The 61,133-nt window shown below is 39.9% G+C and overlaps 1 protein-coding gene across 1 annotated transcript; it reads right to left on the bottom strand.

Annotated features, from left to right (window-relative positions):
- Positions 1–18,566: 18,566 nt before the first annotated feature.
- On the bottom strand, positions 18,567–45,745 carry LOC111647713 (paired box protein Pax-6-like). The gene is made up of 12 exons (XM_087171535.1): positions 45,642–45,745; positions 40,644–40,697; positions 39,274–39,297; positions 34,289–34,419; positions 32,822–33,037; positions 31,804–31,966; positions 28,454–28,606; positions 24,827–24,909; positions 24,371–24,521; positions 21,706–21,815; positions 20,581–20,722; positions 18,567–20,134 (listed from the first exon to the last, which is right to left on the bottom strand). Exons 1-12 carry the CDS (start codon positions 45,652–45,654, stop codon positions 20,049–20,051), a joined length of 1,326 nt encoding a protein of 441 aa, XP_087027661.1. The 5' UTR covers positions 45,655–45,745; the 3' UTR covers positions 18,567–20,048.
- Between the last annotated feature and the right edge of the window lie 15,388 nt (positions 45,746–61,133).

Raw genomic sequence — 61,133 nt, 5'->3', positions numbered from 1 at the left:
CGACTAAAATCCTTCATCTGCTTCAAATATAGAGCTGAAAACCACCAAGGTGGAAAAAGTGTATGTGACTTAAAACTAGATAAAAGTCAGTGTTGAGCTTCTGTCAGACAAACACACTGACACATGATCATAGAGGATATGATGTCACTGACAGGCGACCAATGAAACAGAGCGTTACCATGATTAAAATCACAGATTTCTCTGGTTTGAGAATTGATGGAAACATTTTGGGAAAATGTAAGAACACAACTCAACAACATATAGAGCATAGGTCTAGTTTTTTTAGACATTTGAATGAGGAAATGGTACAGATTATAATATATAATATAACCTTGACTGGTCTCTGTCCTTTTAAATAAACCACATCAAATACTTTTTATTAGATAAAGCTTCTCCATTCTTATTCACTTGTGCTGTCTTGAGCTATAGTTATGATAAAACTGGGTTCCGGTATGAGATGGGCAGATACTGTTACTGAAGTTAAAATCTTTTCACAGTATGAAGCTAACAATGCTGCTGCAGTGTTCAGAGCTGAAGTCCATCCCTGCCCTGACTGTGTAACAGTTTTACACTAGCTCTACTCTCAGTAGAATCAAATTGTTTCTAAGCCCTACGTGAAAATACAAGAAAATGTCATTGAACTGATGCAGCGTAGTTTGCTCAGTGTTAAAAATTGCAGAGATTTTTTGGGCTGTATCTAAAATCTTCATTTAAAGCTTCATGCTGCCAGGACATGGCTTCATAAAAAATATCTGGTCCATTAGTGAATTTTCTGTATTTGAAAATCTTTTTTGTACTAAAGCAGTAAATATCTGTCACACTGATGATTAATATGTTGATTGACCTTGGCCCACTTTTCAGCGTTCTCACCAGACGTTCCCTGTGTAGCACCAGTCTGCATTTTATTAATCTTTTTCTGCCTGTTTTTCTCCTGCTGCATGTGTAACATGTAGTTCCTGCAGTTCCAAAAAATTCCAAGGATTTGTTGAATTTTAATCTTCAATGCACCTCCTCTCCTCCTGGATAAATCCCCTCCATTTTGTTAATGAAGTCTCCATCACAGTAATGAAGCCTTAAGTGTAATTGTGGCATCTCTGACTATGTGTGTGTGTGTGTGTGTGTGTGTGTGTGTGTGTGTTGATGGGATGCTGGCATATGTGGCTTTGCAAGTGAGAATTAATGAATGATTTACATATAAAGTTCTGTATGTGCTAGTGGTTGCAGAGTATTAGTAACACATATATGTGCCTGCTTTTGGAACTGCTGCTTTCAGTGCTGTTAGATTTCAGTGTTGGTTGTACGCAGCAGTGTGTTTTCCACACACACACCTGGACCGTCCAAAAACATGATCAGGTTGATTCACTGGCTATTTAATTTGAAACATTTGACAGATACAAAGGGTCTGAGAGGCCTCCTCATGACATTTTGAATGCCTTTTATTGTATAACTCAGTGTTTGCACTGATGGGAGCATTTATCTTTAACAGTCACATATGCACTGATCAGTGTGTCACATAAAGGCCACAGATAGAACAGTGTCAGAAAATAGTGACATAACGTAACGTAACGTAACGTAACGTAACGTAACGTAACGTAACGTAACGTAACATTACATAATAATCAATGATAACTTATGATTTATATTTACATTACACCTTCAGAAACATAAAGTGAGGCTACATAAAATCTGTATGAATGAAGGAAATACAGCAGAAGTGTTTAACAGTGGGATAATTCAGGTGAGGGTTGATTGGTCACAGCCATGATTTTCTTTGGTAACTGTAGGTTGTAGCTATACAGGAGGATGGAAGAAAGATCATTTTGGACTCTCTGATCCTTCTGGTTGTAGTTCATTTCTGTCAAGACACTTGTTGTTTTTCAATGGTGCAAATTTTACTGTAAAACTTCACCAAAGTTGAACTTTACACGAAAATAGATTTACCTTGCCTCCTATAATTCACTGATCCCGGCAATTCCCAAAAAAAAAAAGTTAAGTTTGGGCTTTATGTTTAAAGCTCCATATTTCCTTCTTCTTCTGTGTTTTATTTGAAGTGTTGATCCATAGGAATAAATATTTGTGGTTTTAAGAATCAAAAACCATTTCAGTGTAGTTTTACATCTCTTTTCTCAGGCTCCTCTCTGGAGCTCCAGATAGATAGATAGATAGATAGATAGATAGATAGATAGACACTATATTTATCCACTAGGGGAAATTCATGTGTCTATTAGCTCATTGTTGATAATAATAATAATAATAATAATAATAATAATAATAATAAGTAAACAATAATAATTCAATTAGTCCACACCCTTTGGCTGAGGTGTTCTACAGCCTGATGGCAGTCCTCCTGAACCTCTCTGTTCTGCAGCGCAGTGAGAACAGACCTTTGCTGCAGCTGCTTCTCTGTCCTGCCATAACGTTGTGGCAAGGATGGTTGGTATTGTCCAAGATGGCTTCCATCTTAGACCCAGTCTTTTTGACCAGCTTGTCCAGTCTCTTTGTGTTCATGTCAGACATGTGCAGCATTTCACTGCAGACGTCAAAGACCTGAACCTCCTGAGGAAAAAGAACCGGCTCCGCCCCTTCAGGTGGATGGCATCTGTGTTCAGGGACCAGTCCAGTTTACTGTCCAGGTGCACATCTAGGGATTTTTAAGTGTGCACCACCTAGTAACAACAAGTCAGTGAACCAATAAGAAGAGAGGAGGCTCTGGGCCTCTTTTCTGATTGGCTGATTGTTTTCTGAGTGATCCAATAAAAATATAGCAGATTTCAGGTAAACACTCAGAGAAATCAAATCCTGCAAGGTTGGATGATGGCTTCTAGGTGGGCGGGGCTTCTTCAGCAGCAGACTTTTACATCCTGGCTGTAAGAAGGAGAGGTTCCGCAGGTCCTTCATTCCAGCAGCTGTCAGACTCCACAACTCCTGCTCTTCCTGACCATGTGCAAGCTTGCACTTTTTCATGTACATATCATGTGTATTGTGTATATTGTATTTATTAGTGTATATTTGGTATATTTTTGTTGTATATTTCCATAGATGTTTATTCTATAGTTGTTTATTTTTCTGCTGTGGTAAATGAATTTCCCAGTTGTGGGATAAATAAAGTTAATCTAATCTAATCTAATGGCTGAGGGTGGTGACTGTATAGCTATGACATCACAAAGTTCCAGAAGTCCTTGATGTGCATGACTTACCCTCAGCAATGCAAACAGCAAGGTGAAAGGCAGAGAAAGGGGACTACGGAAAAACCTGAGGTACAAAAAAAAAAAAGTGCAGCAATGTAATCCACCAGGTAAATAAAAATAACAGTTAATAACTCATAATGATAAAATTCACAAACACTCTACAGAATCATTAAAGAATGAACTAGTTAACTAGTAGGGCAGTTTTAACTGTTACATAGACTACTGTATATGTGACTGAGGCTTTTTCTGTGTATTCCACTGTGCTCAACAGTCAACAGCTTAATGTTAGTTTCTGTGGTTAAACTGGGGTTTTAATTACTGATGCTCATGGTGCTCCTCTTTGTTTTTTAAGCAACACATTAGTGGACTGCAGTCAAGTTCTGACAGTGTTCACTGTTGTCATGTAGAGATAAGATACTATATCAGATGCGTGGTCACAAGCACTTTTCCTTTCCATGAGTTTTATGTGGTTATGAGCTTTGTCAGAGTGTTTATTCTTCCTTTCAGAGCTCAGGAGAGGACAGTAAACACTGGCACACGTTATTTGCGGTAAATGTTGATCCAGGGCAATGTTAGCCATTCTTAGAGCATCCAGAGGCAGCCAACATACTTCAGTTAGCAGCACTGACAGCCATTCAGTTTGTTAAGTCAGCGTTAAGCTCCCGTCGTTATGAGTCAAGCTGAACTCTTGACTGAGCGTCCCAACTGGAATGCTCTCCATTCTGTCACTCATTCATCCACAGCAGCAACAAACTGAGCGCAGAGCGCCGAGGGCTGCAGGTAGTGAATCTGAGCTGCTGAATGGTTTCATAGACCTGCTCTGTGGCTGCATTTAGATCTGCTGCAGCTGTATTGAGATGTACTGAGCCGTATTAAGATGTAGGCACAGAGTATTGAAGCTGCATTGAGGAGCACTGAGGTTGAATTGAGATGTTTTGAGCCATATTTAAATTGTACTGAAGCCGTATTGAAGCTGTATTGAGATGTATCAGAGCACAGCTAATTTAAGCTGAGCAGCAGAGAATGTCGTGCTTTGTAGCTGGACAGGATTGTCCATGCTGCAGCAGCACAGCATTGTGGTCTAAAGGGATCCTCCATGCTATTGTGGCGTAAGGAGATTGTCCACAGTAGAAGGTAAGAAAAGGAGAAAAGCCATGAAGAGAAGGAGCACTCGAGCTGCCAGAGGTGATGTAAGTCTACCCGGCTGTGTGTTGTCTGTCTGAGCTCTCTGTCCCAATAGGAGGGCCAGGCTCAGATTAAATGTGTCCAGTGTGTGGCCCAGAGCAGCCTCGCTGTGTGATGTGTGGCCTGGACCAGCCTCTCTATTTGATACGTGGATCAGTTTGACCTCCACATTTGATGTGCAGAGCAGCCTGACCCTGTTTTTGTCCTGAAGAAAAGCTTCCAATACTGAGAGCAAAGACTTTTACAAGGCTCTGCTCAGGAGCCAGTGCGACACACCAAAACTCTGCTGCATGTTCACACTGAATGGCCATTTGGTTATCACTCCGTTTGCCATTCTAACATTTCATGAAGTGTTTCTGTCTATTTATTAGAAGGAACATTCGATTTCCCTGCAGCCATAATTGATTTTGACATTTACAGCCACCGATGTCAGATTAATTTGAGAAAGCAAGTTTTAATAATCCAGGGAAACAGAGAGACTGTTCCTGCAGAATTTAGAATATGAACTGAACTGTGCATATGATTTTAAGTGTAAACCCACACACTGGTGTATGCTCTGGTTGCATGAAGAGTGTGTGACCCTTTCTCCTCTGAATTATGTTAATGAGCAAATACTGTAATTTGCCCAACACTGGACTAACAACGAAACATGACCACCCCAGATTACCTTTGTTTATCAATGTCAAATGTTATAAGAAACTACTGCCAATATGTTTGTGGCTTTTATTGAATTTTTTTTGGGGGCCGATATATTGTAAATATTTGGCAGTTATTAAATATGGAGCGAACGTTTGGGTTTTCTTTCTGCTTATATACAGATACAAAATAAAAATAAGAAAGACTTATATCTGTTATTGAACTGATCATTAACAAGCTGCAAGGAACACTATTAAAATGTATCTGTTGAAGGACAAAAAGCTTGAAGATGCTCCACTTTTCAAATGCTTCATTTAATCCTTTAAACTGTGACAGAGGCATGAGTGGAGAAACTGGAAGGAATGAAGACATGGTTGAATATGTATATGTTTAAAGTGAACTGGAGCTGATTCTGGTGTTTTCACTGTGTTCACCTGCAGAAATGAGCCTGTGTTCAAGCCGTATCATCCAGCTCTCAAATACAAATGAAACTGGAGGGGAGCTGAGGTTGGGGCAGGAGCTGGTCTCTGAAGAGCCCCATCCCCATGGATCGGCTCCTGTCAGCACTCCCTCAAAAAAAGCATAGGACCTCCAAAGAATCACAGGAAGCTGAAAATTCAGGACAGTGGTATCATCAGGCATCTGGTTCCTGTTGGTGTCCACATACGACCTAAAACTGATCTGAACATGTGAGAGTCCACAGCTCACCCGTGCATGATGTGTATGTGATGTGTGTCACGTGTGTGAGGAAAAATCAGTGACTGTATGTATTGTGAGGGAATTTTCTCTTGTCCACCCAATGAATGACTGACTCAGGGTGAAAGGTCAGTGTAGGTCTCTGTGCCCCAGCTACTGCACTAAATCTTACAAGCCTTGAGACGCTCCTCCAGGCGCAGCTGTGGTTTGATGATGATACTGCATGTTTCCATGTTTATGGTTAATGAACCAATAGTGAATTCAATCACCCCTCTTCTTCCTCTTCTTTAGGATATTTGACCAATTATGGAATGTAAGTTATCTATAGTAACTGCATAAAGACTGTCCACAGGGGTTCCTGCTTGAGAATTGAGATGACATCATGCACAGAAGTCTGTATTGATGATTCCTCCTTTCTCCTTGCTCAAGCATCAATAGACATCCTCAGCATAAGACATGCTGGACCCCAGCTCTCTTTCTTCACCACCTACGATAAGAATTTCCATAACACGTATGCTCTGTGAATGTTGGTGTGGAGCTGTGAGGAACCTTCACCATGATCAGCTGACTGAAAAGGTTTTTCTTTATTTTACTATGAAGAGCTGAGTGGAGGGAGATTGAAGGAGTGAATAATTGCTTTGATAGGATTCCTCCATATATTAAATATTTTTCTATTGACAGTTGACAAGCTTCCATTGTGGTCATAACCTGCAGGTCTTTTATTTATTTGTTATCAGAGGCTGTAGGACAGCAGCTCTCATCACAATGCACTTTATTTATTAAGGCCTGTGTGTACGGGGGTCTCTGAGGGAAACATCTCCCATTGGTTGAAATAAAGATGTCAAAGTGAATCAAACACTGAACTGATTCCCATCTGCTCTGAGTGGTTTCATTTCACTTTGCCTTTATCTATTACTCTGTCCACTCTGTCCGTCTGTCTCTTTATTTGTCTGCTTCCCTGTCACAATACCACCCTGCTGTGATTACCATGCAAATGTATTTCATTAGGATGTAAATGATCAGCAGAATGATGATTTTTAATTAGAATGTAAATGTTGATTATTTGTATGAAGATATCAGCAGCTGTGGGAGAAGACTGTGACAGCGAGCTGTTGTCTCTCTGACTCACTGTCTCACTCAATGGATAGATGGCTGCTCTTTCATTTATCTACTAACAATATTCTGTTCATTCCTGAGGACTTGAACACACACACACACACACACACACACACACACACACACACACACACACACTCACACACACAAGCTCCAATGAGGTTTAAAACAGGATAAAACTGAACAAAAACAGACTGTCTTTCTCAGTAAAGAAGGAATGTTACAATGAAAAAGATAAAATGTTGGATCAACTCAAAAAAAATAAATTGATCACACCAAATGTTTCACATTGACTCAGTGTAAATTATTTATTCAGTTTAATGTTTATCTTTTAACTCCATCCAAACTATTTCGTGAAGGTGGAGCAAACTAAATTTTTCGAGTTGTCCAAAATTTTAAAAATTATTTACTTTATTGGCTTAATATAAATACTTCATTCAGTTTAACCTTAAATACACTGTTGCCCATATACTGGAATAATCTTGTTTTCCGACACAATCTTCTGTTTATTCCTATTTAAATGCATCAGTAATCAGTTTTGACCAGGTGCAATGATTACATTATGTGTCCCAATTACCCAGGTGAAATGAAATAAATCCCATTGTCACAATCATTTCATGGAAAGAGGTAAAAAATATTTTATTCCAACTTTATGAGCAACAGTATATTTAACTGCATACAAACCATATTTTTTGTTGTACCAAAATGATTATTTTAAGTCGTCTAGTTGTCTATTTGAAATTTATAGCAAATCAAATTGCTTTAAATACATTTTGATCAATGACTATTCAAACACATTACTTTGCACTGCACATCTATTGTACATCTGTTAATAAAGATGAAGATGAAACTAATGATGTCATCAAGTGCAATGTCTAAACAGCAACCTCTTATGAAAGGGTCCAAAGTCTTGACTCAAGTCGTACTGACTTTGTTTCAATTTAGTTGTCATGTGAATGTTGCTAAACTAACGTCAGGATCACACTACACAGTTTTTCTGGTGTTTCACCTTTTTGTAATAGGTGTAAATCTAGATTTAGTGATCTAAAACATCCTGTATCATCTTGCAGTAAGCTTAACATCTATTGGAAAAGCATTTTTCATTGTTTTTCAAGGCTTTTTGGAAACATTGTGAGCTAGCTCCGCTGATAGTTATTCTAGGAGCAACTAGCTCTTTATTTTTTGTCAATAAATATGACAAAATGACAGGCATGATCACAGATAGACCTCAGGTGGTGCACAAGCACCTGCCCCTTTGCCCTCTGCCTAGATAACTGCCCTTTTTGCAAGACATTTCTTTTTCTAATTTCATATTTTCGTTTTTTAAATTTTGGCCCATGGCATCAGTTCTTATCTAAATTCGTGTTGTAACGTCCGACAACTGCCTTTGAGTTACATTTCTGGAGAAGCACGAGCCCCTGCCCCTCCCTCCTTGGCTTTATCACAGTCCATTTCTCACTGCCTTTACCGGTGACATCCAGGTAACCATAGTGTTTGCCCTGAGCCTTGGTATTGTTCGTCACTGTTATGAAATGTAACTACTATTGAAACATCTCCTAACCCAGACAATAGCCCTCCATTAAGCTTAACAACAAGACTAGGTCAAAATATGCATGGATCTATGGTCCAACCCTGAATTTATAACCGCCTTATAATCGTCTGACAAAATCACCAAACACATAAATTATAGACAAAGACTGATCTGGGATTTTGGCTATATAAAAGACACTGCAAACACTACATATATACATTCTTATTGAGTCTCTCACACAGAGCACAGCCTCCGTCTAGATCCACAATAGTTTGGTCTATATTCACTTTAGCTCCAGAACGTCACAGACTTTTATTAGAGGCAGGTCTTTATGGCTAACTCCCTCTGTTTGATATGTAGAGTCGATCAGAGCTGAAGTTTCACTGGCTATGAAGTCACGTTTTCAGTCACTCTCGTTTGCCATGTTAAAGTTACTGCATTAAGTGTTAATACAAAATTCAAAATGCACAAAATTGGTTTTGCTCATTTACCAATAGTAGCATAATGCTCCCTTCAGTAGACAGAACACACTGAGCCTAAATGTTACAACTGGACATAAGTCTACATTGTAGTTTGTAGGGAGGGCTGGTTGGTTTGTTTGTTATTTTATTTATTTAGAGAGCAGTTTTTTTAGTTTTGTTTAAAGATTTGTTGATAATAACAAACTATATGTGTGAAACAGCTCTAAAGCTTGCACAGAGTTGCATTGTTTCCTCTGTTGTTGCCTGTTCTTGTGATAAATGTGGAAATAGTCAAGGTGGAGAGGCATTGCAAACTGGTAATTTTGTCCAAATCTGTTTAGTGTCAAAATGTCTGTGCATGGCCCTGCAAAATGGCCAGAATGGTAACTGCAAGGAGTTAATTCTACGAATGTGGAAGCTGGACTCTGTAACACATATGATTTGTAGTTAGGGGAAATGGCAAACACACTACTCCTGGAGAAAGATTTTACAATGAAGATGGAGGAGGTGTGTTTGACAAGGTCTGGGACGCTGTACGGAAAGTCTTTCAGGGTAAGAATCAATGTGTTGAATCCAATGTAATGCCCCATGCTGTGTATTCTTTTTCCCTTTTTTCTCTCAAAAGATACTGTAATGTGAATATAATTTTGTTCTTTTCAAAGAAACACTACCTTGCACTTAATTTATCTGTGACTATGGTTACTATTGTTGTGTACGATGTGCTGTGTTTGTGGGATTTTTATTTCATTTTATTCTCCTTTTGAAAATTTGTAAATCCTTACAAAACAAAATAAACTGATAAATATACACTCTCCGGCCACTTTATTAGGTACACCTGTTCAACTGCTCCTTAATGGAAATATCTTATAGGCCAATCACATGTCAGCAACTCAATGCATTCAGACATCAAGACGATCTGCTGAAGTACAAACCGAGCATCAGAATGGGGAAGAAAGGTGATTTAAGTGACTTTGAAGGTGGCATCATTGTTGGTGCCAGATGGGCTGGTCTGAGTATTTCAGAAACTGCTGATCTACAGGGATTTTCACACACAACCATCTCTATGGTTTACAGAGAATGGTCCAACTAGAGGAAATATCCAGTGAGCGGCAGTTCTCTGGACGAATATGCTTTGTTGATGCCAGAGGTCAGAGGAGAACGGTCAGACTGGTTCGAGCTGATAGAAAGGCAACAGTAACTCACACAACCACTCATTACAACCGACGTTGGCAGAAGAGCATCTCTGAATAGACAACATGTCGAACTTTGAAGCAGATGGGCTACAGCAGCAGAAGATCACACCGGGTGCCACTCCTGTCGGCTAAGAACATGAAACTGAGATAACCATTCACACAGGACACTCATGTTGCCTGGTCTCATGAGTCTCGATTTCTGCTGCGACATTCAGATGGTAGGGTCAGAATTTGGCGCAAACAACATGAAAGCATGGATCCATCCTGCCTTGTATCAACTGTTCAGGCTGGTGGTGGTGGTGGTGGAACCTTGTTGAATCTATGCCATGAAGAATTAAGCAGTTCTGAAGGCAAAAGGGGGTCCAACCCGGTACTAGCAAGGTGTACCTAAGTGGCCAAGTGTATATCAGTATTTCTAGCAGCTCTTGGGACATGTGCTGTGTATTTTTTTTTTCATAGTTTGCATTCATGTGTTGTATTGTGTGTTGCATTGTGTGTAGTTGCTGTGTGTGCATCCAGTATCAGATCATCAGGTGTGATTTCAATAACCTGCTCAATGCACAATTTGAAATTACTAACTTAAAATCCAATTTCTATTTTGAAATGAGAAAACCTAAGTTGGGAAACAGCTTGTTTCCCAATTATCATAATTAGAATAAATAGGGAATAAAACACAGAAAACAGCCTGATGCATAATTGAGAAAGATTTCCATTTATAATCACATCAAGGAAAATCAGCTAATGGTTTGTTTCGTGGTTTTCTGTTTTGTATTATCAAAACAAAAAACAGGAAATGGGTTGTTTTCTTTTTTTTGTTTCTCTATTTGTAAATAGTAATGGTTTTAGTTTTCTCATTTCAAAATTTGTTGGCCGCCAAGTACATGGACCCTCCTGTTACACGGACATCCACAACTCCATAGCCTTACTTTGGCTGAAGACCTGGTCTGATGGGTCTGGATTTGTGCTGAGGCAGCAGATGGTCGGGTCAGAGTCTGAATCCATGGACCAACCTGCCTTGTGTCAACAGTCCAGGCTGATGGTGGTGGTGTGATGGTGTGGGGAATATTTTCTTCTTAATACTATCAGTCATGGTCTGAATGTCTCAGTCTATCTGAGTATTGTTGCTGAGCGGGTTCATCCTTCATGGCCTCAGTTCACCATCTTCTAACGGCTCCTTCCAGCAGGATCATGCTCCATGTCACAAACTGCTTTCATCACCATGACAGTGAGTTGAGATGTGGTAGAACAGGAGATTGACAGCAAGTGAAGATGCACTTCTAATTTAGAATTTCATAGATTCAAATAAAACCTCATTTGTTTCGTTCTACTGTTTTTCTGTTTTCTTCCTGGTTTGTCCAATCCTGTGTTCTTCTTCTAACTTTCTTTAATTATATAATAATTATTTTTCCCATCAAATCCTCCAGATTAAATGACCAGACACATATGATATGATATGATATTCAATAATCCACATTTAATTGTCCTTTTTTTTTGGTTGTGACAGAAGTTGTGTTCATTTTTTTTTTTTCATTAGCTTTTCATGTATAACTCTTCTGTTTACAGATGTTTGAATAAATCTAGGTGGTCGGGGGCAGACTCTATGGCGGTCTCTATAGGGTTACTTGGGCAGGCTGCTCTAAGGGAAGTGCAGAGAAGTGTGTAGAACTGTAAGACTAGGCCTCCTGGTCTCTGCTCTGAATTGTCATAACTTTCTTATAAACTCAGTCAGATTACTGGAGATGAGAGCAGCTCCATCCAGCGTGGGATGTATGTCGTCTCTTTTAATCAGACCAAGTCTTCCCCAGAAAATCTGTCAACTGTCTGCATCACCCACATCGTTTGCTGGACACCACCTTGACAGTCAGCGATGGGACGATGACATGTGGCTGTACAGAGTCCAACATTGTCTTTGCATCAAGTTCACACCAACTCCATATCAATCTTTGTGATCACTGATTGGTGTAATCAGGTGTTGTTACCTGAATAACGATCTTACTTTATTTATGCTTATCCTTAACCAGCAGTTTTAAATATGATTCAGCGTCGCCCACTCTGGCCCCAGGGATGCATTTAACTATGGTCACCGATGTCGCTAACTTCATGTTTCTCAAAATGGAGCTGGCAATGACCAGAGTTTGTCTTACTCACTAAAAAGTGAGATTGATTCCTTTCGCACTTTCGGAGTAGACACACACACAACTGCATTTACAGAGCACACACACAGATGTGAGGTGAGCTGCAAACTGGTAAAACAGGTTCGTCACGTCTCATCTTCAGGTTGGAGCTCCTTTCAGTGTCAGAGCCGCCGTGTGAGACGCTTCCATAAGTGATTGTGTGTTTTAGAAACCAATCTCAGGGCTGCAGTTCACTGCAGCCCTGAGCACACAGCACAGCACTGTGCTGGACAGGTGACAGGTGTGTCTACCGTGTTTGTGCTGGAGTCATTACAACAGGACAAGGGGCGAACATTTATGTGTTCACCCTGGTGTTGTTTTTACATCAATGATGATCAGAGCCAGAGCTGATGAACACCCACAGCTACTGCAGAGTCATGTGACCCGGGTGTGAATGTTGATTGTTCCCTTTTCCATTGCCGACAAAAGCCTGATGTTAGTGTGTCTCAGCGGGTTTTTTGACCAGTGGAAAAGGAGCTACAGACAAACAGAGCCAAGGAACCAACCTCATTAACAGAAGATATTAATATGAAAACTAAAAAAACAGAACAGAATAAAAAGCCTTGGTTGTTTGTTAGAGATTTAAGTGTAAATATGAGAATTGAAAAATATCAATCGTAGCAGCATTACAATGTTAATTATGATAATGTGAATATAATCTGGCAGGTGGGAGGTGGCAGTGAAAGGTAAATTGATTTTGAAAACAAGTTCTCCCTCTTTTGATTTAAATTGAGTTGAAGTCCTCCTTCTTGTGGGTGTGGCCAAAATGTAATTAGAATTTTCATCTCATATATTATTTTGAATACGACTCCAAATGGAGCTGAAAGAGATGTGTGGATATGGTGAGAGAGGCTGAATGTTGTTTTGAAAAGCCTCAGAAACACTGCAGGGTGCGGTGCATCACCTTGCACACGCACACACATACACACACACACACACGCGCACACCACACACACACACACACACACACACACACACAGTCCCGTTATGACCAGAATAACCTAATGATCTTGTCATCACTCTTGTTTCAATGATGGAAGGTAGGAGACCATCATTGATCACTCTGCACATGCTCTCTGATGATTAGAGTTCCTATAATGCTGTTTGATGCAGACAGTAATTGATAGGTGCTGACATGATGTGGATTGTGTGAGATGTAATGGAATGAAACTTTTCAGAGTGAAGCTGCAGGTCATCTGTCTTGATCCCCTCTCTCTTTCTCTCTGTGACAGCCATCAGCTCTTCTTTCTCTCTCTCTTTTTTCCAGTCTTTTGTTAGGTAAATGAGGAGAGGTTGACCCCATTCTCATTTTGCAGCCACCCGCTGGCCGATGGAAGACAGAAAGAAATGACGGGCTGAATGAATGAATGAAACAGAGGGAGAGAGCCAATGAATAGTTTTTTTTTCTTTTCAACAATGCTTCACTTCTGAATTTGCAGTGTATGAAATTTGTGTGAACCTGTGTGTGTGTGTGTGTGTGTGTGTAGTTGCAATATACTCAGTGTTCTGAATACCAGATTCTGTCGGTAGCTTCATAGAGACCAAACCGAACTTCACACAATTCCGATGAACTCATGAAGTCTGAAATCTTTTGTGAGTGACTTCAGGTACATTCATCCACCACACTGGCGCTGCACGGAGGTGGTCTGGGTGGATGGTCCAGATTCTGGAGTCCAGGTCTGGAGTCTGGACTCCTGTCTGTGGTTAGAGTTCTGCATCAAAGGCACTGATGAATGTCAGGGAAAGATTTGTATTTGTAAGAGCCAATTAAGTAGGTATCCTATTTTTGATAAAATATGCTGTCAAGGCATTTTATTTAGATTCCAAATACTGTACAATAGTCAATGTGTATGTTGAACAGTGCATTATGCTGAGGTTACACTTCTTTTACAATTATTTGTTGTAAAGTATACATTATGCAGTTTTAGTTTACGAAATGTTGAGAAGTCTGTCGAGTTTGGATTGTTATAAGTTTTCGACCGTGCTGAATGTGATGGAATTATCACTACGAGGATAATACAAGTTGGACCAGGTTGAGATATACAATTAAATCACCTGCTGTGACGCGAATGAATGCCAGTACATTGAGTTTTCATGAGAAGGATGGATTTAATCAGTGGAACACAAGACTAAGTGGCCTAGGGTTTTGGAGTATGGTGAAATGGCCACAGTTTTGTTTAATGTTAATAAACACATTGTTTCTCAAGTCACTGCAGATGTTTTCTATGTTAAACCCCGAAAATCTGAACAAAAAAATTCACTAACTTTAACCAAACACTGTGAATGCCTAAACATAACCATAAACAGGTTGAATAATGCTGTAGTGACCATGAGCCAGACAGTCCACAAATTCAAAACAAAACATTATCGTCACTCCTTTATAAAGTTATACATGATAATAACTTTCTCTGTATAGGTTAGTAACTATAGAGAATACGAGATTAGCATTCAGAGTGGACAGTAGAACAGTAAATACAACACTAGACATGTTCTAATCTTAGTCATTTTCTCCTTCATTGCATATTTCTGTGGTAAAATTCTGAATTCTTTGAGGATTTAAATCAGCATATTTGAATATCTGCTGAAAGGAGCAGAAAACAAAGCTTTTCACCTTCATCCTACTAAATAAACTCAGCTTATAGCTTATTCTGTTGAACTGGACTCCCTGGGAGCTGTTCTGGGAGCTGTGGTCCTAAAGCCTCTGCTGCTTCGCTAAGATGTGAGGGAGATGACATCCACAGACCGTACAGCTTGCTCCGCTGGGCGGATCACCACCTCGCAACGCTGCTCTCTGTCGCTCCCTCCTTCTCTTGCCATCAACCTCGCGGCCCAACAGCCTGAAGTGGCCCACCAGGAATCTCCACGTACCTCCCTCCACTCCATGCCCAACGTACACTAGACCTCAGGGAAAAACATTCACTCAAGTCATAGTAAAAGAAAATGAAAATTGAATGGGATCTCCCCTGGCACATGCTCCATCCCTCCCCCAAGTTTGGTGCAAATCACTTTATTTCTTCTTGATCGTGCTGAAAAATAAATAAACAGACATAGGTGAAGACATAACCTTCTTGCTGGAGGTAATAAAATAAAAATTGTTCACGAGTCCCAAATCTCAAGTCCGAGTCAAGTCTCAAGTTACTGTGTGTGACTTAAATGATATTAAATGAATGCGTTAAATACATATTTTGGGGGGGCATCAGAAAACGGGTGGAGTCCAGGCTTGAGAAATCCATTTTACTGTGCTACATTACAGAGAAATGCTCGCTCTGGTTTTACTCCCCGACATATGTACTTACTGTAACACACTGACCTGTGTTTACTATGTGTTTCTATATTTGAGGTATTGTGTCCTTAAAGAGTTGCCGTAAGGCAGCAGTTGTTGGTTTTATTTGTGACACGTGTTAGGAAAATAAAGAAGTTGTTGCTGCTGTTCATCGCGCCACCATAGTCTCATGTCCCATTTATTATTTTATTACTAAATATGTCCAGTTAGGTGAAGTTACATTATTATCTAACAACCACAAGTAATGACACTTAAGATTGAATTTCTCCTTACGTGAGGGAGTTACTTAAGGTTGTTCTACAAAGGTTTCCTTTGTTAAGGAAAAACGTAAAGGCATTTGCAGATTTTACAGTGTTGAAATTCTACAGTTTCCTTACAGACCGTTTGTCTGCTGCATTAGCACTTGTGAAACTAGTTAGCATCTCATGTTGCCTATAAATCAGCAATCACCCGGTAGCTGGTAGGACAATTCCTTAGTCCCACGCTGGGTTACTTCCTGGTTGTTTGTTGTGATGTTGTGGATTCACTTGACACTTGCTAGTTTTACACAGCATTTTTACACTTAAACTAGATGAGCAAGTAGTCAGCTGCTGCCAGATCTTTCTTTCCAGTCTGGTTTTAATTGAGATGCAAACGTGGACATTTCTGATGACAGCTCCAGCCGGGGAAGGCCAACAAAAATGAGGAAAACAGGGACGTCTGGTCACCCGACAGAAAACAGTCTATATAGGTCTTTATTTTCTACATGATTTCCATGCATACATATTTCATGCTTTTCTACATAGTTTAATTAATGTTGACAATTATTTGTTTAATACATTGAATCAACGTGGGAAGGGTTATGATGATATGACATGTTTAGGGCACCCTGGTAGCTGCACCTTCTCACCTTCATGTTTTTCTTCACACACCGACTGAACCTTGATATGTATGTGTGTGACCAATCATGTGATGACAGGCAGAGATCATACCATCAGAATAATAGCTGGCGTGGGGGTCTGACAGTCTGCAGATCTCAGTGACTGTAGCTATAGCCTGTGTTGTTTTCATTTTGACAAATTCTCCCAGCCCTCCCATTGGCCACTGCAGGCATGTTGCACATTAGCTGTACATAAACTGAGTTTCTAGGAGACAGCTTCAGCAGAGCTTGTCACAGATTTTACAAGAGTGTGGAACTTTACTGGAGGGACTTTCAAAAGTTATTGACACATTTGATGATGGTGCTGAAGGGCAACACATTACCTCCCAGTGTCGATGTTTATCAATTCTCCAGAAAAGCAGCAATTCTATCACATTCAATCTTTAGCACATCCAGGTCATCACACCATAAATACTTCTGTACATCAGCGTGCTGCAGTCAGTATTTGACAGGTGTCAAATGACACAACACAATGTGATCTGGCTTGGTGTGTTGTTGTGAACAAGTTGCTCCAAAATTTCCCAAAGGTGTTTAATTGGGCTGAGAGGTGGTGTCTGCAGCAACCATAGCAAATGACTCACATCATTTTCAGTTGGTGGAGCATGGAAGCATTCAAATTGTTGCTCTGCATTTATTACATTTACTTCATTTTTACATGAACTGAAGCTCCTCACCTGGATCTGCAGGATTTTATGTACTGCACTGCTGCCATATGATTGGCTGATTGGATAATAGCACGACTAAGCAGGTGTACAGGTGTTCCTAATAAAGTGTCCAGTGAGTGAAGACCTGTAATACTACAGACAATTTACTTTGTTTTTTATCCATTCATTATCAAAAGGTTTAGGTTAGTAATAACTAGAATCAATAAGGTGACTGTAACTCCTGCTGCTCACACTTACAGTCCATTTGCACAACAGAGGGTGATGAGTTTTAATTTAATAATGTTTAAATGCCATAACTCTGACACGCTGAGGAGAGAGAAAGAGACAGAGACAGAGACAGAGAGAGCTGACTGAATGGCTTCAAGTTCAAGTCGGTGGTCCGGCCAATACCAGCTCCTGATCTCCAGTTGCCAGTCCCTGCTGACACACAGGCAGACCTCGAGCTGCCCAGCTCCTGCCCTGAACCCTGATCTGGAGCCTCAACAATCAGTCATGGCTCCTCCACCGCCCACCGTAATGGTTCTGTCCTCATCCCTGACTCTGTTTGTCTACCTCTGGACCACCCTCCTGGGCGATCTCCCTGAGCCTGTCTGCCATAGGTGTCCTGCTCCGCCTCTGTTCTGCTCTCAGGCCCTCCGTCAGACGCCTTATGATCCGCTGATCCCGCCTCAAGACACCCTCCACTCGCCAGGATAGACTCTTGTTTAGCAGGAGTCCTGCTCCTGCTGTCACCAGTTCATTATGAGTCTGTCTTTTTCTGTTCCCACTGAATTTGCTGCCTGTCTGTGTCCTGTTGTCTTCATCTGCCTGATTATCCAGCCATTTGAACCTGTAGCCTGTTTTATTTACATTAAAGGTCATTTATTGTGCTATTGTTAAGATTTGACTCTGAGTTTGGGTCCTCTCTTCTTGTGTTGCTACAAATGTGACATAGATTGTCTGTATTGTCTGTCTGTACTGTTTAATCAATTTACAGTAGTTGTCTGCTGCCTTCACGTGCTGCAGGGATTTAATGGACTGAAGGAGAAGCTTTTCATACGCTATGAAGCAGCTGTGGGCAACAAAACACAGTGGGGTCCACTACTGTACGTTAAACATTGTTTTGTTACTGCTGCATATCTGCTCTGGTTTGCTCTTGTTTAACAAATCATCAAAGTGGAGGAGTGACTTTGATGCACAAACAGACACGAGACATCTATTCTCAGTACAAATTCTAAGGCCAGGAACACACTCGGTGTTTGTGTCGTGGCTATGGAACATGTGCATTGGATGATCTGGAGATTCAGCGTCTGGCCTGTTTTGCACGTGTGGCACGTCTCTCAGCAGAAAGAGGCAGAGAAAAGATGTGTTGATGTCATAGTGACATCATACCAGCTACATCACATAAAACTGACTCCTTTCACTATAGTTTCAATGTGTAGACAGAATCTGAATATGACACAGATATGAAAAAATATAAACATATTTTTAATCATTGTAGCAGCTGCATGTGGAGACAGTGACATTTTAGTGACGTTTTCTGTCAAATATAAATCAGAAGTTAATTTATAATGAAGAGAAATCCAACATTCAAGTGACCTGTAAACTCTATGTAGAGAGACAGAGCTGCAGCAGCAGACACACAGCTGGTGTGAACACACACACGTGCTTCTCTGCACTTTCAACCAAAACACCAAAAACCTCCCACCTGTTTGCTTCTCTCCCCTCACCTGTGTACCTTGCACTCTGTGCTAGCCACCAAAAGACCATGCAAAAGGGCGAAGCAAATGTCAAGGTCAGGAAAATTCTGAGCGGTCATAGCACTGCATATGCTAGTAGCTCTGCCACCACAAAAACACAGTTCATGTTAGTGTACATGTCAGCCAGCAACACGACAGCCATGTGCTCAGCTCCCCGAGTGTGTGTTCTGTATTCTCCACACACCAACACGCATCTCTGATACACAAGCTGAGCTGTTGTCATAGATACTCAAGATACTGGAGGGCTGGAAACTAGAGTTCACTTCAGATCAGGGCTTTTCTAATGGGGCTGTACATTTTTATATACAGGATATATTCAGCTTCAACAAATAAAAAACATGAACTCATACAATGATGTAGAATGTAACAAGCAATGTAATTGAAATAACTTTATTATGGAAACCCTCCCAGACCACTTGAGAAGACAAATACTTTACACTTTGAAATTAGAAACAGATTTACATCCCAGACACACTTTAATGTTCACTTTTTATAAGTTAGCATAGCATTTGTTGTGTTTCCAGTCTTTCAATAGTTGGTTCACTGTTGAATCTCTGGACGTCTGCGCTTTGGAACTAAAACAAACTGAGAGTCTATGCCAGTGAGCAGATCACATCCGGGCCAGAGTTTTTACAATATCAAACACATATCACCAGTCCACATTTTGAAATTCTATACACATCCCAGACCAGGGCTTTTGGACAATTCATTTCAAGTCTCAAGAAGTTCTTCCTTTTACATTTCAGTCAACATCTTTGTTTTTGCTACAAAAACACCAACATGATATAAATTAGGAACTGAAAGTAGAGGTAATGTGCCTTCCCACAGGACACTGAGCAGTTTCTTCCTGTCTGGAGTTCATTTAAAGGACGGCCCACCTTCCTGAGCTTCCTGAGAGCAGCTCAGGCTGCAGCGTTTCATTCAGGGTGTCCTCACCTACCGGACTCTGAATGGCAGCAGATGGAGATGATGTGATGATGATGTTCAATCCAGTTGTAGCTGAACTTGTAAGAGTTTACAGTAATATTAAAATCCTTCAGCTGGAAAAGATTCAGACTCCCTCTGTCCTTCTCGTCTCCAGAATGAGCTTTTCATGTTTTCACACAAGCGTTAATAAGAGTCATTTCTTCATAGTCATTTGCTGCAGTGCAGTGTGTTTCAGTCAACAGCTATACAGCTGCTTTGATGTTTCCTTCATTCCTGTTGCTGCAGTCACTGCTGATGGTCACTGTAGGCAGCAACCATTACTGTCAGAAATGACATCACTGCAGGCGGGGCCAATACTGTGACATGTCCGCTTCACTTCCTGGAACCTGGACTGGAACTGAGACACCAGGGGAAATCAGACCTGGTCAAAGGAGAACCGAGAGGTTATTAGATTACAGTTATAACACAGACATGACAGAAGAAAATCTAAAGGCGTGCACCGACTGAAGGCAAAGAGAATTTTAGAAGAAATTAAGTTAATGCAAAGACATTTGAAAACGAGTCCACACAGGATTCAAACTAATCAAACTGTGCAGATGTCATGAAAGAACAATCAATAAAGAATAATCTGATCATTATTGATCCAAGTTTATTTTTAAATCTAATGTTGTAAAAATGGTCTGTTTGCATGTTTTAGCTTTAACCTGGCAGTGGCTCTGCTGCTACAGCTCAGCATCGTTCAAACCCATCGGCAACCCCCCGTTGTCATATGTACGACGGGAGAGTCCGAAGTTTCCAAAAATACGGGCTATGAGAAATTATATAGACAGATGCAAAACAGATGTAGGCAGTTGCGTAACTTCCTACCTGTTGACGACGTTGCAGAGGATGTCATTGACTGGCTGTTGATGTGTGGCTGCATGTGTGGAGGAGTATATGTGTCATAACTTCTTCCATTTACAGCGGGGCTGGTGGGCAGCATACAGGAGTAAGAGGTCTGGCTGGATGCCTGGAAACAAAAACTCATGTAAGACACTGAAACACCAGAACTGAACACCCTGATTGGCCCTTCAGTAGCGGGTAGGTGTCATACTGGATTAGGAGTGTTGTTACAGCCTCGTTACTGTCAAGCTAATTTCTTTAAAGTTGCAATCAATCAGCAAAGGTCAATGAGCCATATTAGGGTGAAGAGGCATTTTTATTCACAAAAGACTCAGATGAGGAGTCTGAGACCAGAACCAGAGACTAGCAGACGGATCAGAACGGTTAGCGCAGTTAGTATCTTTTATTTGTTTATGTTGTTTGTTAGCTTGTAACTGGCAGTGGCTGACACAGTGTTAGTGGTTGTGCTAATGCTAACTCTCTCTCTCTCTGTGCACAAGGTTTCAGGTTTATTTAGCCCCACCCCTTGTCACCACAAGTTGACAGGATTGGTTCCTTAAAATTTGTGACATATGAAACCCTGGCTGTCTGAATCTGTTTTTATGAGACTGACTGACTCAAGGTGGAAACACTCAGTCATGGTGTTGTTGATTATTCCACTCATGATATGTCTTGTATTCTATACAAACATCATATGAATGTCAACGAGGTTAAACTCTGGATTTTCATCAGTGTTATGAGCAAGTATTTTACAGCTCTAGGAAGTTGTCATGGCCACAGCTGTTTTATCCTGCATCACGACAATCCTGAGGTGATCAGTAGATCCTGAGTGCAGCATCTCAAAGTCTACCATGAATATGTGCTTGGTTGTATTTAATTGGCCAGTGCATTCCCAATATATCACATTCTGCATTCTGTTGTAGCAGAAGTTGAGTCAGGCTCAACATCTTTGTTGGTCAGTCCTGTGACTCATCTAAAACTGTCAGTGACTACAACTCTGACAGAGCTGGGGGTTCAGAGATACTGACACACATAAAGATGCCGCCTCTAACTCTTGGCGCTCCAGCCTGCACACACACTGTGGATCAGTTGTGTATTGCTCTGTCTTACTTGCATCGGCAGGCTGGCAGCCATACTGAAGCTGGGCATGGCTGGTATGCTGTAGCTGTTGGACAGAACTGGATCTGGCCTTCCCAACATGGATCCTGATGAGAAGGACACTGGAGAGATAGAGGAGATGAAACGGAGAGAACAAGGAGATTTGTACAGTGTCCGTGCGAAATAACTGAACATACAATCTATTAGCGTGTCTCCAGACGTGGCTAGTAACGCGCTACATTTACTCCGTTACATTTAGTTGAGTAACTTTTGGGATAAATTGTACTTCTAAGAGTAGTTTTAATGCAACATACTTTTAACTTTTATTATTTTCGAAGAAGAAGCGCTACTTTTACTCCGTTCCATTTATCTACATTACGCTCGCTACATATTTTTATCGATCTGTTAATGCACGATTTGTTTGTTTCGGTTTGTCAGAGACCTCCAAAGTAGGATCCATCGCATGACTGCGTTTCACCAATCAGATACACACACACACGCACACATGCTCACACATGCACACACACTCACACATGCTCACACACACACACACACACACACTCACACATGCACACCTACGCACGCACGCATGCATACAAACACCAATCAGAATAGCACAGTGTGTTCCCAGGTGCGGCCCACACCTATCAGAGTTTATAGTTTGCGTAAAGGCTAACTTGTTCTTTTCCTTTGTAATCTCTGCCTACTGAGCCTATTGTGCTGTTAGTAAGTTATTGTGGCTCAATTTGCATCAATTTATTTTATTTTAATGTATTATTATACATTACATATGCACATCTCCACTTTACTTATGCACACCCTCACTTTACATACCTGTACAGCACACACTTGCACTTTAACTGCTCTTTTGCACTTCTGGTTAGATACTAACTGCATTTCGTTGTCTTAGTACGTGTACTCTGTGCAATGACAATAAAGTTGAATCTAATCTAATCTAATCTAATCTATTATTTAATGTATTATTGTTTTAGTTGCTTAAGAAATATTCTTGGCTCTGAATTTGTTCATTGCTATTTTTATGTTTTTGTGCATTATTTGTTGCCGTCATCATTAAACAAACAGGTTACTCATCAGTTACTCAGTACTTGAGTAGTTTTTTCACAACATACTTTTTACTTTTACTCAAGTAAATATTTGGGTAACTACTCTTTACTTTTACTTGAGTAATAAAATTCTAAAATAGCAGTACTCTTACTTGAGTACAATTTCTGGGTACTCTACCCACCTCTGCGTATCTCCATACAGGAGAGACAGTTGGTCCAAGTGACAAGTGAATCTCAAGTCCATTAATTCTAGGGTTAGCTCCTTAGGCCCATGTGTCCAGGTAGAGACACCAGAGCTGATAACAAAATCATTGTTTTATTGTTGAATAAAAATATGTTTTTCATTGAACAAAAGAAGCCAAAGTTATAAATGTTGTCTAAATAAAATACATTTAAAAACTCAAATCGTTACAATTAAAACCAGGAGCTATGTGATCAGAGAATGAGGACACATGATTACGTATGTGACCAGACATTTACTACACATGATATGGACACTTCTTACTATAGTCACAACAAGGGTTCACTGCAGACAGCTGACCACAGCCACTGTCACAAAAACCATGCTCTTTGTTTCTTTCCTTGTTCTTTCTCATCTTTCTTCTCTGTGTCTGATCACTTGAGACAGTGTTTTTATGATGATCAAGGGAGAGTCTTCATCCATTTATGCCTAACTGTGGGAGTGGAAATGGCTGGTGCACATGCGACCAATTTCTCAATGAGTGAGATTTATAAAGCAGAACCATGCGAACGCACTGCTTTATAATTCTGATGAAAATAATGCATATCCATATTGCTGGTTTTGTGCATACACAGAGTTTTAGTCATGAGACTCCACAGAGTCTTATGCATCTGGCCCCAGGTATTGGTATGGTGCATCCTGGCTTGATGCCACACTTACATTGTACTGGGTTTACTGGAACACTGCAATAGAACAGTCTTTGTTCATGTTATTAGAAACATCTGTTTTTTTTCCTGCTGTGACAAGTCAGAATGTGTTCAGTGAAACAGACCTGTAGACAGTAGGGAAGACCAGGAATGGTTGTAACATGGGTGTTAAGGAGGAGGTTCAGAGCTTTACTACAATGAGTCAGTTGAAACACTTTTTCTCTAAACAGAAACAAGTTCTGAATCACCTGATTCACTCTATACCTGCTCAGTTTAGTCCTAACTCCACATGTGAGAAAGTAGCTCCCTGTGACAGACACAGACAGTTTAAGAAGAAAAACTCATTTTGAGGTAAGAACGTTTTTCTTTTACTTAATTTATTTTAGTAATAGCAAAATAAACTTAAATCATGTTTATTGTGGGTCTATGTAGATATTTTTCATGCTAGTTGTAAGTGCTAATGTTTTATCATAATCCTTATGTCATCCTGTTTCCTGGACTAATGGGTGAATTGTAACATTTCACTCCTTGTGTTTGAAACTAAACCACAGACATGTTCTGTTTGTGTAGCAGAGATAACAGCTACAGCATTTAACAGCAGACACATGGAACTAGTTTGTATTAAACTTTGAATGCACTGGCTTAAAAGAAACAGACAGAAATGTCAAAACTGTTACAACCATCCCCGGTCTCCCCCATATGTAATATATGTGTGGCATCAGTACCTGGTGTAGTGGGTTGTGGTAGAGGCTGGTAAACACTGGTGTTGAAGCTGCTGCTGATGGGGATGTGGTTGGAGGAGTTGGAAACCTGACGACGTTGGTTCCTCAGCTTCTCCTCTCTTCTCCACTTTGCTCGTCTGTTGGAAAACCAAACCTACACAAGAAAAAAAGGACACTGGTTGTTATTAGGTAAAGATGTAAGAGCAGAAAAGCCGCAGCCCTCCATGCAACAATACATTCTGATGTTCAGCTGAAGTTTGAATTTGGAGCTAAAAAGATTGCAACTTTGATTCAAGAGAATTTTTAACCAGTAACAAGATAAATCAAAATCACTCTGAGAAACATGCTCTTCATGGCCACAGGAGGAACAGGAGGAACCCAACCTCCAACACACACACACACACACACACACACACACACACACACACTGTCTTGTAAGCCTAAGCAACAAGAAGCTACCTGTATTCTTGCCTCTGGAAGGTCTATTTTGTTTGCAAGGCGTTCTCTGGCAAACACATCTGGATAATGAGTCCTTTCAAATTCTGTAACAAAACCACATTGCGTTATTACATAATAATAACAGCTGATATACATCAGGACAGTCAATATAAAGTAATCTTAATAATGAAGCATATATTTCCAGTATATGTGAGGGGCTGTGCCTTAAACAGACATTTCTCTGCATCAGTTCAGACATTCAATATTCTAATGAAATGGTTTGTCTGAAGAACTGAAAAATGTTTTGCATGTAAGAATAAATGGAGTTGTTATAAATGTCGGTTTAATGTGCATGCCACAGAGATCTTCACTACAGTTCTCTATCTGTTTCACAGTTTTCTTTTTCCATCACAATCAACCAGAGAAGAAAACCAATATTTCAGAAACGAACACAGCAATGTATCTCTATATGCTGGACATAGGTAACAGGTTTGATATACAATTTTAGATGTATGTACATTCGAATGATGCGCTGGCAACAAGTGGCAGCAAGTCCTTGTAGCTCGTAGTTTTTTGCTATATATTTGTATATATTAGTATTTTTTTTTTCAATTTATGTTTTTTATTCTACATCGTCGTTTCGTCTGACAATGGAGAAATTGATGTACACAAAGGAAGAACTCCTGGCTTTAATGTGTACCAGATATGGAGTTAACATCCCATACTGGCTGAGCTGAAGAAGCCATACCGTGGATGCAGAGCCGTGGCTAAGCTAAATGCTAGGAGATGGAGATATAAGCCTTTTCTACCATCAATCCTCATGGGAAATGTCAACTCCCTGGCTAACAAGTGTGATGAACTGGAGGCACTTGTGAAGAACCAGCGAGCATATCATGAGTGTAGTCTCATGTGTTTCACTGAGACCTGGTTAAACGACAACACTCCTGACCGTTGTGTGGATTTACCCGGCTTCACTGCAGTACGAGCGGATAGAGACGCCAGAGCAAGTGGAAAGAATAAAGGTGGAGGACTGGTTCTGCTTGTGAACAGTAGATGGTGCAACCAGGTCACATCACAGTGAAGTAGAAGATCTGCTGTTGGCAGTTGGTCTTAGACCGTACTATGAACAGGGGGAGTTTTCTCACATCGTCGCCATTGTTGTTTACATTCAACCACTAGCAGAGCCTGCTGTGACGTCATTCACGAGACTGTTGCGAGAGTACAGACCCAGCATCCTGATGCATTCATTTCAAATATCAGGGGATTTTAACTATGTCACTTTCACCTCTCACCTGACTGGCTTCACTCAGTATGTTGACTGTCCCATAGGGGAAATTAAGACACTGGATCTGTTGTATACAAATGTCAAGGAGGCCTACACTGCTTCAGCTCTACCACCACTTGGCAGATCAGATCATAATCTGTTTTTCAGTCTTTTAGAGGCCAGTGAGTCTCTAAAAGACTTTTGAGTGCACAGATTGGGATGTCCGTTGGAATCACAGGAAAATGATAAAAGCAAGGACCCTGACCTTGATAAAATGGTTGAATGTACCACAGAATACATTAACTTCTGTATGGACACTGTAATACCAGCAAGGACTGTACACTGCTTTCCAAAAAACAAACCCTGGATCACCAGTAACATCAAGACCCTCCTCAACCAGAAAAAGGAGGCCTTCAGGGATGGAGACAGGGAGAGGCTCAGGTGTCTGCAAGATTAAAGCAGGTGAAGGAGGACTACAAAAAGAAAGAGGGGAAGCTGCAGCACAACAACACCAGAGAAGTGTGGGAGGGGATGAGGACCATCACTGGCTATAAAGAGAAGAACAGCCAGGCAACATCAGGTGATGTGGACAAGGCCAATGAGCTCAACCTGTTCTACAACAGGTGTGACACAGCCTCACCTGTTCTCTCTCCCACTGCTTCAGCTGCAGCTTCTCCTACGGCATCTCCTCCACAACCTGACACTGCAGCTGCAACTCCCTCTATACTGGGGTCAAGTCTCCTGTGCTTTACAGTGGAGGAGGTCAAGAGGCTACATCCTGGAAAAGCAGCATGCCTGGATGGTGTGTGTTCGAGGCTGTTAAAGGACTGTGCAGCCCAGCTGGCTGAGCCTCTCCAGAGGATTTTCAGCTTAAGCCTTCAAACAGGGAGGGTCCCGGTCCTGTGGAAAACATCATGTCTTGTTCCGGTTCCAAAGAACATATTGGAGTGGATGATGCCGTCCTTCACATGCTCCACCTGGCCCATGCTTACTTGGATGAGCCAGGTGGTTACATGAGGATTATGTTCTTTGATTTTTCAAGTACATTTAACACCATCCAACCCCCATCCTTAAAGACAAGCTGGAAGGGATGGAGGTGAATCCCTGCTTCACCTCCTGGATTGTGGATCACCTGACAAGATGACCACAGTACATCAGACTGGATAACTGTGTCTCAGAGACAGTGATGAGCAGCACTGGGGCTCCACAGGGGACTGTTCTGGCTCCATTTCTGTTCACCCTGTATACGGCCGACTTTAAATACAACTCTGAGTCCTGCCACATTCAGAAATACTCGGATGACACAGCTATTGTGGTGCGTATCAGGAACAGCATGAAGAGGAGTACAGGGATCTGACGATGTCTTATAAATACCTAGGTGTGCACCTAAACAGTGAACTGGACTGGTCCCTGAACCCGGATGCCATCTACCTGAAGGGGCAGAGCTGGCTCTTTATCCTCAGGAGGCTCAGGTCCTTTGACGTCTGCAGTGAAATGCTGCACATGTTTTATCAGTCAGTGCTGGCCAGTGTACTCTTTTATGCTGCAGTCTGCTGGGGCAGTAACATGTTCAACATGAACACAAGAGTCTGGACAAGCTGGTCAAAAAGGCTGGGTCTGTGCTTGGCAGGAGTCTGGACTCACTCAGGACTGTTGTGGAGAGACGCATGCAATGTAAGATGGAGGCCATCTTGGACAATACCAACCATCCTCTCCACAACATTCTGGCAGGACAGAGAAGCAGCTACACCTGCAGCGAACGTCAAATGCAGAACAGAGAGGTTCAGGAGAACCTCTGTTCCCACTTCCATCAGGCTGTACAACACCTCAACCAAAGGAAGTGAACTGATCTAATTGTTATTGTTTATCTATTATTCACTCTTTTTATTAGTATTATTAAAATTGTTATTATTGTTATTATTATTATTATTATTATTATCAACAATGAGGTAATGGACACATGAATTTCCCATAGGGGATGAATCTATCTATCTATCTATCTATCTATCTATCTATCTATCTATCTATCTATCTATCTATCTATCTATCTATCTATTTGTATGGAAATGTATTATATGTGCACATATTACATTTGCATATGAGCAGGCGTTTGAATAAAACTAGGAATCAGTCATGTAGGTGGGGAATGTGTTTCAATTTATATCCTTAGTGTCTGGAGTTGAAATAGTTAACAAGGTTAAAGAGTTTAACAATAACTCATCACATTAACAAGTTGTCTTACATTGTGAATCTGATCTGGCTCAGTCTGGTTTTCATCACAAACAAAAACTACATTGACATAGAGAACAACGCTGTGCAGCTGACATTTCTAAGCGTATGAAGTCCTGATGTGTACACAGCTGTATGATGATGAACACACTTACCTTTCTCTAGTGCTTCTATCTGGTCCTGTGTGAAAGACGTTCTGTTTCTCTGCAGTTTTCGCTTCAGCTGAAGTCTCATCTGAGTCTCTTCTGAGTCTTCACCATTGGAGCTGACGGATATGGTGCTGTCCCCCCCCTCTGCCTGAGGACAATCTGCACCGGGGAGGGAAGGGAGTAGTAGTAGAAGAAAAAAGGGAAGAAGGACGTAACAAACAACTTGAATTAGTGTGGTTTCAGACAGTCAGCTGGGGCTGAAGAAGTTTTCACATACAGAGAAAAAAGAAAGAAATACTAAAACTACAAGACAATGTAAGAACATTATACGTAAAAATTATGCGTTCGAAGTAAAGTACATGAAGATGAGGAATCATTTTTGTTAATAATTATTTGAGCAAAACGCGCAAAAGAATCAAACATAGGTAGTCGCATCTAGTAATAATGCATCATGTTCTATGTAGAAGATCAAGTGACTGCAGCCGTCAGATAAACGTAGTGGAGTGAAAAGAATATTTTCCTCCCAGTACCTCAAAACTATGCCCAAGTATAGTATGTGAGTAAATATATTTTGACTAATTATATGATCATTTGAATATTAACAATATATTATTAAAATCCTGGTCTGACACCGAAACAGCTTTATTAAAAGTGAATGACAGTTTTGATTGTCGTCATTCTGTTCATCAGAGTCAGACAGCGTTTAACTCAGACCGCTCTCTCTCTCTTTACCAGCTCCTCTAAAAGTATGATAAGAAAATAACAGTTGATGCTCCAGCCAGGGTTTAAACAAATACAAAAAGATCACGTCACCCCACTGCTCATGCTCTGACAGACAGAAAGAAAGAAAATCGTAATTTTAATCTCTGGTGTTCATATCTTTTTTCCTGTTGTATGTGTCATTTTAAATGTTATTACTCTTTAATTGTTTTGAGCGAAGCACTGTGGGCTGCAAATTTGCATAAAATGTGCTACACAAATAAAATAATACTAATAATAATGCTATTAATATTACCATTATCAAATTGTTATTATTATTAATATCATTATTAGTAGTAGTAGTAAAGAAGGGGTTTAAGTGTCTTCTAGACCTTTAACTTTTGGCCTTTGGAGTTTACAGCTGCAGCTGTTTTCATTGACAATGTGGAACATCCCGCAGCTAAAGAGCCAGAGATTTTTCTCTGGAAGTGGAGGAGACCAAAAACAGCTAAAAGTTGATTGGATGTTAGATTTACAAACATGACATAAAAATTACTTTTATCATCCTGCATTCATACATTCATATTACTCATACTGTTTCACACCTTTTTTGTTCTTGTCTTATCTTTTCATTTTCAACCTCAACTCTATGATTTCACTACTTCTCTTTTTCCATCATATTTTACTTCACTACAATCCAATGTGTAGCATCCAAATCCATGAAATGAAACCCTGAATGTGAGTCAGTGCTGAGTGAAGGTACAGTGAGAGCGGAGATCTCCAACATTTGATCTCTGAGCAGCAGAGAGCTTGAGTCCTGCTCCCTGTGGAATTTATGTTATTTGTGGTGCTAGCCTAATTATTCATTATCCCCAGCAGACAGAGACTGCAAAACAGAATGAAGCCATTGCTCAGTGTCACAGTCAGTCAGGCAGAAAGAGACACAAATGAGAGCAGACGCCCCCCGTTCCTTCCCTTCACACACACACACACACACACACACACACACACACACACAGGCACAAACATGCTGTAGACGCATGGGGAGGCAGCAGCCGTGCTAGTATAGCATGACTTCGTTTCACTGTTGTAATCCCAAGGTGCTGGAGGAGGAGCAGCATATGAGAGGGCTCCATACAGCAAATGGGGCCCTCAGCCGCACAGAAGGACAGAGACAGGAAGCTGCTCATGTCAACTATACAATGTGGCCTCTGTCCCGTATAATGGAAATTTGAGTAAATGTTGCAAATGAGTAATTCTGTGAATGCTGCATTAAAAAAGAAAAGTAAACGACAGACACAATCTCACAAATTGTGGTAGAAAATCTTTAGAAAAGTGGGCAGGGCCTATACAGCATTAACTGAGCTTTTATGGTGTGGTAGAGTCAGATCTGCCAACTACAGCCCAAGACCTATCTACCCCACAGATCTGTTGGGACACCTTCAAATGAAGGTTGCAAGGATATTGATTCATATGTGCATTGAGCCACACAACCTTTCATTGGAGTAAATAACACATACTAATCCATCCCACAGAGAAATGTAATATATATATAACATATATGTCCCTATATTAAGAGTGATGTTGTCATATATGTCACCTGTAAGGGGATATATTATGATCTCATGTATGCATCCTCTGAAATATATATGAAGATATAAGTTTATAACATATATGAAATACCCCTAGTACAATGTTTACACATATTAAAATTAACTACATGATGAATTTTTATATGGTATACCAAGTTGCAACCATACATATTAACAATATATTTTTAATTTAAATATATTTTTTAAATTTAAAAAATACATGTAAAAAGTCTATATGCTTGTATATGTTTTTATTATTCATTTTAAACATGTTCACATTCTCGGAAAGTGGTGTCTTTTGGACTGTAATGTAAAATAATATCAACATATACTGACTATACTTAATAACATAACATATATCTACATATGTAGACATAACATATGTCTACAATATAAACATACACACATAAACATACATATTTGTATGGGCTAGACCTATATGTCAATATATGGATTTATTCCAATTTCTAATATGTTTCATATATAATTTATACATATTACGTTTACGTTTACGTATACGTTTTTATTGTAGTGTAGATATATGTCATATATGGACATTCAATATATGTACATACATTTGTGTATGGGGTGGCCTACAAACAAATCCATGTGTCCTGTGCTGCTCTTGAATGTTATTTGTAAGTTGAGAACACATGATCACATACAAGTGGTTTACTGTTGTTGTTGTTGTTGTTGTTGTTGTTGTTGTTGTTGTCTTTCTTGTTGTTGTTTTTGCTATTGTTGTTACTGGTGTTACTACTGCTGTTATCCAGGTGTTGCTATATGTACATGTTGGTACTTGGACTTGACATTGCTTCACAGAGGTGTGTTTGTCTACTGGGACATGTCCTCAGTGAAAATGGCCTATCTGTATGTTGGTTTGTAGGAGATGAAAGGCACTTGTGTGATTGGTTACTGAAGCTCTGATTCTGTGTTCCTCCCACTAAGAATGTATTCAACCTGGCTCAGACCCTGTTTAGCTACTGTTATCACACCCATGTGTGCTGGTGCTCGGTAGTCACAGTGTGGTGGTAGAGTTAGCAGCAGTCTGAGTTAGTGTTTCACCTGTGGTAGTGAGCGTAGTCCCGGCGTACCACCCTGAGCGTCCTCCCCAGGTGGTTTGTCCATTTAGCATCTTGAGTTTGTCAAACATCCCTTCAGCTCCCACTGTGCCCATTTGCTGCTTGTCACTGGCCAGGTTCCTGAGCACTCGATTTATTGAGGAAACCTTCGAACAAGCACAATGGGATTACATGAGAGCAACTATTTGTTGCATATGAAAGGCACTGCACAACCAGTTCGCTCCAATATGAGCTGATTCGTCAAAGTCTTTTTAAGCTCATGTCCTGTCTGCTTGGCTGCTGGATATTTTTTACACATTCAAACTTCAGTGGGATGGTAGCAAACATTCACTTGCACTCAAGGATGAACTGATAAGATTTTGGTAGTCAAAGGTCAAAGGTCACTGTGACCTCATATTCATCCGATTCTTGTGAACACGATATATCAGGAACGCCTTGAGGAAATGTCATGACATTTGGCACAAACATCAAACATAAAGGACGTCAAGATAGAGAATAAGTAGTGTTATCAAACACAGCCCTATTGCAAGGCATCCTGGGAAACGTATTATCTGAACAATTTCAAAAAGCCAGACAAGTATGGAGCCTGTTCACTCAACCTCAGTGTTTGAAAAGGTTTAAAGATGTATTCTGTTACTTTTGACATATGATTCATGAACTGAGCTAAGTGAGGTTATTCACAACTTTAAAGCTGTGTATAACAACAGCATCATGTGATTGATTCTGGTAGAAAGTAGAAAAGTGTAAAATAAAGTGTTCATCTGTTTGGTACACATCAGTGTTGACTTTTGATATTAAATGTCTGTGCGTTTCTTAGATTGCATGCGTCTGTGTGCCCCACTCCCCTCCGACTCCCACAGACTATTAGAACCAAGCGCTCCTGTAACCCTGCTGATACATTAGCTATTATGGTAAGCTTTAAGGATGTGTTGAGAGTTGTGCTTGTCCTGCACAAACCTTTGACTGACATGACCTGGCTGAAGAACAGGAGGGTCTCTTACACTGGGTATGTTGTCGTTGGTGCAGACTCCTTCTGCCAGCAGTCGGTCTCTGATCTCCCACGCAAAGATGGACGGACACTCTCTCTTGTACTGAGCGATCTTTCCCACCACCTCTGGAGTGGCCACCCTGGGTTTACTCCCTCCGATGGCCCGAGGACGGATTGAACCTGTCTCGTAATACCGGCCCAATATTTTACTCACACAGCCGTTAGACACCTGCAGCCAAAAACAGTACACATAACATATATTATTTAGATTATCTAGGGAAGGATCAAGACTACAAGTTTGAAAATGAAAAAAATTTGGTGGTGTGAAGTTAGAAAGAAGTGAGACCTCTCTCTCTCTTCTGTTGGAGGATATAAGGCTTAAGGCTACATTTTGTGTTACTAGCATAACACACCAGTATGGTGGGGGCTGCATTGTGGGTAATCTAGGTCAAGGTTTTGACAATGAAGAAAAATGTGTGGAATAAAAATGACAACATTTGTAGTGCGATGAATCAGTTTAGGTACAGTTGATTTTTAAACTGTCCACTTTGAAGCCAACAACATGATAGCAGTGTGATGCTACATCTGTGTTTAAATACTCTTTTTAAAGAAATCATTAAGAACCAGGAAACGAGCAGGTGTCGAGTCAGATGGTTTGTCAATCTAGTCATCCAGACTTCCTCACTACAAAGCGTGTTGGTGTGACATCACCATCATGTTCTCCTGAAAGTCGACAGTCAGAATCCGCACAGGCACCACTGACTGTCAGTTCAATGTATACACAGGTCATGTGAACGCATTTGAGCAAATAACTGAATAAACTGATGTCATTATTAGTCTTAGGTGGACAGTTCTGATGTACAGTGACATAAAAAGTGCATCTGAATGCTGAACCACTAACCCTGTCCAGGGACATAGGCTGTGTCCCAAGTCAGGAGCCGCATCGTTCAGAGGCTGCATTTGAAGACTGACTGTGTCAAAGCAGCGCAACTAGACCGCCCCATTTTAAAGATTCCTCCAAATGCATCCTTTTCCTTGGCAATGAAGGCAGGTGGATCCCTTTGCCAAGCTTCATTGCGTAATGAAAATAATATGGCAGCAAGCACTGACAGAGAGCCTGAGGATTACACTGTTAATTTAAGTATTGGGTATCAGCTCAGTTCATCAGCTAACAGTACAACTGTTAAAACCAAGGGCCTTAAAACCTGAAGTTTATATGAAAGAAAGTTTCATGATATCAAGGCTTCTAGGCGCTTTATGATGCAAAGAAAAAATCCTCTGTAGACCAAATGGTCTCATCTCAGTTTGACCTTTGTGGTCTACGACAGCTACAAAGGGCCACACCTTCACAGGCCATGCCCCCCGAAGGATGCAGCTATAGTGTATTCTAACATTTCTACTGTGTGTTTCTGGGGATGACTACCAGTTCCAATGTTAGTGTGAGTGCTGACAGATTCAGCTCTCAACATGATGAATTTACCTGTAATATTCTGGATATGTCACAGGGTCGAGCTCCACTGTGTGCCAACTCCACTATCTTCTGCCTGGTAGAGTCAGGTAAAGGTCTCCCATTCACAAACACACCTCCCAGCTGGTTTACTCCACTGTGACCTACATACACACACACACACACACACACACACACACACACACACACACACACACATACACACACACACAAACACAAAGAAAATAAAAAATGTTTTCAGTAATTGGTTTACTAAGCTCTATTTTACTTTAGTTTCTAAAGTAATTCAGTTTAAAGCAGAAAACCAGAGAGGTAATGAAAAGTCTAATGACAATGAACGGAGCAGCCACACTGATCAGGCACATGCATGAGGAGGGGGTGGAGTCAATGGGGACGAGATGAAGATGGGAAAAAGCATCTTAAGCTTCTCTTTAGTCAAAAACATAAAGTTTCTCATGTGTGTTTAACATTTTAATGTGTTGTAATCTGGCTTCTTGCGACATGAGAAACATGTTAATACAGTGAATTTTACTGGTTATAACAACAATGTTGACTGATGCTTCGCTGCCATGGGCCCACCCACTGACCCGGCCCCTGGCAACACTGAGGTCTACCACTGTGTCAATCAATTCGTCTTTGACTGAGGTAAAACAATATGATCTACAGTCAGACAGTGAACACACCACTTCAAGAAATACACAGTGCAGTGTATATTCATATGGTACTTTACCATTTTTCTTAATACAGATTATGTGTTAATTAATAATGAATATCAAATGTGACTTCATAGACTGAATTTACTGAAATATACATTTAGAAAGAGTTTACTTTATTAATTATCAGGAAAAGGCAGAATCATACAATTCACACCCATATGCAAATGTGATATATATTGAATTTGAATGTATGACATATATGTACATATAAAATAAAAGCACATATGTAAAAATGATATATAAAACTATTTCATATATTTAAATTTATGTCCAGCCCATACAAATGTTTATGCTTATATTGTAGACATACAGTATACTGTATGTTGATATTATAGTCCAAAAGTCTGACACCACTGTCACATGTTTAAAATTAATGAGAAATGAATTTAAAAAAAATGTATGTCATATTAATGAACTTGCATAAATTAATCAAATATAATTCATTACCATATATGGTCTCAAAATGTTATATATAAAAATTCATCATATTCTTATACGTATATATTTATATACGTACATATACAAATTTTACAAGGTATTTCATATAGGTTATAAAATTATAAATCCACAGGATGTATATATGTGATAATAATATACCCCCCTATATAGGTGACATATATGGCAACATCACTCTTCATATATATTAAATCTATATTATATATTACATTTCTGCATGGGCATACCAACAGCACTGTCCTGTCCATGCTCACCTGTATGGCTTTAGCTTTAATTCTAGTGTCCTTCAAGTTATGATGCCTACAGGCCCAGAGGAGGTGTGGCCTGACAGACCTAACTGAGGGCCAAGGTTCCAAGGACTGAAACATCTCAGACTGAAATGATCATCTCAGGACATTGATCATCTACAGGTCTGACAGCTGGGCAATGAAGAAAAAAAAACTGTTCCAGCTTCCAGAGGGAGGGAGGAAAATGAGTCAGCTGATGACAGGCCCTGCTGTAGGCTTTCATGTGGAGTCTGAAATGCTCTGTCTGCTGATGAGCATGTTGCAGGTCTGACACGTTCCTCTCAGCAGCAGCAGACATCAGTCTGTGCTGTGACACTTTGCAGGTTAAGTCGGGATTTACACTAGATCAATTGTCTATTGTCTGTTAATGGCACTGTGGGGGAAGCATACTGCAGATTTATAAACCTCTCAACAGGACATTAATAAATCACACACACACACACACACACACACACACACACACACACACACACACACACACACACACAGGGTGTTAGTGTAGAGATTTTTCTATGGACGCTCAGTTCAGTCATCATCAGAGGGATGACTACCACAAATATGAATAACAATAATGTGTTTTTTCTGTAAGCAGGCTGAGGAAACACAACAAGACATCTCTGTTTATTACTGAGTCCTATCTTATAAAAAGTGAAACAATTTTTCATGTTCATCTTACTGATGATGCGATTAATGAAATGATTAGCTCTATCTTGAGAAATGAAGTTAGCAACAGCGGCGAGTGGCCGCCACCGTCACATGTCTTCCTGTCAAAGCATCCTGTTTAAAACTGGGGTAAACATGAATACAGTAAGACTGTAATCCACTTCAGCAGCATTAAACCTGACCTGGAGATCGTAAAAATGAATGTTAAGTTAGTGTGTACATTGACTCTGTATGAAATCCTCCTCCTCACCTGCAAAGCCATTAATGGTCAGACACCATCGTATCTTAGAGAGCTCATAGTTCCCCTATAATCCTAACACAACACTCCACTCTCTAAATGCAGGTCTACTTGTGGTTTCTAGAGTTTCCAAGAGTAGAGTCGGAAGCAGCGCCCTCAGCTATGAGGCTCCACTCCTGTGGAACCAGCTCCCAGTCTGGGTTCAGGAGGCTGACAACCTGTCTACATATGAGATCAAGCTTCAAACAGTCCTCTTTGATAAAGCATAAATATAGTCAGAGTTGGCTCAGGTGAGTCTGCTGCTATAGGCCTACATTGTGGTCTTGACTTCACTCTGTAAAGTGCCTTGACATAATGTCTGTTGTGATGTGGTGTTAGATAAATAAATAGATTGAACTGAAATTGAAATGAGTTGTTCAATTAAAAGAGAAGACAGACTTGGACTGCGCTGCTTGTTCATTCATTTAGATGCATATAGAGGGCAGAGGGTAGGGTCAAAGGGAGGTTCTCTCTAACCCCCCCCCCCCCCACCCCTACCTTCACATTCCACTGGAAACACAGATGGATCACCTGGATCAACACACCTGACACTGTCGTGGCTTTGAACATCTCCTCTGGTTAATAAAATTATAGGAGGAGTCATTGCCCCTGTAGAAGCTGCTGTTAACTTTGAGTGTGACGCTGGATTATCTCACCCTCTGATTTTCCCCCACGCTGCCTCACATCATGTTCACTCTGTGTTTTGGGGTCAATTGTTTCGGCGTAGAAATGTTAATCACAGTGTCGTTTCCCAGAGGGGCACGGCCGGGCTTTCCTCTGCTGACACACAATTAATAGACAGACATATGGAGTCAATTTGGCTTTGGTCCCTCTGTGGCACTCACTCACACACACACACACACACACACACACACACACACACACACACACAGCAGGTAGGCCCCTGAGAGCAGCTCAGCAGCTTTCACTTTAAATCAGCTCATTCACACTGAACCTGACTTCAATTAATTTTCACTTTAACCATGTGCTGTTAGCAACAACAAAGTCTTCCAAATGAAACAACAGAACATGTTGTTTGTCCATACACAACGACACACAGCCGAATCATATCACTAAGGTTTAGACAAAACACAGCTCGGTCAGGTTTGAAGAAACACTGTTAAAATTATCATTAAGTTTAGTCAACAGTTCCTCCAACCTGAACCACCGCACAGGTCGTTTTATTCAACCCTCTGATATGACCCGGAGCACTGTCTCCTGAAACAGCGCCCCCTACGGCAGCAGATTTACCAGACCTTGGTTGTCATGGTTACAATAATAAACTCACGGACTGTACCGACAGCGGCGTACCTACATTTGACTTCATTGTTACTATAATAACATTCATGGCTTGGTTAGTTGTAGGAAAAGATCATGATTTGGGTCAAAAAAAGTACTTCATCAAGATCACACATCTTTTTTCTCATGGTTACAATATAAATTTCCATACTTTCACACTGCTCTCCTGTGTCATATTCATCCATCCACCACAACCTCCTCCTGACGTGGACTTTGTCTCTTTATACTACGTCACCGCACTTTTCCCTTTGCTCCAGACATCATTACACACACACACACACACACACACACACACACACACACACACAGACTGACACATATCACAAGAGACCAGGGGTGGACAGTAACTGGAAATGAGTTAGACCTTAACTAAACCATACCTAAAGTCCATGTTTGAAATTTTATAAATAAATTAAATTATTTGCTGTGTTTACCACGACCAAACTTCATCACAGACTACAAAAATATACCATCCAACTTGGGAAAGTATGTCATGGTAACGTTTGTTTAATTCCAGACCTTAAAACAGAAGCTTGTAGTTGTTGCAGTTTCTATGCTTTGGTTGGTCAAATGACTTCATGTCCATGTCAAACGTCTTTGCACCATATTCAACAGTCTTGTTATTCTACAGGTTCTACAGTCAGTCAGTCAGTCAGTCAGTCAGTAACTCAGTCAGTCAGTTGTTTCAGAGTCATCAGGTTGTGAAAATGTGGATCAATACAACAATGTGTTGACATAAAAAAGGTACTTTTGAGTATTTTTAAAATCAAGTACTCCAGTACTTTAACTCCAGTAAAGATCTGACTGAACAACTGTCTTGTATTAGAGTCATATTTGACCAGGAGGATCTGAACTGTGACTCCAGTGATGGAGCAGTGGACTTCCACCTCTAGAAGAGAGTTAGATGTTGAACAGAACATCATCTCTCCTGGAGAACAGTGCAGACTGACTCAACCCACTTTGATTTAAATCCATTCCTAATGAAAACTGTGGCTCATTCATTAATGATGTGTTCACCCTCAGTTCCTCCTCAACACCCCCCAGCCACTCTATTTTCACAGTTTGGAATTGATTAAAGTGAAGGTGATGTGATAACAGCAAGCAGTCTGACCTTTAACCCAATGCTACTGTCCAACAGAAAAATGGCTAAAATTTTAGATTGTTCAGCATCATCCAGTAACATCCAGGGTGAGATGGACACACGGGGTAGAGGCAGTGCATTGTGGGATTGATAATGGTCAGAGGAGAGATGCAGGACAAGGACAAGCATAGACACATGGAGAGAAGGAATCCACACACCTTCACTGCAGACAGCATGGACCTCTTGTCCCGCAGTAAAAAAAAGAAACCAGGTGGAGTTCATTGTCAGTCCCGACCAAAAGGTTTTATACAGCCCAGCATTCTGACCTCATCATTTACAATGAAATTATACATATGTGTGTGTGTGTGTGTATATATATATATATATATATATATATATATATATCCAGTGTTTGGTTTGTGGAAAACAGATGCTGCTGCTGCTAAAAAGCTCACCCATACAGAAATGTAATAAATTATATTTATGTCCCTATATCAATAGTGATGTTGCCTATTTGTCATTTATATTATCACATTTATACATCCTCTGGATACATGGAGATATAGGTTCATAAGATATATGAAACAACAATAGTAACCTTTGTATATGTGCATATATTAAAGATAACTACATGATGAATTTCTACATGTTGCAACCATATATGTTAACTATATGATTTAATTGATATATACAAGTGTATTAAAACAAAAAATCCTACATTGAAAAATTCTATATGCTTATATATGTTTTTCTTATTAATTTCTCATTCATTTTAAACATGTCTATCTTCCTAATCTGAGACCCAACTGTATCGACATATATTGACAGACTGTATTTATATTCCTTTTTTATACAATACAAGCATACATACATAAACATATATATGGGCTAGACATATATGTCAATATGTGAAATAAATCCAATTTCTAATAGGTTCCATTTTTACATATGTGCTTTTATTTTATATGTACATAGGCCTATATGTCATATATGGAAATTCAATACAAGTAGGCTTACAGGCAGGCTTACTTTTATATATATATATATAAATAAACACACATATATTACATTGGTGTATGGGCAACAATGATGTGAAACTGACTGTAAAGACAATTCTCTCTCTTTCACACGGTCACATTGTTTTCACGTTGATATATTTGAATCTTTGATACGCTGTTATCATAAAAAATATCAGTTATAGCTGATTCAAGGCCCAAGATGAAATGAACCAGAGTTCTGCTCTGATGCTGAGCTCCAGGAAATATAAGCAGATATTCAGATGTGGTTAAATTATAGCCAGTAATGAAATAGAGTGAGAGCAGGTTCAAGTTTTCAGTGTTGGTAGTGGAGCTATGTTGTGTCTTGCATTTAGTTGTGGCTGTCAGGTAGTGCTCAACCTGGGCCTCAAGCAGTGGTGGGCTTGAAGTAGAATGTGTTTAGAAAAACATTTTTTTTTTTGTCTTATATCTATTTGTTAATAAAGTTTTTCATGAGAAATATGAAATACAGTTATTCACTCACCTGTAGATACAGTAAGATCAAAAACATAAATGATAGTAAAAACAAGTACTTTAGAGATGTAACTCACTGTTTTGCATCATGGAAGCGACACCGCTCTCCCAGCTCGTTTGACTTCTGTAATCTGTACAAACAACAAATAATCTTTTACTACACCTTAATATACAGTACATGCACAGACAATACACCACACACACACACAAACACACACACACACACACACACACACACACACACACACACGCACACACACACACACCTCTCTCCCTGGACTCTGAATCAGATTAAAGGAAGAAAAAGTGTCATCCCGCAGGTTAACTCTGGTCTAATTAGCTTCTCTAACCAAGAAACAACATCTGATCTTTCTCTAATGTGTAGGAAAATACAAGAAATAGTGAACTTGTTTTTTCAGAGAAAAGCATGTTGAAGTGAAAAACACCCGAGACACTGTCTGCACAGAATGGCTGAATGCCAAGCAATCCTGTGATTGGTTCATATGCTAATGTATGCAAATGTCCATAAAGTTATGAGCACAGACTTGGAGTCCAGCTCTCACACTCAAAGCAGCTTCACATCTCACACACAGGAGATTAGTTTTGTTGTATTAATACTCAGACATTAAGATAACAGGTGATTTAATAACTTAATAACTTAATGTAGTCAACTCAAGAATGAATTCGTGTGTGTGGGTGTGTGTGGGTGTGTATTTCTCTGTTGGTTGGACATAGAGTCTCTGTGATCCATCAACACTGAGACAAAGATGTTGTGGGATTTAGGTACAGCTGTTGCACACTATGATAAAATCGGAGAGTAGGAAGATAAATCATTGATAAGGAGTTAGAGCTGCTTTTATTTTTATTTTACTAAATATAATTCAGGATCACACAGAGTTTAATAATAAAAAGAGAGGCTCCTGTTTCCTGAGCAGACATGCGTCCTATAGACTGACTTGTGTAAATGTCTGATATCCAGCTACAGGCAGAGTCTCTCAGTCATCATGGAGAGAAGGAATCACACCCGGTAACAGGATTTTTATTGGTGTAAAGAAGACGGGGCAATTTACAGGCTCCACAGACACTGTGGAGACTCAAAATGTTCAAAGTTCAATAAAAGAAATTATGGTATGAATAAATACCGACAATATAGTCTGTGTAATATGACAATGATTTGTGAATTATCATGCCATGTTATTTCATCCTGCTCACTTTCAGAAAAAGAGAGTTTATTGTAGTTTATTCCCGCTCTGTCCAGTTCGTCTGGACTTATACATCAATACTTTACTTCATGATTTGTGACATTATCATTGAAAAAACAGGTTTTGGAACAAGAACATTTCTCATATATGACGAAAAATAAACTGAAGCAAATGAATCAAGATGAAAAATAATAAAGTTTTGCAACTGCACGGTTATATTTTGTTAGTATTTGTAGTATTTGCAATATTTGTGGCTGTTTAATGTTGTCTTATTCATGTATTTAATTCTGAACAATTTGGGTCCATATTAAATCAGCACAAACTTATTAGAAACTACAGGAAGTGTCATTTTAAAAAAAAATGACATCAGTCCTGAGTTACTACTAAATGATACATTATTTGTAGAATTGAATAGTGATAAAATGTAGCGTTGTTATATTTGGTGAAATGTATAAATAATTTAAAGTTTATATGTCCTGCGTGTGGGACAATGGTTTGGTCTTTCCTGACTATATACTGCAAAAAGCAACAATAACAGAGACATAGTGGAAAACTATAATATAAGATTCATATCTATTAATTGATAACTCCTCCATCATCAGCAGAAGGTGCACTGTTGTGGGATGATTAGGAAGATGACCAGTTTAACTATCTGTTGAGAAAGCACATGACATTCGTTCTACTTCACCCAGTTCTCCAGACCAAAGCCTTTTGAGGTTTGCTGGAAAAAAAGAAGAAAAAACGAAGCAATAAAGGCTTCAGAGCTGCTCCCTCTCTGAAGCTCTTGTCATTAACAACCTGCATAATGAACATGAAGCAGCTCCACACAGGAACAAACACACACACAGGCCGGCTATAGGCACCTTGTCCCCGCTATAACTCAGCGCCCTTCTCTTGGTGAAAGGAGACAAAGAGCCGGAGGAGCGGAGCCGCGGCTCTGCTCGGTAAATACCCGCCAGGCTTTGTGTGTCCGCGGGATTTTGGTGTCGTTGCCTCGTTAGTTGCGGCTCGTTAAAGAAGCCGCGACACAAAACCGCGGCGGGGAGCCCAATTTGAGCAGCACAACGGACATAAAGGAGTTCTGTTGAACACACTGATGACAATATAAAAGTTTCATTCAGCCGCATTCAGCGGCTGATATGAGGAGAAAAGACCCGAGAGCCTAAGAGTTGCTGCCGAACACACTGCTGCTGGTTCCCCGTGCTGGTCCCACTGCAGACTCACAATAATAATAATAATAATAATAATAATAATAATAATAATAATGTTTTATTGTAATAGTTGCATAAAACAGAACAGTTCAGGTTAACCAGAGTAAACCAGAACTCTCAATAAAACTAAAACTTCATAGAAAATAATTTTCTTTGCTCTTTTTTTTTCTTTTTTTCTTATTATCCAACATTATAAGACAGTATAAAAGAAGCAGCCGTCATTCAGGATGTCTGACTCTTCAGCCGTAAACCAGTAGCACTTTAAAGTGGACTGATATTACAAATAATTAACACAATGAACCTGACCGGGATAAATACGGTACATAGTGAAGGTAGAAGTTGTTTTTATATCAACAGCGTTTATTGACTGTGTTTTGTGTATTTTGAATATGTGTGTTTGACGTCCTCAACTCAGCGTGAAAATACCACAGAAACAAACTTTTTACAGGAAGATGAAAGTGAAATAATTTCAAACAAAGTGGCTCTTAATGTTCGTGTGATCTTAGTTTGTTCAGGCGGTGTGTGTCTTCTGCAGGACACAGCTGAACTAAGCTGATCATGTGTTTGATTTCATGTACCTAGTATTTTAGTGAGACAACAGCCAGAGCGGCTTCCAATGAAAAAACACAGATACGCTTGGAAATGTGTCTGATTCCTGTCTGATCTTCATCTGTCGGAATCAGAAAATGGCTCAGGTGTGTGCGCAAATACTGAGGCGTCTGTGCACGGTGTCTCCATCAGAACATATGGGAGCACAGACACACACAAACAATGAAACGCTCCAAATTCACGTGTTGGATGAATTCATTCGACCTGATTAATCATGCGGTTAATTGGCTAAGATTTAATTAAGACGTTAATTAACAGCCGACTTAGATCATCAATTAAGACGAAGTGTATCGTCCTGTATTTGCTGGCTATGGATTTGAAAACAGTCTGAATTTTATTACACATCATATTTAAAGGACGTGTTTCTGCTGTAATTTTAACGTGTCACTTCTTCTCGGCCTGAGAGGCCTACAGTGGATAACACTGATCATACAGCTTAGAATAAACTGCTGAGGCCAGATGTCTTCATTTATATCCACAGAGGCTCATTATTTCCGTTTAAAAAATCAATTAAAGACACAAGATATTTTACAAATACGTGTTTTTATCTGACGATCATAAAAACAGAAGAAAGGCCTCTACAGGCTTCAAATGATGTTTTAAATCAGGAGTTTAACGGACCGTTTCAGCGACAGTCTTCCTCAGAAATAACTATTGACGGTGATCATTATAATTATTTTTACAGTTATTATAAACACCGTTTGAGTGCAAACACACTGTCTGCTCCAGAATATCTGAACAATGATTTAGAACAGTACAAAACAGGCGTGACATTTCTCAATTGTGTTGTTTAATAAACGAGGTGAGAAACATGTTTAGGGTGGATGATATATTTTTTAATAATATGTTTGAAGATATTTATGAGATCGATGGTGTTATATAAAATCTTGTAGGCCAATAATTTAAACGTTTATGAACACATGGTTGAAGATAGTTTGTGGCGGGAACAATAGGCCTATACTGGCTATATTTTATTATCTAATCGCGATGATCATTCTAAATGAACGTGGGCTCGCACCCGCACGCTCACATGCACGCGCCTACTTTTCAGAACACACTTGTGTTAAAATCTGAATTCAGCTTCACGATCCAGCAGAGAATGTGATATTTAATCCACACCACTCAGCGCGCGGCACCACCACGCGCTCTCAGCACGAGCGCCACTTTAGGCTTCTGTTATTGTTGCTGTTGTTTATTAAGTTTAGTTTTGTCCCGAGCTCTGTTTCCACAATGGCGCTTTCTCCGCGGGACCGACGGGACGGAAGCCCGGAGCGAGTTCTCCAGTCCGGCCTCAGGGGAGAAACACACGCCGGTGTCGCTCACACACAGATTCACGTGTTTGTACCTGCTGTGTTTGTAGAAACGGACGTTGTAAATACAACAGAGCAGTGGCCTGTATCCTGAGGCCAGTTCATCTTCACACCACAGTCCTGACTTTGTGCTCCAGTATCAGTGTGAATCAGTTTATATCACTTCATTTACTGTGAGGTTTTTTTTTTTTTAATGCAAACTCTGAGTCAGACGAACTTCAACATAACTCCTGAAACTAAACACGAGCATCTGCTGCTTTTACACTTTCAAAGGAAATACCAGCCTGTGGGTGATGTAGTCAATGACAGGCAGGTGTTAGACATTATTCATTATTCTGTCTGTTCTGTATTACTACCATTTTAACAAATCCAAAGGTGTTCTACTCTCTTTTTCTTTGTCTATTTCAACAGTTTACTTATAAAAGTATTCCTCCTCTTTCTTTTTGTCATTGTCATCTAGTCCTTCTTTACTCATCCTTTCTCTCCTCTACTCTTAAACCTGATTAATTGTTTAGTCACTTCAGATTTTTAATTTTCTAAACAGTTCTTTCATTCCTTTTTTTCTTCTTTTTTAACATTAGACTTAAACATGTTTGTCTTCTGTTCTTGTGTCAGGTTCCACATTATCAGCCTGTCTTCATCTTGTCCTTATCTGCTAAACAAACTAACTTTTTAACTCCTGTTCAGACTGATGAAGAAAGAGAAGAGAGAGAGGGAGAGAGAGAGAGAGTGAGCAAGCTTACCTTTCTGTGGCATGCTGTAGAGAAGTGAAGTTTTGCTACGTTTAGTTTTCCAACAGCTCCTTTCTTCTATTCTTTCCTCCAATTAGTTTCTCCTTGACTGAAGAGACAAGTGCAGAGAGAGACAGAGCTGGTCCTCTGAGGAGGAGGGAGGAGAGAGGGAGGGAGGGAGGGGAGGGAGGGAGAGTGAGTGGGAGGGCCGAGAGAATGCTAAAGAGAGAGAGGGTGGGCACACAGGAAGAGAGAGAGAGAGCAGAGGGGAAGGGATGGAGTTTGAACAGTGAGAGCTGAGAGTTTGTTCAGGAGTGACAAATTGAGCGAGAGAGAGAGAGTGTGTGTGTGTGTGTGTGTGTGTGTGTGTGTGTGTGAGACATGGTAAATATTCACGTTAAGAGTATTGATACAGTACAAATACAATGAATAGAATTAAAACATACTACACAGGTAAAGGTGAATGTACACACACGCTTTAGTTTCCTTGTGGTTTGGGTGTTTTGTGGTTAAGGCCGGTAAGGTCAGCTTTCTGCCGCCCTGATCTCTGTCCAAGACCACAGAGACAGACACACAGAAGAACTGTGTCTCCTGCATCATTGTAGTCTCGATGAACTGTACCAACGTGGGTGAACAGCGCAGACTGTCAAACGGTCTCTCCTCAGAATTTCAGAGATAGAAGTGACTGTTGTGAAGAGGTTGCTGTTTTCACACCTCTACACACCTGGACAATCAAGTATAAAGTTCGCGTGGGTTAGGGTAAGGGTTAGCTCATCGGTTCATGTGTTTCAGAATGTTACGCAATTGGACTGTCAGTATGTGGAGGAGGTGAGTACACTGTTCTATCCTCTTTCCACCAAAATTAGCAGTTAGAAGAAGGTTTTTTTAAACGCAGGTAAACTGAGGACACGCACAACTACAAGGAGTGATGTCATCACATGCACTTACAGAGCACACATACAGACACAGTGGAGAGAGAGTGAGCTGCTAGCTGTTGTGGTCAGACATATCTGTCACGTCTCATCTCCAGGTTGGAGCAGCTGTCAGTGTGAGACGCTTTCTATTGATTCTAATGATTGTGTGTTTTTCAAACTTATTTTGAAGCTGCAGTTCACCCTTTCATCTTGGAGCGCTGTGGAGTTTCTGGTTGAACAGCACTGTGCTGGACACGTGACAGGTGTGTTACAGTGTCTCTGAAAGATGTCACAGTAGGAAAAGGGGAAAAAATGTGTGTGTTCACGTGATTGGAGCTGGAGCAGATAAATACCTGTGTCTACTCAGCCTTTTCGACCAGCTTGTCCAGTGTCCTTGCGTTCATGTCCGACATGCTACTGCCACAGCAGACGGCCGCATGGACTCTGGCCACTAGGGCTGGGTATTGCCACTGATTTCTTGAAACGATTCAATTCCAATTCACAAGGTTCAATTCAATATGGATTCAGTCAGAGATATTTCAGTTACAATATCAATTTTTCTGGGTTAGGAGATTCTCAGAACCGATGCTGTAAATTGTTCCTCTCACATGGTGCATTATTAAAAACATTCATACATTTTGATTGGACACAAAGCAGTTACATTAATGCACTTCCTATTTAACATGACCAACGGTTTAAACACACATCTCAAGAAATAATAGATGTAATGTGTGTTCTTAACCTACCTCAGCACACCGGCTACACTGTGTATGAACAGGTACACACAGCTTCTTCTTCACATCTTACATATAGCTTTGCTTTAGTCCAGCTCCTCACTGTCTACATAGTTTTTAAATCTGAAATGCAGCTAGACATCTGTCTTTAGACTTGCCGCTGACTTTGTTGGGAACTCGTCTGTCATGTTGTTGTCTCTCTCGTGCAGAGGTGTAGTGCTGTTTGTTTACATGATGGAGCACACCTATGGTGCACGTGCACAGTTAAGTTGGACCTCGTTTCAAAGGTTAAGTTACCACTGTTCCTATGGCGGAAAATTTACATTCATTTACTGACTTGTGTCAAGCAAATGAAGAAGTATTAGAAACATCCATTTAGAGGAGATGCTGCAGTGCTCAAGCTAAGCTAACAGACTAGGCTATGAAAACGTAGCTAAGCTAGCTTGAAATTACATTGGTGGTCTGTCCCCTTCCGCTATGTAGCCAAGATGGCGAACGTTGAAGCATAGCAGAAGAACAGCAAGTGTGAGTATAGATGTATGCAAATTGAGACACAGCTCAGGACTCTTGGCCACTAGCCAAACTGAGATATTAGTGGAGAGGAATCATCTTATAAAGCATTCAGTTTTTGAAACACAAATATGGTTAAACCAAAAATTTTCATAAACATTTCTCTTTCACCAAAACAAGTTATTTTGCAGCGAAAATCAATAATATATACAGTAAACATAATAATGCCATTCACATGACCATGAAGCACACAAGGACATATTATTAAACAACGGAAAATGTTATTGTTATTCATGCAGCCGGTCCCAGTGGATCTGTCCAAGGCTGAATTTCTTTCCCAGACCGACAGTGGAGCCAATAATGGTCTGGCTTGCTAAAGAGTCCAGCTTGACTCAGAAGTAGTTTTTCTTCTCCTCCATGTGTCAGTAACTTGATGGTTCAAGATGTCACATATAAGGTTCCATTAGTGATGGCTATAGTAGACATGATAATGTTAGCTAACTTGCCATATTGTGAATTATGAATGCCATATTATGAATGTGTTTGGCAAATGTTGCTATCACTAACTAGCTAACCGTCAGCATTGCTGTGGAGCATATCACAGTTGTGGCCATACAGAGGGGGAAGTGTGGCTGATGAAGCATTCTCTGAGATGTTGATGATCTATTGCAACATCTAGTGGCAGTGACGATCGTTTACAGAATCTTTACAGGTTTTGTAAACCATGTCCGACAGACAGAGATGACAAAGATGCGACCAGAGCAGGGCTGGACAGGTAACTTCACATACTGGGCCAACTTGCTCCCTCTCTGGGTTAGGGTTAGGGTTGGTTGCTGCTCAGAGCAACACACCTGTGGACGAAGGAGTGAGGCGTTGAAAAATGGACAGACAGCAACGTCAAAAACAGAAGAAGGGAGGTGCGAAGAAGTTGTGAGCCCAAAAAATAAAGAATTTACATGCAGAGGCCGTCAAGGGGGGGCCAAGATCCCACATATGTTCGCTTCAGGGGCCGTAACAGCCTCAACTTCTACGGCATCTTTCGGTGCCATCGTGCAGCAACAGGTGGAAGGAGGAGAGCAGACAGAGGAGCAGCAGGAGATGCAGGAGTATGACATGATATGATTAGGCTACTTTGTCTACCTATAAAGTATCTGTATTTGCTTTATTTTTTGTGTAACACTTACTATTTCCATTTTAATGGAACAGTGAATTAAGGAGTGCATACTTGTATACTTCAATTTTATTAAATAATTTGAAATGATTGATACTTCAAGCAGAGCTTTTTCTTTGCCAGTTCAGACACATGATTGCCAAGGAGTCAGTCAAGAGTCTGTGAGTACACTGGTCCTTTCTGATCACCAGGCAGTCACTCAACAGCAAGTGAGTGTATTTCCAGCCCTGGACCAGAGCACAAGCTGACTGGACTGATGACTACTGGCTCCGATCCCGGTCGGCCAGCGGACTGTAAGTATTTTACAGACTCCATCAGTCTCTTTACAGACCCTCTCTGCGTGCTCATCATTTGTGTGGCCTGTCCCAGCAGATAAGTCCAAGGCTAAATTTCTTATCCAGTCTGACCCTGAACCAGAGCCAATACTGGTCTGGGTTTTCCACAATGGACAAACCTACGAGCTGCTTAAGAGCTAACCTTTGTTGTGGTGGTTGCATTAGTAAACATGTGGTTAAGTTTATGGAATGCTCAAGGTTTGGTTATGTTTAGGCACAAAAACTACTTTGCTAGGTTTAGGAAAAGATCGTTGTTTTATGTTTTCATATATTTTTGAGTTCCAGAAACTGAGTGGTGTTATACGTTTGTGGTATTACACCTGTGTACATATGCAGTGATATTTGTCTGTTATGTCTTGTAATAACTTTTTAAAAAAGTACAAATGTATTTTAGTTGCATGTATGGTGTAATATTTATACTGAAGTCACACAGTAAACTTAATGAATAACTGTTGTATTGTGAAGCTCAGGCTCAAAATTTGGTAATCTCACAATTTAGAATTAAGTTTTTTGCCGAACTGATTGGAGAATTAACATTCTCAGCTGGCACTAACTCTTCTGATCATTTTGAACTTCACATTAGGAGCTCTTTCTTTTCTTACATTTAACTCACCTTCAGTTTAAATAAAAGGTTTCCTTCTCTTCTCTGTGTAGCTGACAGAATAATAATACCTCTTCCACTGCCTGTTCATGTTCATACTAATCACATATTTCACCTTGATGTGTCATGACAAGGCCGTTAATCCTATATATAGTTTTTATAGGATCTAAATATATATATATATATATACACTGTTGCCCATAAAGTTGGAATCATTTTGTTTTCAGACACAATCCTCTGTTTATTCCTATTTAAATGCATCGGTAATCACTTTTAACCAGATGCAATGATTACATTATGTGTCCCAATTACCCAGGTGAAATTAAATAAATCACGTTGTCACAATCATTTCATGGAAAAAGGTAAAAAAATATTTTATTCCAACTTTATGAGCAACAGTGTGTATATATATATATGTGTATATGGGCATATGTGTGTGTGTCTGTGTGTGTGTATAATCCACTGTACAATCAATTTTTGCCCTTCTCCTTGCTATATTTCAGCAACAGAATGTTTCCTTATTTTTCATCATTTTTGAAAGAGTATACAGTGTTGGAAAATTGTGATGTGATTCGACACCCTGTCAGCCTATTTCATATTTGCAGGGCTTGGAACCAATGACAGTCCTCACAAGAAAAGTGACAACATTTGTTGTTGGTATACTGCTTTGTGTTTGTTAAAACAAGGACTCATAGGCCTCCTTCGAAAAGTCTTTTTTCTTAGGAAGGTTCCAAACTGAGAGAAATGACCTGGAAGCAGCAGCAGCCACCATAAGAGCTGGTCCAACAGCTAGCTGTGGTTTGATGCCATGCATGAGTTATTTCATGCTCGGTGCCAAACCATGGCCAGACTGCTGCTGAAGCCTCATCTAGATGTGAAGAACCTGGCACTGATAGTGAGGAGGGGTCCCTGCTCTGTTGGAAGAATAAACTTAATCAAACTTAAAAAACTTGTTGTAAACTGAGAGAACCAAATACAAACTCTTCACTTGTTGAATGGATGGAATAATATTGAGCTTCATTCCACAAACAAAAACCAGGTCCATCTGTCAGAGCTGTCCCTGACCATTGCTATCACCTCTGCCTGTACCTTACCATGCAAGCCTCATCCCCCACCTCTTTACGAGGAGGCCAATACTAATTCATGTCAGGAGTGTCACCTGAAACACATGAGATTTCTGCTGTACATGCAGCATGTATGTTCTTTATGTGATGCACATTGAAGTTTTCTCTACTCAGGGTGTTGAAGTGACCAACCTTCTATATATAATGAGCACACAGATGGAAAAAGGAACACATGTAGGACATAGCCACCATGTTGTCTAAATACTTCCATTTACATTCAGACACTGTACATTTATTATTTAAAAGACACTGACCGGGTCCTTTACCACTGAATTACTGGTCAGAAAGATCCACCGTCATAAATGTGACAAACACAGTGAAACAAAAGGCTAATTTATTAATGCGCATACAAAAATGGAAGAAAAGTTCCTGAATTATTAACTGAAACCAAAATGCAACTTGAAAAAATGAAACAGTCATGATCTCACAGTGGTGAGGGACACCGGTTTGGGTCTTGTGGTGTCAATGGATCCTGTTCATCACCAGGCTGCTGGATGTCCCCAGCAGTGATGCAGATGTTAGGGAGTGCTGCATGAACTGCAATGACAGTAGGAACAGAGGTGTGATCCACTTCCAGACACGCACGTCTACTCATCGAGTGAGTCAGCAAACAAGAGAGAGAGAGAGAGCGAGAGAGAGAGAGAGAGATTGTAGTGTATAGTGTATTTAGAGTTAAAGTTATGACCCACCACAATAAAACTCTGATTAGCCTACCAAAGAAATAAAAAACAACTACAGTTGAATAACAGACTGCAATATACTATCAAATATATATATATATATATATATATATATATATTGAATATATTGAATATCCAAGAGAAAAATGCAGTAAAAGTTGACATTAAGCAACTGATTCCCTCACATAGCATCATCATCATAAGAATATGTTGCTTTAACTAACTACTAAACAGATCAATAACAATACACAACATCAAGACCAAACCAAGTTGCTACAATCAACAATCAAAAAAATACATGTGACAATAAAATGAAATAGGCTGTAGAACACTTCAGCCAACTAATTTAACTATTAATGCCTATTACTTATTATTAACTATTATCATCACTACTAATGAGCTGCTGGACACCTGAATTTCCCCTATGGGATAAATAAAGTATCTATCTATCTATCTATCTATCTATCTATCTATCTTTCTTTCTTTCTTTCTTTCTTTCTTTCTTTGGGCATCAAAGCACCAATCTCATAACGTTAGTGGGTGAATGCAGCCAAACATAAGACAGGGTCGAAAGATAGGATGTTAAAAAAACAAACACTTTTTTTTTTTTAATTAATGCACAATGCGTACAGGACTACAGCTGCCTGTGCCACTGCTGTGCACCACTACATCATCAGTCTTCACACCCAAATTATATTAATAGTCAGCTCAGCAGTGTTTTTCTGACCCTTTAGCATTTTTTTTTACCAGTGCTTACAGCTTGGAAATGGAAACACACTGAGTAAACACTCAAAATAAATATAGAAAATAAATCTATCATACAGTATGAAAGTTACTTGCAACCCAAACTTGTTAGCAGCATTATATGCCAAGGGAGCATTGTCTACAGTAGATTATTTATGTCTTGTGTCCTCCTGTAAACTCTGCATGAAAGAAAGGGCAGCAGTTGTCAGTTATTTTACCAAACATCCATCTTCACATTGTAAATGTATTCATGTCACAGTGATTCCTGTGTTCTACAGCAGTGGGGCAGCTTGGTACTTGAATCAGTCTCAGGTCTTAGCTGCCATCTTTAATGCTCCATTCAAGTCCTTTAAATTAAAGGTCCATGACCCTCTGGGACCACACAGAGAAGTGTTTTCTGATCTGACGCCTTTATCCACAGGACAACATCATCTGGGAATTTTGCTGGACCACAGAATCACTTTGAGGACACACCTTACAATCAGACTTAAGGTCATAATGGTCTTCTGTATAGAAACAACTCTTGCTTCTCTTTTGCTAGCCAGAAGACAATTGTGCAGTCTGCAATCATGTCTGCTCTTCGTTGTGGTGATATGTTTAACCCTCTCGATCACGGTACACTGAGCTTTATCACAAGTGATAAATTCCTTAATAACCATCTTACATGAAATGGTGGGATAGTCCGCCTTAACTGACAGCAGGGAATTATATTGTATGTTATTTATGTGCTGTAACTGCTTCATTACTTCTGCTCTCTGGTCTCATAGGCTATAAACACAGAACTGGATAATTTCACATCAGCTGGACCACATGTTCAAAATGATCTTGGGTTCGGCTGCTCTCTACAAATGGAATGAGCTGCAGAAAACTTTTAAAATCCTCAAGTGAAATGAGAGATATTAGTTTCAAAGACTCTATGATTTATAATTATACTTTGCTTTTTGTGTAAAACTGTTGTAACTTGTGAATGTGAATGTTGTCTGTCCATATTAAAACTGTATGCTTTTCTTATGAACAGGTCTTTTTTGGGGACTAAATAAATAACAATAATCAACAGTAATAGCACAGCAGATAACTGCATATTTCAGGGGAATCTTGTATGTACTAAACTTTGCACAAATCCTCTGTGGGTATAACTCTTTTGATAAAACACAATTCAAGTTGGCTGCCATCTCTGACAGGGAAATTCAATTTTTTGCATTAAGTTTACCCACAATTTTCCCATATGAATGATCTAGGTGTCAAATCAAACAATGTAGTACACTGTAAAAACTCAAACCTGCATACAAGTACATTTCAGCAAAAATGTCAGCACACTCACAAAAGTATAAAATCATGACTTTGTGTCAAAAAAAAAATGTTAGCAAACATTTTGAGATATTAAGATATAATAGGATGTTTCTCTTTTGGTGATCATGTTTGTGATATGCTCTAAATGTTGCATAATATTATACCTAACATTATCAACTGTCTTCTCTGTGAATGTGACAGTGTTAGGTGGTAAGTCTATTATTAGTCCAGCGTATGTCTGATTCTGAGAAAAAAAGAAAACATAGTAAAATGAATTTCTGGAAGCTCAACATGACAGTCTCACCGCTAGTAGCTTATATCAGCTTACTTTGACTAATGACACACTTATGTAAGTTTTCATGTTGGAGTAAAAGCTTTGAGGTTTAATGTTTAGTGTCCTTCAAAGGGTGTAATTCAATTGATTGAAATTTCTTTGCTTGACTTGTGTAATAGCTCGCTGCTAGCCAAGTGTGCTAGCGAGTTAGCATAGCAAGCTAATGTTAGCTACTAATGCTGACTTAAGGCTAAAATAAGTAGACATTCGACATTTATGGAACTTTTAGAACATAAGATTAAATTGCATCGTTGAAATCTATCCCATCGGTAACATTTTGTGGTAAAATGTGTTTCTATGTGTAGCTAGGTGAACAGGGGTTACAGTGTTTATAGTGTATCTGCTGTAATTTGATTTGCGTATATACTGTCACTTTAAGACCAGCGTGATGGCAAATCTTGCGAGACCACTGAAATCCCGTGAGACGTGACGTACGAGCGAGCAAGTTGCAGTGCCGCGAAACTAGCGACTGCTAAGGTGTGTGATTTTCATCTGTGTGTGTACAAAAATAAACTGATAAACTGTCAATCACAGAGAATAATTAGCAGAGTCAATAGGTGAGAATGTAACCGAGATAACAAGCTAATGTTGGTGACTTATAATTCTGTATTTTTGTTGATGACTGCAGAGTGGTTAAGTGTGTGTACATACTATCTCCACCGTGCTTAGGGTGGAGCTAAACGGCGGATCGCGTAAGTGACCATAAATAGGCGATAAAAATCCTGAAAATAATAATTATGGCACCAGATGTTTATTTGACTGTAACTGTTTTGTATAATTTTGTATGTTGATGTCATCTGCAGAGGGAAGATGGGAAGAACCCACAAAAAAATATTTCTGTGTCCGGTCCTATCTTTTTATGACCAGGCCACATATGCTGGAAATGGTGGCCATATTGGAAAATGGTGGCCATGTTGAAATTTCAAGTGGCTAATGGGATTTTTCAAATGAATGACCCCAGAGGTCAGAAAAGAAAGAAAAGTACCAATTTTGGTGATTGTATCTGCATGTATATATGCAGCACTATAAGGTTCTGGAACAAACAGGAGAATGGTTTAAGACCACTCTCAACAAACAGTGATCTTTGTTAACTAAGATGTTGTGTTGACCCACCACAATCTCCTCCCTACATGAACTTTGTTGCTCTCTAACAACGTCAATATTCACATGCTCCCTTCATAATTACAGCATCCGAGAAGGCTTCGTCATGTGAACGTAAACATATGTTGTTCTGAGCCACTTGCTCAAATGATTGATTCTGCTGTTCTTCTTGGGAGCACAGTCCTAATGCTCCACACAGTCATTTTACGCAGCATTTGCATATGCCAGGGGTCAGTCCTGTGGTTAATTTAATTCAGAGCAGCAGTGTTAAATGCATTAATATAATTGGCAGTTTTGCGTGTGTTCATATTTTAGCACGTTCATGTCAGCCACACACTCAGATGTTGTCTTCTTGTAGCCATCTGTCTCTCAGCAGTGAATGAGACTGAAGCGATGGAAGCTAATGTATGATCAGATGCTGCTGACCTGAACATTAAACTCATGTCCTGTGTTGTCTATTAGTCTTATTAATGTCTTTGAATTCACGTCTGTAACAGAGTGATATCTCTCCATCCCCTCCTCCAACCCTCCCTCCTCAGTCTCTTCCCTCCCCTCTCTCTTCCTCCATCATTCCCTCCCTCTCCATTCATCTTTGCTTTGTACTAGTCCTCGCATCAGGATCTGTAATGCAGTGATATCTCACTATACCTTCTTCCTGCTATAAGGTTGTCACACAGCACATACTGTATGTTTCCCACATCGTGCTGAAAGGTAAAAATAACAGGTCAAAAAAGAAAGACATAGAATGTGATAAAGTGACTTTTTTTTTGTCCATGTGCTGATTTGTGTATTGACTCCATTTGTCTGGGTCATGGTTTGATAATATGTAAAAAAAAAAAAATGAAGTCAGCTTTAAAGACACTAGTTATTATGACCCATAGTTAAGTGCTGTTGCTAGGCTGATTGAGGAACCACATCACCTCACCAGAAAATGTTTGTCTTTTGGAAGACTTCAACAGTTACAAGGACGTTTTACTTGAAGAGTTAAACAATGAAAATAAAAACCTGATCTGGTCTCTAAAAACTCTTTCCCTTCTCTATGCTCTCTGCATAACAACGTTAGCAAACCAAAAATTATGAGCCATGTTTTCCTGTTTTTTGTTGTTGGGTGTTCAGCGCAGGTGTCATTGATTGTTACCATGGTAACATTTGTCTTAGGCCTGGTGATGTTCTTGTTCTTGTCTTAAGATGAGTCAGTCTTTATTTTTGTGAAACAGACTGACTAACATTAGACTTGTCATGGTTGCCATGACGGACAATTTATGTTTGAGTTTGGTCATTTCCTGTTTTATTTTGTAGTTATTTTCCTTGTGTCTTTTGATGTTTTAACTTCCTGTCTTCGTCCTGTTTCCCTCCTTGTTGATTGTCTGCCTCGCCCTAATGTGTTTCACCTGTGTTCAATCACCCTTGCCTCCCTTGTGTCTATTTAGTCTCTGTGCTGCCCTTTGTCTGTGTCTGTTTGACTCCCCAGTGATACTTCATGCTTCAGCTTGCTGTTCTAGTTCCTTGTGTTACCTTGTGCTTCTGGTTCCTGTTCCTTGTGTTTTGATCTGCATTTGGGTCCAGCTTACCTTAAACTGTGACAAGACTAATCCATGGACTGGACCAATATTATAGACCAGTCAGAAATGTCTCTGTGAAACTGGCTACTGATTTACTAGTCCTGCTTTACTGGTCCTGGTTAGTCTTGCGCAGCTGTATAAAGTCCTCTGTGTCTCTCACTTGTGTCAAGGTGAGAAAATAACCCAGATGATGTCATAGTGATGTCATATGTCAGTTCTGTAATAACAGTTATTATAATAGCCTGAATTACAAATGAAAGATGTTCAACCAGGTGAGGACAGTGTCATTAAAGCTATTAAGTTGCACTATGGGAAATGTAGTATGCCGTGTTCTGTGTGCTTGACCCAGTATATCGTGGCCTCTGCTGCTTCAATATTGACCATTCTTGAGGGATGTTTGTCTCTCAGATGACTCCCAGCTTCATGGGAGTGTCAGTCACTGCTGTTTGTGTTATGAGGTTCAGTGTTTTCTGACCTCCTCCAGTCATGTTCTGCAGCCCAGTAAACCTCATATTGTGTATAATATATTTTCATTATCAATTTCATAGTGACCTTAGCTAGCTAGCTTGTTTTGTTTTATGATTTATGTTCATTAAGTACTTTATTTTTGTATTATTTGAAATAGATTTTAATGCAATTTGAGTCACTTTTCTAATATTTCATAAACGACTAAAGCATGTTAATTCTGTAAGAGCGAAGTACCTTGCTAGGAGAAGAGACGGGTATGTAAAAACACAATTCTTAGATCCAGGTGATTACTCACTAATGAAAAACATAATCATTATTATTAGTTTGAGACCATGCGGTTAGTCCAGGTGAGGTGGCCTGTATTGTTTGCTTGTATCGAATTGGTTTGTAGTGTGGCTTTGGCTGTTTAGGTGAGTTTGATTGTTTTAGGTGAGTTGCATGGTGTGGTGTTAGAGTAGGGGGGGTGTAGAGCACAGCCTAATCCGGCGGGGGAGAGCCAGCCTAAAAAGGCACCTCTCCCTGACTCTACATCCCTCATTGTCTTGGAGAGTGGGGGGGGGGGGGTAGAGCACAGCCAAATCCGGCGGGGGAGAGTTTAGCTCAAAAAGGCTTCTCTCCTTGACTCTGCCTCCTTCAAAATGGCCGCCACTTTCTCCAACTGTTTAGGGGAGTTTGTTTGCTGAATCTGCTAGTGTGTTTTGTCAGAGTTGATGATGGTGTTGTTTGTGGTATCATAGGCAAGATAAAGAAAATGGTGGTGTGAGGAGCAGTGATGGCTGGCATTAGGGGAGTGACTCTGGGACGCCAGTGATCACTGTCTAGCCTCCTGGAGGTGTCGTGGGACCAACTAGACGAAACACTGGTGAAAGGAGGTTCCCACCTGATGACCCCAAAGACATGTTAGTTATCACTGCTCATTAGTCTGTACAGCTAAATTAATAGCTATCATAGGACATGTTAAGCTTAGGGAGCTATTCACTGAGTCTGGTCCATTTTCTGTAGCACAAGCTTTGTGTTTATCTTAAATATTCCATTGCTGTTTGTTTGAAGTCGTTTCACTGTTTCAACTTTCTACCACCTGGACTTAATTTCTTACTTTCAGCTATTTTCAGTGTAGTTGATTAAAAAGCATTACACTGGTTATCTACAGCAGCTTTAGTGAAGTGGAAGTTGCACTGTTGTTTCTTCATTTCTGCTTGTGTTGTCCTTCTTCACATGATATTATCAGTTCAAACACTCTGTACACACGAGGTGGTGAAGGAAATCAAACTCTGCTCTGAACTCCACACAACTCATGAAGTGTCTTTAGTCCAGACTCGGGACATCTGGACCAGATGAAAGTGATACCCAAAGACCTTAGAGCAAAGTTATTTACGATTCCCTAAGGTTAGTGTTGCTGAGCTGAAACGAGGCTGTATCTATATATCCAAATGCACGCACACCTGACACACAAATTGTACAAAAACTGACAAAACACTAATTACCTATCTGCATTTTCAGTATCAACTCTTTATCCAGCAGCTACATGGTGGATGTTTATTAAAACACAAAGGGGTACAGGCCATCTGCCACAGAAAATGTGCATAGACACAGCTTAATGATAAATCAACTACAGATACAGTTTTCAAAAGACAACTGACTGTTAAACTGACCACCACCAGATGTGTTCATCATCTGCAGCAGTAACACATTGTAATGGCTCAGGCAGGTTGGACCTAAATGCAGACTGGCAGAAAAAGTCTGGATATTTGACTCGTCAAGCAGATGAGATGACAGTGTTGCCAGGCAGGAACACAGGTAGGAAAAACACATGCTGATAGCCAGAACGCTAGGAAAAATCATAGAGATTAAATAAAGATGGACGTAGCCTCTGTGACATCACCCACAGGTTTCTGAAGAGTGGTTTTGAAGCTGAGAGTGAGCTGCTCCTATTGTCGCCATCTTGGCAGTGCCTGACTCCACCCCTTACTCCCAGCTAATCCAAACATGTTTAAAGGGGAGGAGTGTTGAGCTGGATCTTCAGTGCATGGAAGTGTGTGACAAGCATACACTTGTATAAGTACATTCATATAATTACATAGTCTTCCATTCTTTATGTAACATAATAACTTTTTGTGTATAAGGCATCACATGTTCACATAAATCGGGTACATTATACTTAATCATTTTATTTTAGGTTGTTATAATGCATGATGAGTTATTTTTAACAGTTCTGTTCACAGAGCAGAACTCATAGGCAGAGCAGTCAAAGTCAGAGCAAGGTTCAGTAACAGATCTACCATCAGCGAGGGCAACAGGGAAACCAAGAGCAGGCTGGAGGCAGGAAACAGGAACCAGTGTTGCAAAACTGGGGTAAAAGGGCAGTATACAGTATATGCAGGGGAGGCCATGAGGGAATGGGGATCAGGTGACTTGAACAGCAGTAACACACTGAGGACACTACAGAGCAAGTGGGGAATGGCAGGGATATGAATGACAGAAGATGTCAGTGAACGAGAACACAGAAAAAAAAGACTGACTGAACAAATACTACAAAGTAGAAGCTAGAGTGAATGAGCTAGAGTTGGATAGATTGTTAGAAAGATTGTAGACAGCAGAGGCGGGTGTGATGTGACTGTTGTGCAGGCGGATTAAGTGCTGTGGAAATGAACATTATAAATCTAGAGGTAATCCCATCGCCCTTCAATATTTTTACCAAACCTTTAGGGGCTAAGCGTTATTAGTTTGTGCTGGTTATACCTCCCAGGTGAGACGCTTTTATGTGAACATGTATGATACTACTGATGATAGGAGAAATCTAGAGTGTCTGTGGCAAAATAAGTCGTCCCCTTTGAATTGTAAGGTTCTATCTACAGGTCTCTTTAATACATGAAAATGACACCCAGATAGAACCTTGTAATCCTGAGATCTCGCCTCCTGCTTGGAATTACAAGGTTCTATCTTGAAACACCTGACAAATAAAAAAGAATTTTTCAAACAGTTTACTCATAATCTTATTCATGTGGGGATGCCTTGGTGCCTCACCTAGCAGAGCACATACCACATGGGTTTAGTCCTAACTGCAGCGGCCATGGGTTCGAGTCTGACTGTGGTCCTTTGCAGCATGTCATTCCCTCTCTCTCCCTGACTTACTTGTCTCTCTCTCTCAATGCACTTATCAAAATAAAGGCAAAAATACAAAATAAATAAATAAATAAAAGATAAGATTAATGTTGTACCAGAGCGTACATGTAGTACATGTATCAGGCAGTTTAATTGAATTACATTACATACATCAGAATCTTTTTTTGTTTTTCTTATTCAAAAAAGTATAGAAAGTTATGTATAAAGGTCAGTTCTAAATATTTGGTCCAGTGCAGAGGCCGACTAGATATAGGAGCCATTAGTTTAAGTTTCCTTTAGGTTAGACAGCAAGTAAGTGTAACAGGTCAGTGTAATGGCAGTATTAAGTTTTGTTTTATTTCAGAAATGTTGAGTCTGATGATCTGTCTTATTTTTTTGGGGAAAAAAAAGAAAAACAGGTGGATGAATGAATGAAATTAGTGTTTATAGTGCAATTAAGACCCCCTTAATTAAAATGTAGACTATCAAGTTACCTTTAATGCATTAGGTGGCTAGCATGCAACAGTGAAAATAAACTTCTCAGCAAGATCTAAAACAATTTAAAATACACTGAACTTTGTACTGCTGTCCTTATTCTTGTAAACCTCATGTTATGGACAGTTCCTCATCTCCACTAAGTTGTCTGTCTTGTCTTTCCCTTTTCCTGGCGTCACTGAGCAGTGAGGCGACCTGACAGAGAAGTAGAAGATGATTGGTTGTCTTGTGTGCATTCTAAGTGCTGATTTGCTGTGAAGTAGAACCTTAAAAACCCATTTAGAGTTCGACTTTGAAGGTAGAAACTTTTTGTTTTTCTCAATAAGACGTCCAAAAATG

Source organism: Seriola lalandi, unplaced genomic scaffold, assembly GCF_002814215.2.
Source record: "Seriola lalandi dorsalis isolate HSWRI2012SDOR001 ecotype SW California unplaced genomic scaffold, Sedor1 jcf7180002055008, whole genome shotgun sequence".
Classification (NCBI taxonomy): Eukaryota; Metazoa; Chordata; class Actinopteri; order Carangiformes; family Carangidae; genus Seriola; species Seriola lalandi.
The sequence above is the reverse complement of the archived record's forward strand: the minus strand, read 5'-3'. Positions and strand labels throughout refer to the sequence as shown.

Excerpts from the sequence above, each read along its gene's own strand:
- LOC111647713 (XM_087171535.1), bottom strand. Across the intron at positions 39,298-40,643 it reads CGCTTCCATGATGCAAAACA|AGGTCCATGCTGTCTGCAGT; the intron begins GTGAGTTACATC and ends CTGCGGGACAAG. Across the intron at positions 24,522-24,826 it reads TTCCAGAGGCAAGAATACAG|GTTTGGTTTTCCAACAGACG; the intron begins GTAGCTTCTTGT and ends TTTCTTGTGTAG.